This window comes from Loxodonta africana, chromosome 24 (assembly GCF_030014295.1).
Source record: "Loxodonta africana isolate mLoxAfr1 chromosome 24, mLoxAfr1.hap2, whole genome shotgun sequence".
NCBI classification, from domain to species: domain Eukaryota; kingdom Metazoa; phylum Chordata; class Mammalia; order Proboscidea; family Elephantidae; genus Loxodonta; species Loxodonta africana.
Window position 1 is genome coordinate 56859646 of NC_087365.1, and position 71196 is coordinate 56930841.

At 46.2% G+C, this 71196-nt stretch overlaps 1 protein-coding gene across 4 annotated transcripts; it reads right to left on the bottom strand.

Annotated features, from left to right (window-relative positions):
- Nucleotides 1-5227: 5227 nt before the first annotated feature.
- Nucleotides 5228-38248, bottom strand: CTCFL (CCCTC-binding factor like). 4 transcript variants are annotated; one of them, XM_023538758.2, is made up of 9 exons: nt 37694-38248; nt 37060-37270; nt 25687-25857; nt 24813-24946; nt 22157-22277; nt 21125-21274; nt 18118-18278; nt 8652-8834; nt 5228-5556 (listed from the first exon to the last, which is right to left on the bottom strand). In XM_023538758.2, the coding sequence occupies exons 1-9, from the start codon at nt 38246-38248 to the stop codon at nt 5380-5382; spliced, it is 1863 nt and encodes a 620-aa protein (XP_023394526.2). In that variant the 3' UTR covers nt 5228-5379. The 4 variants fall into 4 exon arrangements, with proteins under 4 accessions (XP_023394526.2, XP_023394525.2, XP_023394527.2 ...); XM_023538757.2 differs by having other exon boundaries at nt 37060-37285; XM_023538759.2 differs by lacking the exon at nt 21125-21274 and having other exon boundaries at nt 37060-37285.
- Between the last annotated feature and the right edge of the window lie 32948 nt (nt 38249-71196).

Genomic DNA, 71196 nt, shown 5'->3' on the forward strand with positions numbered 1-71196 from the left:
AAATTCATTTGTATGAATGAAATTCATTTACATGACTGAAAAAGGACATAAAAATGAATCTTTTATGTTTAAAAATTATAAAAACACTTGAAATATCATGGGTGTGTACAATTCAACAGAAACTTCCAGCTTTGACTTTTTGCTTAAGCATTGAATAATCCAAACCCAACCCACTGCCACTGAGTCAATGCCAACTCATAGCGACCCTACTGGACAGAGTAGAGCTGCTCTATAGGGTTTCCAAGGCTGTAAATCTTAATGGAACCACACTGCCACATCTTTCTCCCGTGGAGCGGCTGGTGGGTTGGAACTGCTGACCTTTCAGTTAGCAGCAGAGCGCTTTCACCACTGTACCACCAAGGGCTCCTAAGCACTGAACAGTTGGTCTATAAAACCAAAAAAATCAAGCCTGTTGCCATGAATCAATTCCAACTCACGGTGACCCCGTGTATTACAAGGTAGAACTGCCCCACTAAGTTTCCTAGGCTGTAATTTTTATGGAAGCAGATGGCCAGGCCTTTCTCTTCCGTGATGCCCCTGGGTGGGTTTAAACTGCCAAGCTTTTGGTTTGCAGGACAGCACAAACCGCTTTTGCCATCCAGGGACCTCAACTGGTCCATATTACTGTTGAAATAACTATTACCCCAAAATCATTTCTCATTCGTTGCAGGCCACCTCACCAATACTAGCTGCATTCATAGGTCTGAGGTGTCATCTTCTGATTCAAGACATAAGCCTATTACGAAATAACCTGCAATGTTTTTTGACAAATCTAGGCCGAAAGAGGCAAACAATTCTAGGCTCTACTTCAAACTTCGGAAAGATTCGGGCCAAGCGTTGCCATGAACTTAATTCTAAAAAGATGCAGAAATTGGAGAACGTGCTTTAAGAATTACAGACTACCGACAAGACCCCCATCTCCATCACTTATCCATCAGGTTGAGGATCATCTCACAGGTCACGTCCCCCTTGGGGTCTTTGCCTCCTCTGGAGTCGCCAGGGACCATCTCGCCCGGGTCCTGCCGGCCTCTCACCATGGACACCTCCTCAAGCATCTCCCGGTCAGCAGCCGCTTCTGGGGAAAGAGACCTGGTTAGTACGCTGGGAGCAGAGACAAGTAAGCAGAACTGGTCAACTGTGCAAATGTCTTTTGGAAACAATCACTTAATTCTAAAGACAGCAGCAAGCGTTCTAGAAAACAGCCTTTGGATTTAAAGGGGAGTACAGGCATTCTGGAAGGAGCCCTGGTGGCACAATGGTTCAGTGCTCAGCTGCTAATCAAATGGTCAGCAGTTCAAACCCACCAACTGCTCCACAGGGGAAAAACCTGGTGATCTGCTCCTGTGAAGATTACAGCCTTGGAAACCCTATGGGGTAGTTCTACTCTGTCCTAGACGGCTGCTGTAAGTTGGAATCAACGCGACGGCACACAGCAACAATACAAGTATTCTGCTCTTCTTGACCTGCTTAAGTCAGGGCTTCTCAAGCACTACTGACACTTGGGCCGATGGGTCTCCGTGACGGGGGCTGTCCTGTGGGTGGTAGGATGTTGAGCAGCATCCCTGGCCTCTATCCATGAGATGCCAGGAGCACCTTCCCCTCCCTGAGCTGTGACAACCCTCAGTGTCTCCAGATGGTGCAGAATCACCTCTGGCGGAGGAGCACGGGCCCATGTTGTGGCTGAGCTGATCACCTACGTCTGGTTTCTGTCCCACCTCCCACCCCCAGTGACATGGCCAAAATGAAAACAGCTGCTGGAAGGCCTTTCCACTGAGAACTCACTAGGGGTCAAGAACCACTAGGACACACTGTGGGCCACATCCAGATCCACAGCCCACCCACTCACACTCCAGGAGCCTAGGAACCAGTCAAGAAGGGGGAAGAGAGTGTCCTCAGGTGTCTGGTTAGCAGGGAAGCCACCTGCTTACACAGAGTCTGCCCCACCTGCTATCCACCGTGGGCCTCTTACATGGAGGCTGAAGGACTAGAGGCTTGAACTTCCCTACTCGTTCTTCCCCCATAAAGGACACGTTCACGAGTCTCTTGTTTATGGACAGGCAGTGAATGGACAGCCCCTGCCTGGCCAGGTCTGGAGCAGGTGCTGGATGAGGAGTGAGTCCCGGGGAACAGGTCCCCCAGAGGGCCCAGTACATGTGAGGCGAGAACTCGGCCAAGTCCTACACAGGAGAGGCCCAGCCCTGGGGGACCCACTGAGGGGGCTGGAGTGAGGCCTTAGAGATGGATGGATGGACAGAGCAGCAGGCGTCGGTCACTCAGAGGCTCCAGGCAAAGAGAGGAGCAAGGGACCGAGGGTCCAACGGTCGGAAGGGGAGTCAGGGAGCTGGGGCTGGCCATGCTCTGGTCGAATCTCAGAGTGTGGGGTGCCAGAGAAGGGGCTGTTGGTGGTGATAGGTGAGGATGGAGGGCCGGATTGTGTGCTAAAAGGGCCTTCAGCTCTGAAAAGAGGTGGCAGGAGTCCCGTCCCACACTGCCTTCGTGTGAGGCTGTGTCCTGGGTGGCAGGAGCGGAGAGGGGTGTAATTGGGGATGGTGTGGGAGCCCAAGTCCAAGGTCGGGGGCAGAGTGGTGTCAGTGCTGAGTGGGGGGCATCACAGAATCAAATACCAACATCATCAGGTGAGCAGCAGAGAACAGGGCGGTGATGGGAGGGGAAGAAGGGAGCATAAGATGCACTTTCAAACAGAGTGAATTTGAGACAACCAAGTAGAGGTGCTTGTCAGGTGGGCGAGTACTTGCATCCAGCCTTCGGAGGCCACACAGGGCTGCAGTCCTGCACCAGAGACTTGTCCACAGGTGGTAACTGAGGCCAGGGGTGTGGGCAAGGGTGCAGGTGTGGGTGTGGGTGTAGGTACAGGTGTGGGCATGGGTGTGGATCCAGGTGTGGGTGTGGGTGCAGGTGTGGGCATGGGTGTGGATCCACGTGTAGGTGTGCGTGCAGGTATGGGTATAGATGTGGGTGTAGGTGTGGGCACAGGTGTGGGTGTAAGCCCAGGTGTGGGCATGGCCTAATGGCCTATGGAAAGCAGGCAGAGAAGGCAGTGAACAGTGAAGGTGGACGGTGTGTGGGGAGAAAACAGAGGGCCAGCTGAAGAGGAGCAGCTCCAGGCTGGGCATGGAGAGGCAGCCACGAGGAGGAGGTCAGGGAGATGGAGCATCCAGCTGCAGCGGGTGCAGGACAACGGTGGCTGGTGGCCTCAGGTGGTGATGGGGACAGAACCGGGGGGGCGGGGGCGGACCGAGGCGGGGGGGCGGACCGAGAGAAGCCATCCCGGTCCCTGGCAAGTCAGAGCAGAAGTCTTCCGAGATGGGGAGGATCGTGAGTGGAGGGAGGAGCTTGTGTTTCCTCTGACAGGACACACCTGGGCACCTGTGGAGCTTCAGGGAAGGATCAGGCTGAGGGGGCACGTTGGGTCTTCAAGGGAGAAGAGTCACTGATGGGAAAGGGAGGACCGAACCCAGAGACAGGGCAGTGGCCCCTGCTCCATAAAAACACTAAAAGTCAGGTTTACAACCACACTGGCATGAAGACAACTAAGATACAGCAGATTCACGTTTTATATCCATTATTATTACCCAGCTTTTTTCCGACTTTACAAGGAATAAAGCATTTCTAGGGCCCAGGTACTGAGGGGCCTTCAGGAGAGAGAAGGGAAGCATGGGGGTGGTGGTAGATGGGTGGCTGATGGGTGGCTGGGTGCCCTTATGCTGTGAGGAGGGAAGTGAGGCCTTGCCCAGCCAGGTGTCCAACCTCAGCCTTTGAGTCAAAGCCTTTCCATCCTGACCAGATGCCCTGGCCCTCCACCCTCTGTGAATCTCATGTTTGGACACTGGATGATGGGGTCCCCAGGAGGGACTGCAGTGAGGCCACAGGGACACAGGTGCAGTCTGCAGACCAGTGCCCAGTATGTAAGGAGGGAGGAGGAAAGAAAAGTGCCCCAGAGCTGGGCAGTGAGCGCTCTTCTGGAGAGCTCTGAGCCACGGCCGCCGCACAGGCACAGGCTGCAGAGGGTGGCACACAGCCAGAGATCACGTTTCCCCAGACAGGTGAGATGCAGAGGAAGAGTGGCCTGGCCTGCTGAGAGTCACAAACGAAGGACCCCCGAACCTACTGAACAAAGAGGGCAGGGCCGCAGAATGTAGACAGGCATGAGTGTCAGATAAACAACAAGGAGCTTTTAGTATATATACCCCAGAGTGCGTGGGATATACTTAACCTAAGCAGTTACTTGGAGCCCTGGTAGCTCAGTGTTTAAGAACTTGGCTGCTAACCAAAAGGTTGGCAGTTTGAATCCACCAGCTGCTCCTTGGAAACCCTATGGGGCACTTCTACTCTGTCCTATAGGGTTCACTATAAGTTGAAGTCAACTCAATGACAACAGGTAAGCAGTCACTCGATGTTTACCCAAAATTCAAGTTTAACTGGGTGTCCTCTATTTTATTTCACATCTCTTGAAGGAATAAAAAGGGCCGGTAGCTGGCTGTGGGAACACGCACAAGTCAAGGACTGGGGCTGGAATAAAAATTTAGAGTGACACTGAGGAATAAGGATGCCACGCAAACACTGCCTCTTGTTTGTGTTGTGAGGCCGTCCGGTTTCTGGTTCTGTTCTGTAGTTCTAAGTTCTCCTATGAAAGACGGGAAATCAAACACCAGCACAAGAGCTCGGTGGCCCTTCTCTTAGGAAGTCCCTGGGTGGCGAAAACGGTGTGCACTCAACTATTAACCTAAAGGCTGGTGGTTCAAACTTGGTGGTGCTGCGGAAGAAAGGCCTGGCAATCTGTGTCCATAAAGATTACAGCCAAGAAAACCCTATGTGGCAGTGCTGCTCTGTCACATGAGGTTGTCATGAGTCAGAACTGCCTCGACAGCAATGGGTTTGGTGTTTTGCAGCGTGACCACTTGCCCAGTCAAGACAACCACCTGTTGCTAAGCAAATAACTCTTCTCTGCTCCCTGGGCCCAGGAGATACAGCCTGTGACACCAGCGGCATCTCCACCAGCTGACTAGACAGACTGCAGAGCAGAGGCCACGGTCGCCCACCTGTCCCGCAGCCTTGCCAACATGTCTCCCAACGACCCCAGCAGCAGGAGTGTGCGGTGGGTGCTGCAGCAGACTTGCAGGGTAGCCCTCGCTTCATCCCCACCGCCGACCTGTGAGGTGGGTGAATAACTGTCCCTGTGTCACCAATATAATCAAACCGGCCAGAAAGTGCTGCCCAAACCCTGCCCATATGACAGGAAGCAGAGCTGGCTGTGGGCCAGGACAGGCCCTGGAGCTGCCTCCCTGGGTGAAGGGGGCACCAGCAGGGTTTCCGGGTGCGTCCCTTGCCTGGTGGCTCTCAGACAGAACCCAGGGAAGCTTATAAGGAGGAAACCACTGTCACATTAAAAACGAATTCATGAAACGAGGTACCGTCTTCCTTCACTGCCTCTCTCGGGCCCGTCTGCTTTCTCCTTTTCATCCTTCTTTCCTTTCCAGAGGTGGCCGGCTTTTCCTGCCCCGAGTCACAGTTCTCTGAGTGCCTGCGCATGTTACTCTGTTCAGGGAAACGACATGAGGACACACAGTGAAAGTCGGCATCGCCGAGCAAACGCACTAGAACACAAAGAGACGGGCTCTGGGGAAACTGAGCCAATGGTCCAGTGCATTTTTAGAAAACTTTTTCATTACTATTGATTAATGGTATACCAGCCACTTTTTGTGCAGTGGTTAAGAGCTGGGCTGCTAACCAAAAGGTCGGCAGTTAGAAGCCACCAGCTACTCCCTGGAAACTCTATGGGGCAGTTCTACTCTGTCCTTTAGGGACGCTATGAGCCAGGAATCAATACGACAGCAATGATTTTGGGGGGGTGGGGGGAACTGCAGCAGCAAGGCGTTACTCTAATGCATTTAGTGACAAGGTGGGTTCCTTCTGAAATGGATAAAGCTCAGCAGACCAGGGCTGGAGCCTCATTGTTGTGTAGGCTGAGCATTCTATTAGGTGACCCTTCCTAGATGCATTAGTTTGGTAAACTTTTGCCTTTATTTCTGACATAAAGCTTGCAAGCATAATTACGGCTTCTCTGTGTGATAGTTGGGGAGCCCTTACGGGTTTGTTTTGGTTTTTCCGTGTTGTGTTTGGAAAATCAGAGGCTCCCCGTGTAACCTAATGGAAAGGTGCTTGCAATATATGATTTCTACAGCTCTCACTGGCCTCAGCGCCACTCGCCTTACTGGTGGATTGCATTACCAGATCGTATTTCTCAAAATTTAAACACACTCAGTAAGCACGCATTCCGATACTGAAAAAACATGCCATCCAAAAAAAAAAAAAAAATTTAGGGAGGAAAAATAAAGCAACAAAGGGTTTTAACATACCATTCAATACAATCCACACCACACGGCTCACCCATTCAACGTGCACGACTCCGAGTTTTTAAAGAATGCGTATTTACAGGGTTATGTAACCATCCCCACAATAAATTTTAGAACATCTTTGTCACCCCAAAAAGAAACCCTGTAACCATTACTGGGAGTCCTTGGGTGGCGCAGTTAAAGGCTCTACGCTAACCATCAGTTGGAGGGTCCAGTCCACCCAGAGGCACCTCAGAAGAAAGGCCTGGTGATCTACTTCCAAAAAACCAGCCACTGAAATCCCTATGGAGCGCAGTTCTACTCTTGACACACACAGGGTGGCCCTGAGTCAGGGTCCACTTGATGGCAGCTGGTTTGCACAGTGTTAACTGTTAGAATAAGGACCCCCAGTGGTGCAACAGTTAGTGCTAGACTGCTAAAACTGAAGGGTCAGAAGTTCGAGCCCACCCAGTGGCTCTGTGGGAGGAAAGACCTGGCGATCTGCTCCCATAAAGATTACACCTAGGAAACTTTATGGGGCAGTTCTACTGTTACGTGGGGTGGCTATGAGTCGGAGTCAACTTGACAACGCACAGCCACCAACCATTAGTCACTCCTCACGTCCCCCTCCCTTCAGCCCTGGCCACCACTAGTCTACTGTGTCTCTGTGGATTTGCCTCTTCTGGACATTTCACAGAAATGGGATCATAGGATACGTGTCTATTCAGATCCTTTGGCCATTTTTAAATTGGTTGGTTGTTTGTCTTTTATTATGGAGTTGTAGGAGTTCTTTATATATGGTAGATACAAGTCCATATGCTTTCCTGAATGATAGGAAAAAGCTTCAAAGCTTTTCATTTTTTTGTTCTGAGGAAATCTACTTGGCTGACCCATTCTTCTCTCTGCTTTGTTTTTTCACACCCAAGAATAGTTTCTTTACAATACTAACTCAGAATTAATGATACTATTTTGTGGCTTTGCCATCACTCTTATTTGAAATTTTGAACTAACAGTTTTCTTTAATATTCCTGAACTACCCCATTATGCTACTCAGGGCAACGCACCTGCCCTATTTTCTTTTAAGAGAAGGCATAAAGTTTTCCCCACAGGATGAGCAAACTTCAGATCATCTGAAAATTTTTAAAGCTGGACCAAAACATGTCATCCAAAGATCTACCTAACTATCTGTGGTAATTTTAAGATGTCCACAAATTCTTTGGTACTCTTCCCTTCAAGAGGGACTTCATTCCCTTCCCCTTCAGTGGGGACTAAGGGACTTGTGTCTAATGAACAGAAGTAATGGTGTGTCATTTTCAACATTAGGTCATGAAAGGCACTGCAGCTTCTCCTCCTTGCTCTATCTCTTGGACCACTCAGTCTGGGGAAGATGCTGCCACGTTGTGAAGACACTCAAGCAGTCCTATGAAGAGACCCACAAGGTGGGAACTGAGGCCTCGTGCCAAGGGCCATGTGAGGGAGCCGCCATCTTGGAAGTGGATCCTCTGGCCCCAGTCAAGCCTTCAGATAACTGTAACTCCAGCCAACATCCTGTTGGCAATATCATGAGAGACCATGAGTCAGACCCACCCAGCAAAGCCACTCTAAAATTCCTGCACCACAGAAACCAGGAGAAAATGAGTGTTTGTTGTTTAAAGCCACTATGTTTTGAGATAATTTGTTATTAAGCAACAGTTAACTAATACAACACCTAAAAAAATAAAACAAAGGAGTAAATCTGTTTCTTAGCACAGTACCAAAAACACTATTCCAAGAACACCTAGGGAACGTTTTGAACACTGTGTCCTCTCTGTGAAGCGGCCGAAATCTGGTTCATAAGAACAATTTTGAAATGTTACACTAAAAGCAGAGGTTCCTTGCATGGGTTTAGGAGGCCTGAGAACTTTCTGAAAATATTTTCAAGATTTTGTGTGTCTCAGGGGAGGGGCGATCACCCTTTCATAAGATTCTTCAAGAACTTTGTAACTTCCCCCAAAATTAATAAGCACTTTCCTAAGACACAATAGTTGCTACCTTACGTCCTGGCAAGTTTCTAAAGTAGCGTCTAAAATCTATATGGTTTTCACTGGCTGATTTTCAGAAGTAGGTCACCAGGCCTTTCTTCCAAGCCCATCTTAGTCTGAAAGCTCCGCCGAAACCCGCCTGGCATCACAGCAACACACATGCTTCCACTGACAGATGGTGGTGGCTGTGCATGACAGGCATCGGTCGGGAATTGAACCTGGGCCTCCTGCATGGAGGGCTAGAATTGCACCACTGCTCCCTGGTAAGTAAGCTTACCCAGCGGGAAAAGGCTTTGCCACATTTGGGGCATTCGTAAACAGTCGGGATGAAATCGGAATCATGGTATTTCTTGAAGTGAGTATTTAGAAGTTGCTTCTGCCGGAAACGTTTATTGCAGGAAAGACAGGCAAACGGTTTCTCTCCAGTGTGGGTACGCACGTGAGCCGTCATATGACGCTCCTGGCAGGGGGAAAAAACAGTTTATGTAAAGTGGGTACGCACGTGAGCCATCATATGATGCTCCTGTGGGGGGAGAACAGAGTTCATCTGTGTAAAGTGGGTATGCACGTGAGCCGTCATATGACGCTTCTGGGGGAGAACACAGTTTATCTATGTAAAGTGGGTACACGTAAAGTGGGTACGCACGTGAGCCGTCATGATGCTGGAGGGGGGGAGAACACAGTTTATCTATGTAAAGTGGGTATGCACGTGAGCCATCATATGATGCTCCTGTGGGGGGAGAACAGAGTTTATCTGTGTAAAGTGGGTACGCACGGGAGCCGTCACATGACGCTCCTGGGGGAGAACACAGTTTATGTAAAGTGAGTAAGCACGTGAGCCGTCATATGATGCTGGGGGGGGAACACAGTTTATCTATGTAAAGTGGATACACACGTGAGCCGTCATGACGCTCCTGGGGGGGAGAACACAGTTTATCTATGTAAAGTGGGTACGCATGAGCCGTCATATGATGCTCCTGTGGGGGGGGAGAACAGTTTATCTATGTAAAGTGGGTACACACGTGAGCCGTCATGACGCTCCTGTGGGGGGAGAACACAGTTTATCTATGTAAAGTGGGTATGCACGTGAGCCGTCATATGATGCTCCTGTGTGGGGGGGAGAACACAGTTTATCTATGTAAAGTGGGTACACACGTGAGCCGTCATGATGCTCCTGGGGGGGGGGCAGAACAGAGTTTATCTATGTAAAGTGGGTACGCATGTAAGCCGTCATGATGCTCCTGAGGGGGAGAACATAGTTTATCTATGTAAAGCAGGTACGCACGTGAGCCCTCATGACGCTGGGGGGGGGAGAACACCGTTTATCTATGTAAAGTAGGTACGCATGTGAGCCCTCCTGACGCTCCTGGCGGGGAGGAGAACACGTTTATCTATGTAAAGTGGGTTCGCAAGTGAGCCCTCATGATGCTCCTGGGGGCGGGGGAGAACACCGTTTATCTATGTACATAGACATTATTTATTGTTTAATACGTTTTTTTTCTCTTCCCAAACGTGAGTGTGCTGATAAGCAGTCATTCCAAACACTTTCTTGACAAAGCACGACTAAATCTCTCAGCGTATGGCCTTCTTCAAAACACACACCCATTCCCTACCATTAAGTTAAGGAGCTCTGGTGCCGCAATGGTTAAGCACTCTGCTGCTAATCAAAAGGTTGGTGGTTAGAACTCACCAGTGGCTCTGTGGAAGACAGACCTGGTGATGTGGTTCTGCAAATATTTACAGCCAAGAAAACCACACAGGGCAGTTCTACTCAGTCACATGGGGCGGGTATGAGTCGGAATCGACTTGATGGCAAACCACAACAAACATCAAGTTACAAAGTGCTTCAAATAATTTCCTGTTGGTTTTCCAGTCCTATGGGGGTGTGGTACCCCAGACTGGGCAGTGAAAGGATAAACGTTTTCTCCTCTAAAACAGATCATGTAGGGAAAAACAAAGACAAACACTTTCTTTGATGGTTGCCAGGGATGGGGCGGGGGAGGAGGGAAAATTATCAGATAGAAGACGCATGCGAATTCTGGGGAAGGGACAGGCAATACACAATATGGGGGAAGTCAGCAAACATGACCAAGGCGCAGGAGGACACTGATGGGAATGCAAGAACGAAGGGCAGCAACATAATCACTACAGGACAGAGGATCCTGCAACACTAGGGTTAACAAACACGAACTTACAAATGGATATGCAGCAAGATACACGCGGCAAGAGGTGTGGGAGGGCTTAAGGGAACACACCCACCTGCAGATAAAGGTCTGGTGGTGGATATTTCTCATACATAACTGTTGTTGCTGTTAGGGGCCGTCGAGTCGGTTCCAACTCACAGCAACCCTATGTAAAACAGAACGGAAACACTGCCTTGTCCTGCTCTATCCTCACAATCGTTGCTATGCTTGAGCCCACTGTTGCAGCCACTGTGTCAATCTATCTCCTCGAGGGTCTTCCTCTTTTTCACTGACCCTCTACTAAGCATGATGTCCTTCTCCAGGGACTGGTGCCTCCTGATAACACGTCCAAAGTATGTGAGATGAAGTCTCACCATCCTTGCTTCTAAGGAGCATTCTGGCTACATGTCTTCCAAGACTGTTGCTCTTCTGGCAGTCCATAAGATATTTTATACTCTTCACCAACACCATATTTCAAAAGCATCAATTCTTCCTCAGTCTTCCTTATTCACTGTCCAGCTTTCACATACATATGTGGGAACTGAAAATACCATGGCTTGGGTCAGGAGCACCTTAGTCCTCAAAGTGACATTTTTTCTTCTGAACGCTTTAAAGACGTCTTTTGCAGAAGATGTGCCCAATGCCCATACGTCTTTTGATTTCTTGACTGCTGCTTCCGTGGGTGTTGATTGTGGATCCAAATAAAACGAAATCCTCGACAACTTCAATATTTTCTCCGTTTATCATGGTGGTGTTTATTGGTCCAGTTGTGAGGATTTTTGTTTTCTTTATGTTGAGGTGTAATCTGTACTGAACGCCGCGGTCTTTGATCTTCATCAGTAAGTGCTTCAAGTCCTTTTCGCTTTCAGCAAGCAAGGTTGTGTCATCTGCATAACGCAGGTTGTTAATCAGTCGTCCTCCAATCCTGATGCCCCGTTCCTCTTCATATAGTCCAGCTTCTTGGACTATTTGCTCAGCATACAGATTGAATAGGTATGGTGAAAGGATACAATCCTGACACACACCTTTCCTGACTTTAAACCACGCGGTATCCCCTTGTCCTGTCCGAACAACTGCCTCTTGGTCTATGTACAGGTTCCTCATGAGCACAATTAAGTGTTCTGGAATTCCCATTCTTTGCAATGCTATCCGTAATTTGTTAAGATCCACACAGTTGAATGACTTTGCATAGTCAATAAAACACAGGTAAATATTCTTCGGTATTCTTTGCTTTCAGTCAGGATCCATCTGACATCAGCAGTGATATCCCTTGTTCTATGTCCTCTTCTAAATCCAGCTTGAACTTCCGGCAGTTTCCTGTCGATGTACTGCTGCAACTGCTTTTGAATAATCTTCAGCAATTTTTTTTTTGCCTGTGATATTAATGATATTGTTACATAATTTCTGCATTCTGTTGGATCACCTTTCTTTGGAATGGGCATAAATATGGACCTCTTCCAGTTGGTTGACCAGCTAGCTGTCTTCTAAATTTCTTAGCATAGATGAATGAGCGCTTCCAGCACTGCATCTCAGTTGGTATCCTGTCAATTCCTGCAGCCTTGCTTTTCACCAACACCTTCAGGGCAGCCTGGACTTCTGCCTTCAATACCATTAGTTCTTGATCACATACTACCTCCTGAAAAGGTTGAACGTCGACCAATTCTTCTTGGTACAGTGGCTCTGCACTCTTTCCATTTTCTTTTGATGTTTCCTGCATCATTCAATATTTTGCCCATAGAATCCTTTACTACTGCAACTTGAGGCTTGAAGTTTTTCTTCAGTTCTTTTAGCTTGAGAAACGTTGAGTGTATTCTTCCCTTTTGGTTTCCTAACTCCAGGTCTTCGCGCATGTCATTATACTACTTTACTTTGCGTCTCAAGCTGCCCTTTGAAATCTGTTCAGCTATTTTACTTCATCATTTCTTCTGTTCGCTTTAGCTACTCTATACTCAAGAGCAAGTTTCAGAGTCTCTTCTGGCGTCCATTTTGGTCTTTTCAATCACCTTTTGCTTTCCTCATGTATGATGTCCTTGATGTCATTCCACAACTCGTCTGGTCTTCGGTCATTAGTGTTCACTGCATCAAATCTATTCTTGAGATGGTCTCTAAATTCAGGTGGGATATACTCAAGATCGTATTTTGGCTGTTGTGGACTTGTTCCAATTTTCTTCAGTTTCAACCTGAACTTGCACTGATGGTCTGTTTCGCAGTTGGCCTCTGGCCTTGTTCTAACTGATGATATCGAGCTTCTCCACAGTCTCTTTCAACCATGGAGCTGATTTGATTCCTGTGTGTTCCATCTGCTGAGGTCCACGTGTAGAGTTGCCAGTTGTTGAAAAAGTATTTGCAGTGACAAAGTCATTGGTCTTGCAAAATTCTATCATGAGATATGTGGAGTTGTTTCTATCACCAAGGTCATACTTTCCAATTAATGATCCTTCTTTGCTTCCAACTTTCGAATTCCAATCACCAGTAATTATCAATGCATCTTGAATGCATGTTTGATCTATTTCAGATTGCAGAGGTTGGTAAAAATCTTGTTTCTTCATCTTTGGCTTTAGTGGTGGTATGCAAATTTGAATAACAGTCATATTAACTGGTCTTCTTTGTAGGCGTATGGATATTACCCTATCATTGACAGCATTGTACTTCAGGATAGATCTTGAAATGTTCTTTTTGAAGATGAATGCTACACCATTCCTCTTCAATTTCTCATTCCTGCCATAGTAGACCATATGATTGTCTGATTCAAAACGGCCAATGCCAGTCCATTTCAGTTCCCCAATGCCTCAGATATTCATCTTTATGCATTGCATTTCATTTTTGACAACTTCCAATTTTTCTAGATTCATACTTCATACACTCCACGTTCCTGATATTAATGGATGTTTACAGCTGTTTCTTCTCATCTTGAGTCATGCCACATCAGCAAATGAAGGTCCCATCCCTGACATTAAGGTCAACACCACTTTGAGGTGGCAGCTCTTTCCTAGTCGTGTTTTCAGTGCCTTCCAGTCTGAGGGGCTCATCTTCCTGCGCTATGCCAGACAATGTTCTGCTGCTATTCATAACATTTTCACTGGCCAAATTTTTCAGAAGTAGACCTCCAGGTCCTTATTCCTAGTCTACCTTAGTCTGGAACCAAAAACAAAACAAATAAACTAAACCTGTTGCCGTTGTGTTGATTCCAACCGATAGCAACCCTTTAGGAAAGAGAACTGCTCCATAGGGTTTCCAAGGAGCAACTGGTGGATTTGAACTGCCAACCTTTTAGTTAGCAGCCAAGCTCCACTGAAACTTGTCCACCAAGAACGACCCTGCTGGTACTTGAAATACTGGTGGCACAGTGTCCAGCATCGCAGCAAAACGTAAGCCACTACAGTACGAAAACTGACAGACGAGTGGATAGTGAGTGGAAATTGTGGGGAATTGGGGCAAACATAGAGTCAAGCAAAAGTACAAATTTTGTTTTACTTGAAATGCAATGATTATTCAAATTAAATCCACAACCATTTCTGCATTACTGTTAGTAACCTAATTGAGGGTCTTTCTTCCAATCTTTCGGTTGCCAACTTCACCAACCCCTCTTCCTCATCACCCCCACCCAGGACTGCATACCCTGGTCTCTCTCCCTGACTTTCCAGGACCAGAGCTGCTAAGAACACCCTGCAGGGTCCCAGCTTCACCTCCCACCTGTGCCCCTAGTCAAGGCACACCTGGTTGCCCACTGCTCCCCCAAATACCTGTGGCTTCCATCTGGAACCCTCCTCCTCTCCAAGTCTTCTCTCTCTCTCTCAGGAAGCTCTCTGAGTGCCTTTTAACAGATCTGACTCTAGGGCCAAACCTTAGGGCCACAGGAAATTCTAATACTCGCAATCTATTACAACAATTCTCTGTCCTGTACTCAAAGCATTCACTGCTTCCAGCCCACGCTCTGATACACAAGAAGTGCTAACTTTCCCCTTCTGTCACCAGTGGCAAAATATTCCCAACAGCACACAATGCTTCAACGGCAGCCTTCTGAGCTTTTGAGATCCCCCTGTGCCCTTAAGGAAACCCAGTGGTGTCGTGGTTACTTGCTACAGATGCTAACCAAAAGGTCTGCAGTTCACATCCACCAGGCAGTCCTTGGAAACCCTATGGGGCAGTTCTACTCTGTCCTTTAGGGGTGCTATGAGTTGGTATCAACTTGATGGCAATTGGTTTTTTTGGTATACTCTTCAAAATTCCTGAAGACCCCAAAGAGCTTTTGTCTATATGGGTGGTATCTATTAATATTTACCATATCAGACTTTGAAACTGATAAATTAAAACAAAATTATTTATCAGTTTATTTTAAAATAACAATAAGCCAACTATATGTTAGCATGGATAACGTATTTCTGCAAAAAAAAATCTGTTTTTCAAAATAAAACAATTTAGTGAGAAAAATGGTATCGTTTTATATTTTTGCAAGTGTCTGGCTTAATAGGTAAGGCTGCCAGTTAAAACACAGGCTGCAGTATTTGAGAATCACTTATACTAAAAAAACCTTCATTGCTTATCTGAAATTCAAATTTAACTGGCGTCCTGCATTTTTCTTTGCTCAGCCTGGTTATTGTTGTTGCTAGTTACCACGGAGTGACTTCCCATTCATGGTGGCCCCACGCGTGCAGAGTAGAACTGCTCTGTAGAGTTTTCAAGGCTATGACCTTTCGGAAGCAGATTGCCAGGCCTGTCTTCCAGGGTGCTGCTGAGTGGGTGAGTGGGTTCCAGCCGCCAAGCTTTTGGCTAGTAGGTGAGTGCTTAACCATCTGCGCCACCCAGGGACTTCTGCTCAGCCTGGTGTTGTGTGCTCGAGTCAATTCCAACTCATAGTGATCCGATAGGACAGAGTAGAACTGCCCGATAGGGTTTCCAAGGCTGTAATCTTTACGGGAGCAGATCACTAGTTCTTTACTCTTACAGAGCAGCTGGTGGGTTTGAACCGATGACCTTTTGGTGAGGAGCCGAGTACTACACCACCGCATCACAAGGGCTCCTTGCTCAGCTCGGCAGCCCTACGGAAAAAAGACTGCTGGGCTCTCCTCGCTGCCTCTGTCTTTGGTTTGCTAGCGTATGCTGTTACACGCGAAGGAAATTCAGTCTCACGGATACGTAGTTGGAAAAGGAAGGGGAATTTTAATTGCTTTTTCAAACAATTATCGACATTCGTCTTTGATATTACGCCAAAAACTCAACAAGTGGTAACTTTTTTTCTGAATTTTATTTATTATTGTTTTTGAGAATATACACAGCAAAACATACACAAATTCAGCAATTTCTACACGTACAATTTAGTGACATTGATTACATTCCGCGAGTTGTGTTACCATGCTCGCCCTCCTTTTCTGAGTTGTTCCTCCCTCATTAACATAAACTCACTGCCCCCTAAGGTTCCTATCTAATCCTTCAAGTTGCTGTTGTTAATTTGATCCCATATAGTTCTTAAAACAGCATAATGGGCAAGGCAGAGCTTTTTTTCACTAGTTATGCTAAACTATTGCTCGGTTTTAAGATGACTTCAGGGGATATTGTTGTCTTAAGGTTTGAAGTTTATCTCAGGGCAATAATTTCAGGAGTTCATCCACCCTCCATGGCTCCAGAAAGTCTAAAGCCTACAAGAACTTGAAATTCTGTTCTGCATTTTCCCCCTTTTGATCAGGATTCTCCTATAGAATCTTTGATCAAACGTTCAGCAAGGGTAGCCGGACACCATCCAGTTCTTCTGGTCTCATGGCAAAGGTAACTTCTTAACGACTGGCTGCAATGTGGAATCTGAAACTCTATCAGTGAACTTTTTGTCCCCTGACATGTTAGAACCCACTGTCCTGCCTTCCACTTTGAGTGTGTGGTTTTCTAATATGACACGTTGGCCATTAGGAAAATACTAGTGTACTGAGTTATGGGGATCTTCTAAAAGTTGACACATTTCATTATGCACTATCGAAAACAATTTCTGCTTTCTTAAAATCATCCAAATCTCTTCAGATAAGTCTCCAAGCACATTGGAAAGCTGTCATGCTCACAGGGGCAGATACGTGTTCTAAAATCTTAACTGTCTAATTCTAATTTTCTCTTGGAAGCTGAAACTGTATCGCTCGCAACAAACGTCTTCCTTGAAGTGAGACTCACTTTGCTCATTTTGGGGAAAATGTCCACCAAATAACCAACAGCTGAACAAACACTGACTGTCTGCCACTAGTTCTTCCTAAGTGAAAACGGCGCTCCACGAGAAAGTGACCATTCAGCTCATGCCCCAGCCAGCCCCGGTCCTTCTCCTCCCAACAAACTTGTGCTTCGGAAGACAGTACAGATGCTCTATGCAGACTCTCCATTCGCCACGTGGGATATTAAAAAGTTGAGTATTGAGGGTCAAAGGTCTACGAGGTGAATAACTTGTATGCCTCCTTGTTGTTGTTGTTGTTAGGTGCCGTCGAGTCGGTTCCAACTCATAGTGACCCTCTATACAATAAAATGAAGTGGTGCCCGGTCCTGTGCCATCCTCACAATCACTGTTATGCTTGAGCCCATCGTTGCAGCCACTATGTCAATCCATCTCCTTGAGGGTCTTCCTCTTTTTCACTGACCCTCTACTTTCCCAAGCGTGATGTCCTTCTCCAGGGAATGGTCCCTCCTGATGACATGTCCAAAGTATGTGAGATGAAGTCCTGCCATCCTCACTTCTGAGTATTCTGGCTGTATTTCTTCCAAGATGGACATATTTGTTCTTCTGGCAGTCCATGGTATAGTCAATATTCTTCGCCAACATCACAATTCAAAGGCATCAATTCTTCTTTGGTCTTCCTTATTCACTATCCAGCTTTCGCATTCTTATGAGGTGATTAAAAATATCACGGCCTGGGTCAGGCACACCTTAATCCTCAAAGTGACATCTTTGCTTTTTAACACTTTAAAGAGGTCTTTGGCATGCTTCGTTAACGACATTCTTAAGTAAGGCTGCCCTTTCCTCGTGCTGCGAGGGCACGAAGGTGGGGGGTTGCTGCTTCCATTCCAGGTAAAGCACCACCGCTGCCTTTGCGTCAGGGCAAATATCAGCACAGCGACAGGGCATGATCATGACAACAGTTTGGATTTCGTGGACGCTGGTGAGCCCCAGGGACCTCCAAGGGCCTGTGAACTGCGCTCAGAACTGCTCTTTTAAGGCACTGGCTCATGGCTGCTTCCTGGGTACTCAGAGGCACCTATTACATCACAATAAAACTCAAACCAGTTGCCGCCAAGTGGACTTCCACTCAAGGGGACCCCATGTGCTCAGAGTAGAACTGTGGCCCCCACAGCTTTCAGTGGTTGATTTTTTGGAAATAGATGGCCAGACGTTTCTTCCACGACACTGCCCGGTGACTACCTCCACCTTTTGGTTAGCAGTGTATTGTGATACCTGTTTTTGCATCACCCGGGCACCCTCTATTATGTCAAAACATGACTTTTTCCAAGTGATTAAGAGAATCCCTCCCCAACCCTTCCCTCTTCTGGATTCCACTGCTTCCCACTGCGCCCCAAATGGACTGAACCCAATACCTGCTTGCAGGCATAGCTGCAGTGTTCACACTTGAACCTCTTCTCATTCTTATGAGTTTTCTGGTGCTGGATGAGGGCATAGCGTTCGTGGAAGACATCAGGACAGTAACGGCATCGCATCTCCGCAGCTCTGTACGTATGCAAGTTGCGCAAATGGACGCCTGAAATAACCACAGGACACTGTATGTTAGGCAGGTTCCCCCGACCCTCCAACTCCGGGTTTCTCAACCTTAGCACTACTGATATTGGGGCCGGATAACTCTCTGTTGTAGGGGGCCTTTCTAGGCATTGTAGGATGTTTAGATGTTTAGCTGCTTCTCTGGCCTCTACCCACTAGATGTCAGTAGCACCCCAACAACCAAGACATCACCAAATTTCCACAGGGGTGCAGAACTGCACCAGAATGAACCCCTGGTCTAAATGGACAGCACACAGTACTGAAATGTCCTTTTAATATCCTTTCAATACAAAGTCGACTTTCACATAACGTAGGTCACACTGGACCTAACGTGTTTACTGGCAAAGCACCCTGAGAGCCTTATCACGATGTAGATGGAGATTTAGAATGACATTAAAGAGGTTTTACATAGCAAAGACACAACCTCCGTATTTTCACTTAAAGACCATCAGCCAAAAAGATAAAAAAGGGTCCAGCTGTTCTTTTGGATGTCAGCGTCCTGCTGCGTCCTACGTGGCAATGGGCCTGAGATACACGGTGAGGTCAGGCTGGACACGCTCACGCATCATTTACGCTCAACCGAGTCAGGCTTTTTGACAACTGCACAATGAGGTACACCCCACATGTACCAGCTCAGCCCCCCAAAGGGCCTGATTTCTCTTCTAGTCACAGGACGGAACATTTGCACGTTCAACAAATGGGAAATACGGACACTGTCACCTACCTGGATGTGCCGGAAGCCATATTACCTTGCCAGGTGTCAAACACTCCTGTCTCTTTCTTAGCTACTCATTCGATACCCTGCCCCCTGTAGAGTCCCACCGGGGCGATGTTTTGTGCGGCTGAGGGGAGCTACCCTGGTGGCATAGTGCTTAAGAGCTCAGCTGCTAACCAAAAGGTCGGCAGTTCGAATCCACCAGCCATTCCTTGGAAACCCTACGGGACAGTTCTGTTCTGTCCTATAGGGTCGCTGTGAGTTAGAATCGACTCGATAGCAACAGGTTTCTTTTTTGGTTTGGTACCTACAGTTAACACTGACACGGTCAGAATGAAAAAGAAAACTTAAGACTTTGTTAAGCTCCTCCACCCTTTCTGAAGTGTTTTCAAAACAGTGCATCTTATACCTGGGACCTCATTGAGCAACCTGGTAAATTTTTATTTTTGCCAGCATACTTCGAGTTACCACATCATCATCATATATTCTGGAAAAAGAAAAAAGATCATGGGAAAAGGGAGGCCCAGGAGTCCTGAAATGCGGAAGAAGGGGCTCGCTCACTCTTATTCCCTCCTCTCCCCACCGCTAAATATCAAAAAGACTTCCTTGCAGGCAGGATGAAATCCAAACTCCTAAGTCTGGCACCCAGAGTTGCTCATGACTTAGTCCCGCTCTTGCCATCGAGGGCTTACCGTGTTAAAAAAAAAAAATTAGGAGGTGGTTTTTCATGGCACCTGGCTGCCTCTCTTACTGGATCGAGCTCCTGAAGGGAGAACCGTATCCTGCTTCTCACTTTTCCTAACTCTGCTGTGGGGGTGTCTTGTGCACAGAGCCAAAAAAAAAAAAAAAATCCGAACCATTGCCGTCGAGTCGATTCTGACTCACTGACCCCAGAGGACAGAGTAGAAATGCCACATAGGGTTTCCAAGGAGCAGCTGGTGGATTTGAACTGCCAAACTTTTGCTGTCGTCTACAGGACAAATAGTCTGCACAAACCACGGCCTCATCTACCCTGAGACCAGAAGAATTAGACGGTGCCCGATTACCACTACTGACCATTCCAACCAAGGCCACAATTAGATGGATCTTGATAGAACGGGAGAATAATGTAGAACAGAACCTCAAAGTCCTAAAAACAAAAACAGATCTACTGGACTGGTTGAGACTGGACGACTCCCCAAGAGTTATTCAAACCTTGAATTGAAACCCTTTAGCTAAACATCAGATGGACTCAAAAAATAATGAATAACACCCATAAACCCTGTGATCCTTTAAACAACTGTCTATATGAGATCAAATGGTCAACAATCACTTTAAAACAAAGATGAGAAGGTAGGGGGGTAGGGAAACTGAATGAAAATGGAAAAACCAGAAGGAAAGTAATGAGATGTTCGGGCATTGTGAAGAGCGTAAAGAAAGGTACTGGACAACTTGTGTAACAACTGTTGAATGGGAACCTCAACTGCTGTGTAAACCTTCAATGAAAACACAATAAAATATTATTAAAAAAAAAAAACAGGCCCAATGTGATATAAAATAATACCCAAAAAGAGCCTTACGGGCGAAAAAGTCTGAGGCCCAGGCACATGCTAAGAAAGTGCACTGGCACAGTGCCGCCGCCAGGTGGCACCACAGGACCGCTGGAAGAAAACCTCCCAGGGAGCAGGTCCTGAAGCCCAACTCCATGCAAGTTTGCAGAACAAACTACAGTAAAAGAAAGGCCATCACCAGACCACTCACGCTTGACTACTAGCTGAAAGGTTGGTGGTTCAAACCCTCCCAGAGGTCCTCTGAAGAAAGACCCGGTGATCTATGGCTGAAAGGGCACTCCTTGAAAATCCTACGGATCAGCTCTACTCTGCACACATGGGGTTGCCGTGAGTGGGAACTGACTCAACAGCGACTGGTCTGGGGTTTTGGTATATTTGATATGGAGTCCTTGGGTGGCGCGAACGGTTCGGCTGCTAACCAAAAGGCTGGCTGTTCGAGCCCACCCAGATTCACCTCAGAAGAAAGGCCTGGTAATCTGCTTCAGACAAATCTACTCAGACACACATGGGGGCACAGTGAGTTGGAACCAACTCAGTGGCGACTACCAGCAACAGCGCACTCACGCAGGTCGCTTTTCCTGGCGATGATGGTGGCGCAGTGGGGACACTCGTACTTGGGGACGTTCTCGCTGTGCTTCTGCAGAATGTGGATCTTCATGGTGCCACTCTGGGTGAACCGTGCGTGGCAGACGTGGCACTCGTAGGGCTTCTCACCTATGACACAACACCACGAATGACCGTCTAAGAGTGGGCTCCCCTCCCAGAGGACACCTGGATCTGAAAGCCTCTCTTTTGTTCCCAGGGCTTCTTCCAACCCCCTCCCTGTACCTTTCAAGCCCCGGTTAGTGTAAGACTCTAGGTCAAGCACAGGTGCAAATGTGTCAAGTACAGATGTGCTGACAATGGCCTGATATGTGACCTCCCTGACAGCTGGAGGCTGCTCATCATTTCAAGATACAGCTCTAGTTGGTATCTATGGGGCTGTCCGCCCACTGCTGCTGAGTGTATTCCGACTCCTAGCGACCCTATGGACAGAGTAGAACTGCCCCACAGGGTTTCCAAGGCTGTCAATCTTGAGGGGAGCAGACTGCCACATTTTCTTTTTTTTTTGCATTTTGATATTTGAATATTTATTTTTTATTGTTCTTTAGGTGAATGTTTATGGAGCAAATTCGTTTCTCGTTAAACAGTTAACACACAAATTGTTCTGTGACACTGGTCGCCAACCCTGCAATGTGTCAGCACCCTCCCCTTCTCAAGCCTGGGTTCCCCATTTCCATTCTTCCCGTTTTCTTGTCCCTTCCTGCCTTCTCGTCTTTGCTTGTGCGCTGGTGTGCCTGTTAGTTTCACATACATGATGGAACAATGACACACGTGTGTCACTGTTGGTCCTACAGACCTGTCTAATCTTTTGCTGAAGGGTGAACCTCAGGAGTGACTTCGGTACTGGTGGCCATACTCTCGGGGCAGACTGCCACGTCTTTCTCCCTCGGAGCCGCTGGTGGATTTGAACCGCCGACCTCTCAGTGCGCAGCCGAGTGCTTTAACCACTGTGCCGCCAGTGCTACCTCTTGACCTTAACCTTGAAAGCCTTACCGGAGTGCGTCCTCATGTGCCGCTTGAGCTTGTAGGTGTCTCTGCTGGCATAGCTGCACAGGTGACATGGGAAAGGACGCTCCCCAGTGTGGGACCGGGCGTGGCGCTTCAGCTTGCTTACCTAGTGAGCAAAGGAAAGACGTGACTGTGACGCGGCCAGAGCGCGCCAGATGACAGAGGAGAACTGCCCCACAGTGCTTCCAAGTAGCAGCTGGTGGACTCGAACCGCTGACCTTTTGGTGAGCAGCCAAACGCTTAACGCTACGCCACTGACTGTGATAGGAACTTATAAGTTGTAGAGTCTTAAACCAATCAGCACTATAAAAACTATCTAAACGAGTGAGATTTTGAACATATTTGATCAGAACATATTTCACACACTGAAAAACACGACGAAGCCGTTTCTTTTTATTTTGTCAAGGGCAATTTTTTTTTTATTCAATGTGTATCAGCGCCTTTGGGGGATAATGAACAGTAGCTTTAAGAGACATTCCTATTCAACTTCCCTTTACGAAGAGAAAATTGAAATCCAGCTGGTCAATGCCCGGTGCGACTTTACTACTATTTCTAAGGCAACATGCGCTCAGTAAGGCAGAGTATATATCATATCGTACAGGCGCAGGGACCAGGACGTTCTCTTTTGTGTAAATAAAGTGAAAACCTTTAGTCTTTGTTGTTGTTGGGTACTGTCAGTCGATTCCAGCTCATAGCGACCCCATGTGACAGAGTAGAACTGCCCCCATAGAGTCTGCAAGGCTGTAATCTTCGTGGGAGCACACTGACAGTTCTTTTCTCCTCCAGAACTGCTGGGTGGATTCGAACCAGCAATCTTTTGGCTAGCAGCAGAGTGCTTAACCATTGCATCACCAGGGCTCCTTCAAATCCATTTTTGTCGAGTCGATTCCAACCCATAGTGTCCCCGTAGGTCAGGGTAGAACTGCCTCACAGGGTTTCCAAGGCTGTAATCTTTACAGAAGCAGACTGCCACATCTTCCTCCCGTGGAGCAGCTGGTGGGTTCAAACCACTGACCTTTTGGTTCGCAGTTGAGTGCTTAACCACTGCGCTACCAGGGCTCTTGAGTGGATGGGATACCCATGTAAAGCATTCGCAGTTACAAGTCCTGAGAGCCCCATCCTGACTGAGCCCCTTCTGATGGCACATGGGTTGAGGGCGCCTGCCTTATTAATAAGTACAAGTACCGTGCGCGTTACTAGCTGCCGTGGAGGTTACTCCTAACGACCCCATGTATGTCAGGGGAGAACGGCTCCATATGGTTTTTGAGGGTGCATGTCTCGGAAATAGATTGCCAGGCCTTTCTTGCAAGGCAGCACTCAGTCCTGGCAGGACACCAGCAGACAGGCCACTGCCAGCTCCGGATTCTAAGATGGCTTCGTGTTTTGAAATCTCTGTTTTGTGTTCTCGTAATTAATACAGCTGCAACCTTTAACTGAGATGAGAAATAAAATTTAAAAATAGCAATAGCAGAAAAAAAATTCTTGGAATGATTCCGACCCCGTTGGTGAAATTCCCCCATTTATGAAACACGGTTGCATCATTATTATATTTAGACTTTAACTGCTCCTTTAACTTAGTTCTGCTTGAGGGGATTGATGATCCCTTTCCAAATGGGCTCAAAACCAGGGTCCAGCAGGCTTCCTAAGAAGTGGTGGAGCCCTTAAAAACTAACTGCTAGAAACCGGCATTGAAAAGCAAATCGTAGGTCTCTGCCGTGATGTCTTTCACAGTACTGCTGAACTTCTTACCCGCTGCCATCAAGTCAATCCCAACTCTACAGGACAGAGGAGTTCCTAGGATTTTTCCTATGGTTTCCATAGGATTTCTTAGGCTGTAATCTTTATGCGTTAGGGCACAGTGGTTAAGAGCTAAGTCTGCTAACCAAAAGGTCGGCACTTCAAATCCACCAGCTGCTCCTTGGAAATTCTATGGGGCAGTTCTTCTCTGTCCTATAGGGTCGCTATGAGTCACAATTGACTCGGTGGCAACAGTTTTTTTTTTTTAATCTTTATGGGAGCAGATCACCAGGTCTCTTCTACTGCAGAATGGCTGGTGGGTTCAAACTGCTGACCTTTTGGTTAGCAGCTGAGCGCCTAACCACTGTGCCATCAGGGCTCCTTGCTAAACCTCTTATAGGGTATAAGCAAAACAATCTAGTGAACCGAAATGACATGTAGCTGAAATTTGAAAAGGGCAGTCCCTTTGTAACTAAAATTGCAAAATGGCTATGTTTAAATTTTCAAGCAAGTTGCTTTGTATCTGACCAAGCAGCACTGAGGTAAAAAAAAGTAAGCTACAAAAATTCGGCTAAAGCTCAGACTGGATTGGCAAATCCAGTTCGATTTTGTGGATGTGAGTTCTGCATAAAACACGAGGTGGGACTTTTTAACAAACGTGGGGGTTGTTTCTTGAGTACGAGTCATCTTTATTCGTCATTTGTACACCTTTATGTATTGGAAATCCAGTGTCCTATTTTAAATTTAGGAAGGAGATGGTTATTTCCTGTATTGATTTTATATGAATAACGTCTTTAATAAAAATCATTTTATGATGGAGTCGAGTGTTGGTCTAATGTCTAGAGCTTTGACGGCAGCTTCTCACTCCGCCAGCCTGAAGTGTCAGGGAAGGGCATGTGCTCACCTCCACGCTGGCATACTTGCACATGGAACACTTGAAGGGCTTCTCGTGAGTGTGTCTGTAACGCCTGTGCCGGATCAGCTCTCCACTGGTGACAAATGCCATGTCACAGTCGCCACACTTGTGCGGTCTGGTTCCTATAAAAACACACAGTTTATACTTGTAATACAAAATTAAGCCCCCAAATTTCCTAGGAGTTCATAACTTATAAATTACATTAAGCCTCTTGAACTCGTTGCTGTCCAGTCGATTCCGACTCACAGCGACCCTACAGAACGGAGTGTAACTGCTCTGTGGGCCTTCCAAGGCTGTAACCTTTACAGAAGCAGAATGCCACATCTTTCTCCCGCAGGGCAGCTGGTGGGTTTGAATTGCCGATCTCTTGGTTAGCAGTCCATTGCTTAACCACCGCACACCAGGGCTCCTCTATACTAAGCCCAAGATGCTTTAAAAATCAAGAAAAGGCTCTTTTAAACTATAAATATCAGTGACCGTTGAGTCGACTCCGACTCACGGCAACCCTGTGTGTCAGAGTGTATATAACTGTGATCCACGTGGTTTTCAATGGCTGGTTCGTCAGGCGTAGATTGCTAGGCCTTTCTTCTGAGGTGTCTCTGGGTGGACTTGAACTGCCAACCTTTTGGTTAGTAGCCGAGTGTGTTAACTCTAACCACCCAGGGATTCCAATCCATGTATACCATAGACATACGGAGGAAAGTTTTTGTAATATTTAGTAATTGTAAGCAAAATGTAAGAAAAAGACAAAATCAAAGTTTGAAATGAAGCGTTCTTTTAACGTAGATACAGGTGGGTCTGTGTTCTTACACGAGCCTTAACACACATCCTTTGAAGGAAACACGCTTCCCAGCGATTTCACCTGTGTGGGTGTTGACGTGATTTCGTAGCAGAGTGACGGTACGGAAAGCTTTCAGACAGAGGTGACATGTATGAGGCTTTTCATTGGTGTGAGTTTTCACATGACGATTAAAACTCGAAAGTCTAGCAGAGGTGAAGGTGCAGATATCACAACGGAAGGCTCGTTTTACTCCTACAGGAAGAAGATACAGGGTGTACGTGTTTGTAAAAATCTGTCTCCGGAAGCATATGTTCGAATTCCACTTAAACCCTTTTAACATCTTGGCACATCCCTTTAGCCTAATGTGGTAGCTCAACAATAGGATAAAACCCCAAAACCCATCTCCATCGAGTCGATTCCAACTCACAGCAACCCTACAGGACAGAGCAGAACTGACTCCATAGGGTTTCCACAGCTGTCTGTCGCCTTTATGGGAGCAGACTGCCAGGTCTTTCTCCCGTGGAGCTGCTGGTGGGCTTGAACTGCCAACCTTTTAATTAGCAGCTGACCATTTAACCACCGCGCTGCCAGGGCTCCTTCAACAATAGAATATGCTATTTGTATTGACAAGCTATCTAAACATTTCAGGACAAAATCTTCTTGGATGGTGGTATGGACTGAACTGTGTCTCCCCAAAACATATGTTGTAAATCCTAACCCCTATAAGTCGTTATAATTCCATTCGGGACTAGGGTTATCTTTGTTATGTTACGGAGGCAATAGCAGTGTAGGGAGTTGTCTTAAATCAATCTCTTGAGACATAAAAGAGCAGAGTAAGCAAGCAGCAAGCAAGCACAGACAGGGAAGACAGATGCCACCACATGAGACCGCCAAGGAACCAAGAAAAAGAGACAAGGACCTTCCCCCCCAGAGTCCACAGGGAAAGACTTCCCCTACAGCCAGCACCCTGAATTCAGACTTCTAGCTTCCTAAACTGGGAAAATAAATTCCTGTTTGTTGGAAACCCCGGCAGTGTAGAGGTTAAACGCCTGTTTGATAAAGTCACGCACTTGTGGGATTTCTGTTACAGCAGCACTAGATGACTAAGACAGATGGCAAGTAAGACATTTTCATTAGTACAAGATCAGTCATTTTCCGTCTCCAGCCGTATGGTGGACTAGGTACCCTGACCATCCTTCCTGCTAAAAAGAACTAAAAATGCTAAGGGAAAAATGTCTTTATGTTTTAGAATGCCTTACAAGTAGCGGGGGACACAAGATGAAGCTGAGTGCCTGCCCCAACTGGGGAGTTCAAGAAGACCAAAACCCAAAACCTTCCACTAGATTCTGACTTACGGCAACCCTACATGTCACGGAATAGAACTGCTTCATAGAGTTTTCTTTATAGAAACAGATCACCAGGCCCAGGTGGGTTTGAACCGCCAGCCCTAAAGATTAGCTGAGTACAGATCGTTTGTGCCCAAAAGAGATACACTTTCAGTACGGGAGTGCAGTAGAGATAGCCCACCCCAGCCTCTGCGTCCCCCACCCCAGTCGGGGACTGCAAGGAAAGTGGTGTAGAACAGCACCGTCCAAAACAACAGCCACTATCCACACATGGCTAGTTAAATTTGAAAGTGAAATAAAATAAAAAATTCAGTTTCTCTCTTGTAATCCATATTTTAACTGCTCCGTAGCTTTAGCTGTAGGGGGAAACCCTGGTGGCATACTGGTTAAGAGCTATGGCTGCTAACCAAAAAGGTCAGCAGTTTAAATCCACCAGTTGCTCCTTGGAAACTCTATGGGGCAGTTCTATTCTGTCCTATATAGGTTGCCATGGGTCGGAATCGAGTCGACAGCAATAAGTTTGGTTTTGTTTTTGGTATAGCTGTAGGGTCACTGTGAGTCAGAATCAACTTGATGGCAACAGGTTTGGTTTTCATAGCCACGTGTGGCGCGTGGCCACAGTACTGGACAGCGTAGATGCTGAGCATTTCCATCATCATGGAAAGTTTTAGAGGGCAGTGCTGGTCTAGAATCTTGGCATTGATAGAGGAAATATTCTCCCCAAAGAAGCTGGCTCCACAGGTGGTTTGCAGCCTCCACTAACATTTCCTGGGTGGTCCCAACAACATCTATGGGTGGATCGCCTTGAGATGGCCTTAGACCGTCAATGTCTGGCAGAAGCCAATACAAGGCACCCTTGAAAAACCCAGGCATCAAAGAATTGCCACAGGTGAAGCTCCAAAATACTACAAGCTCTCAGTGAATAAACAAGGTGCCAAAAGCGAGAGCGGCAGGAAAAAACAAACAGAAAAGTCAGACCTGCAAAAACTCCAGGTTTTCTCAAAACGCAAAACTCATTGCCATCGACTTGATTCTGGCTCACTGCGACCCTACAGCACAGAGCAGAACTATCCCATAGAGTTTCCAAGGAGCGCCTGGTGGATTCAAACTGCAGACTTCTTGGTTAGCAGCCTTAGCACTTAACCACTACACCATCAGGGTTTCCACTTCAGTCAGGTTTTACCAGTCTGCTGTCATGGAGGGCTGGACTTTTGGAGTTCCTCGCTCTGCCAGTTTCGCTGATATCCCAGCTGTGTTGTGTTTGATCATCCTAAAAAAACTTCAGTCCGGCCCCCCATGACAGCAGACTGGTAAAACCTGTCAGAATCAACTTCTGGAACTCTGGAAATGAATGAACCGAAAGCTTGCCACAACCTAACCCAGTGCCACTCAGTGCCATCGAGTCGATTCCAACTCATAGTGACCCTATAGGACAGAGTAGAACTGCCCCATAGAGTTTCCGAGGAGTGCCTGGCGGATTTGAACTGCCAACCCTTTGGTTATCAGCCCTAGCACTTAATCACTACGCCACCAGGGTTTCCAACCAGGGAAGTGCTTAGTCAAGAAAAACTGGCTGATCATCTCCATGAGAACAGATTTGGTGACAGGGCCATTTACCCTGGCCCCAAGCACTGCCTCCCCAACTCAACAGTAACCTCAAAATGGCAGCCCGAGTTCCCAGTACTGGTGCCAAAGACAGCAGAATGGGCCTCGTTCACAGAAATCGCAACCATTTGCTTTGAGCTGTCTTTTCATAGCTGCTTGGTCATTTTAAAGGAGCACTAGTGGCACTGTGGTTAAGCACTCATCTGCTAACAAAAAGGTGAGCAGTTCAAACCCACCAGCCGCTCCTCAGGGGAACGATGTGGCAGTCTGCTTCCATACAGATTACTGCCTTGGAAACCCTACGGGGCAATTCTACTCTGTCCTATAGGGTCACTACGAATTGGAATCAACTCGAAGGCAACAGGTTTGGTTTTTTGGGTCATTTTTAATCAACTCTTGCTCTTGTGATTTCACTCTCCTTTGTTTCTTTACTTATGTTGGACATTTATTTACTTATTTATTTTTATTGCACTTTAGATGAAGATTTACAGAACTAGATTCTTGTTAAACATTTAGTACACAGATTGTTTTATGACACTGGTTAACAACTCCATGACACGTCAACACTCTCCCTTCTCGACTTTGGGTTCCCTGTTACCAGCTTTCCTGTCCCCTCCTGCCTTCTAGTCCTTGCCCCTGGGCTGGTGTGCCCCTTTAATCTCATTTTGTTTTATGGGCCTGTCCAATCTTCGGCTGAAGGGTGAACCTCAGGAGTGACTTCATTGCTGAGCTGAAAGGGTGTCCGGGGGCCATGCCCTCGGGGTCTCTCCAGTCTGTTAGGCCAGTAAGTCTGGTCTTTTTTTTGTGAGTTAAAATTTTGTTCTACATTTTTCTCCAGCTTTGTCCAGGACCCTCTATTGTGATCCCTGTCAGAGTAGTCAGTGGTGGTAACCAGGCACCATCTAGCTGTGCTGGACTCAGTCTGGTGGAGGCCATGGTAGATGTGGTCCATTAGTGGACACTTCTTTTTATATTCTGGATTCTTAAAATTAAAAAAAAATTGAGAGATATTCACGTAACATAATATTCAGACAAAGTGAATACTAACCAAAAGAAAATCGTTATGGCTCTGTTCATATCAGACAAAATACCCTTTGAGAGAAGGAATTATTAGATAGCAAGAGGGTTACTAATAACAATGTTGTTGTTGTTGGGTGCCATCAAGTTGATTTTCGACTCACAGTAACCGCATGTGACACAGCAGAAATGCCTCACAGGGTTTCCTAGGCTGTAAGCTCTATGGGAGCAGATTGCCAGGTCTTTCTCCCGTGGAGCTGCTGGGTGGGCTCGAACCACCGACCTTTCAATTAGCAGCCATGTGCTTAGCCATTTGCGCCACCAGGATTCCTTTCACTAATAATCATAAATGGTTCAATTTCCCCAGAAGAGACAATTCTAAACTTCTTTGCATCTAAGAAGTTAATTTCAAAAAAACACAACAAAAATGGAAAGAAAAACCTACAGTGAGAGATTTTTAACATATGGTATTCGATCAACGAAGCAGAGAGACAACCAGTGAGCATCTCTCCAGGACGCTGTGCCCAACAACTCCAGAATAAGTATTCTTTGTGAGCACCAAAGCGCATTTACAGAATCGATCCCTATCTGGGCCGTAAAGCAATTCTCAACACATTTCAGAGCACCGGTACCTCACAGGCCTTGTTCTATGGCCACCATGCAATTAGGTTAGAAGTCAATAACAGAAAGATAACAACAAAATGCCCCTCGCTTGGAAGGAAAGAAACACTTCCAATAACTCAAGAGTCAAAGTGGAAGTCATAATAAAACTCAGGAAGACAAACCAAATGATAAAATACTTTCCAATATTGTGGGTCATAAAATCGAAAATTTAGAAAGAACTTTATAGTCTTAAACAGTTATATTCGAGATGAAGAAAAGGCTGAAAATTAATAAGCCAAGTAAGCACTTGGCCTAAGAAATCAGAAAAAGATCTGCAGACGAATTCAATGAAGGTAGAAGGAAGAAATTAAGATACCTTTAGGAGTCAATGAAATAACTATAAATGGATATCAAACAGGGGTCCAGGCAACCAGATGTCAGTTCTTTGAAAAAACTAGTACAACTAACAGTTGGTTAAGTGCTTGGCTACTAGTTGAAACGTTGATGGTTCAAACCCACTCTGAGGTGCCTTGCAAGAAAGGCCTGGCAATCTGCTTCCAAAAGATCACAGCCAAGAAAACCCTATGTCGCCATGAGTAAGAACTGACTCCACGGCTACTAACAACAACAACGATGCAATCGATGATACCTTGCCAAGACTGACTGAGAAAGAAACAAGAGGCACAAACCAGCCATCACAGACAGACAATATTAACTTCACTGGCTCACACAGCTCACTTCCAGCTGGGACAAAGATTGAAACGTGAAAAGCAAAACTATATAGCATTTGGAAAACAATATACAATCACGTATTTGCAGATTTTTTAAACAAGATTAAAAAAAAAAGTCAGAAAGAAAAATATTGGGAAATTCAACTACACTAACATTAAAATCTTTTTTTTTTTTAAATCAGAAAACACCATAAAGAGTAAAGCTACACACTAGGAAAAGCTATTTGTGACAAAAATAGTTAACAAAAAACGAATACCCAGAATTTGTAATAAACTCTTACAAATTGCTAAGAAAAAGAACAAGGGCCCAATAGAAAAACGGGCAGAAGACTTGAACAGGCACTTCACAGAAGAGAGTACCAGGAAGCCTGTAAACAAAAGAAGGCTCTCAACTTCACATGGAACCGACTGTTTTGGGACGCTGCTCAAAGACGAACACCCCATGACCAGGCTTATTCCACCCCTATACGTCAGGACACCCACGCAAAAACTGTTCCTCTGACAGTAACGGCAAAAACGCAGAACTGCCAACGTCCATCAGTCATGGTGTGAATAAATCGGTATAGCCAGAGAATTAAACACGGGAGACTTGGTCGCACAGTGGTTAAGAGTTATGGCTATTAACCAAAAGGTCAGCAATTTCAATCCATCACTCACTCCTTGGAAACCCTAAGGGGCAGTTCTGCTCTGTTCCATAGGGTCGCTATGAGTCGAAACTGACTCTACGGCAATGGGTTTTGGTTTTTGGATAGCTGCTCATGACATAGATGACTTTTAGGGACATATTAAATGAGAGAAAAAACCACGTTGTTTAGGGACGCAGGCATTTGTGGTCAAACAATAAAGAGGAGCAAGGGGATTGTAAGCATAAAATCTGAGGGCAAAGGGCAGGCACGTTATTCGAAGGGCATCCAGGGCGTGTCAAAGGTCACAGTAAATTCTTTCCAAAACTGGGTAGAAGGCTGTTGTTGTTGCGTACCGTTGAGTCAGTTTTGACTCATAGTGACCCGATGTGACAGAGTAGAACTGCCGGTAGGGTTTCCGAGGCTGTAATCTTTATGGGAGCAGGTCACCGGGTCTTTCTCTTTTGAAGCCACTGTGTGGGTTCGAACCACCAACTTTTCAGTTAGCAGCTGAGCACTTAACTGTTGTGCCACCAGGGATTCTTAGGTAAAAGGTACACAAAAGTATAGTTTGTTGTATTACACTTATACCTTATATATATTTTATTCATGTTTTGTAACTGTTGCTGTTGTGTGCCGTCAAGTCGATTCCGACTCACAGCGACCCTACTTAACATTTAATGAAAACAAAAGTTAAAAAGACACCTTCACACAACCGGATCATGCCAAGAGATGTATGAAAATCACCTCTGTTAGAGTCCACACATGGCCAAAAAGCAAGCAAGCGAGATCGTTCTGAAGTCAGGCTGTGAATACTCAGGTCAGGATTAAGACTTCCTGAGCCATGCACAAGGACCCTCAGATCCCACCTGTGTTACCAGTGGCATCTCTAGGGTTGGCATCACCCAGTGCGGTACCTCACGGTGTCACCCCCCAGGGACCTCCTCCCGTACCACACCCTACAAAACCCTTAGTAACGTTTTTTGTACTAACGTTACTAGTAAGTCATAACCCCCATTTAGCACTCCTTTTCCTTTAATTACTACTTCATTTCTCAAAAAAACTATTGGTACAGGCTCACAGATACTAATTATCACATGTCACAGACTGAATTATGTCCCCCAAAAATGTGTGTATCAGTTTGGCTGGGCCATGATTCCCAGTATTGTGTGGCTGTCCTCCATTTTGTGATTGTAATTTTATATTAAAGAGGATTAGGGTGGGATTGTAACACCCTTACTGAGGTCACATCCCTGATCCAATGTAAAAGGACATTCCCTGGGGTGTGGCCTGCACCACCTTTTATCTTACAAGACATAAAAGGAAAGGGAAGCAAGCAGAGAGTTGGGGACCTCACACCATCAAGAAAGCGGGGAGCATCCTTTAGACCTGAGGTTCCTGCACTGAGATGCTCCCAGACCAAGGGAAGAATGATGACAAGGACCTTCCTCCAGAGCCAACAGACAGAGGAAACCTTCCCCTGGAGCTGACGCCCTGAATTTGGACTTCTGGCCTACTCGGCCATAAGAGAAGAAACTTCTCTTTGTTAAATCCATCCACTTGTGGTGTTTCTGTTATAGCCGCACTAGATGACCAAACCAAACCTGTTGCCATCAAATCGATTCCAACTCATAGTGACCCTACAAGACAGAGCAGAACTGCCCCATAGGGTTTCCAAGGAGCAGATGGTGGATTCGAACTGCCGCCCTTGTGGTGAGCACCAGAAAAGCTGACAAATTCAGCGACAATAAAAACACCAGCAGCAATGAAAACAACAGCCAGTGTTTGTAGCAGGTGCAGACAAACCACGTGATTCAAAATGTCTCTGTAATTGGGTGATACTGACAGCTCTGACTAGAGCGGACTAGAAGGTCTGAAAAATAAATTAGGTATATTGTAGGCATATTGACGCATGTAAATTGGTCTTATGAAAAATGTTTTTGTCGTTTCAAGTAACTACAGGGCTATTTCTATTAAAAAACAATAAATTTCTGCTGAAACACTGTACAGACATTTTATAGACTGTCAATTGGTGTCACCCCTTGACGGTGTCACCTGTCCCGGTCTGCACCCCCCCCCACACCCCCAGGAACATCATTGTGTGTCACAAAGCACCTGCGAACCCCTCCCACATCAGTGTTCTCAGGTGGCATCTCAAGGCTGAAATGTGGAGGCAAACGCCTTCATCTGGACTCAGAGCGCTCAGAAAAAGCACCTCTGAAAGGCTGCTGCCGTCCCAGTGCTTTGGGTTCTAGACCCTGACCACCCTGGGATACTTTACAGTTCACCTTAACTGTGCTGGTTTTTGTTAGGTGTCATCGAGTTGATTTCGACTCTTAGCAATCCCATTTGGCAAAGCAGAACTGCCCCATAGGGTTCTCTAGGCTGTAATCTTTACAGGAGAACCCTGGGGGTACAGTGGTTAACAGATCAGGTGCTAACCAAAAGGTTGGCAGTTCAAATCCACCAGCTCCGTGGAAGCCCTATGGGCACTTCTACTCTGTCCTGTAGGGTTGCTATGAATCAGAATCGGCTCAAAGACAATGTTCTGTTTTGTTTTTTTAATCTTTACGGAAAGGAGCCCTGGTGGCACTTGGCTCCTAGTGGTTAAGGGCTTGGCTGCTAACTGAAAGGTGGTTGCTTAGAACGCACCAGCTGCTCTGGGAGAGGAAGATGTGGCAGTCTGCTCCTGTAGATTACAGCCTTAGAATCCCTGTGGGACAGTACTACTCTGCCCTGTAGGGTGACTTGACTGTAAGTCGGAATCTACTTGATAGCAATGGGTTTGGTTTGGTTCAATCTTTACAGGAGCAGACTGCCAGGTTTTTCTCCTGCAGAGCCGCCGGGTGAGTTCGAATCGCAGAGCCACCAGGGCTCCTTTAAATGTGCTTCACCAAAGAGATTTTTTCCGTTGCAAATTTATAATAAAATACTAACAGTGGCCATATCTGGGAGGAGAGATTATGACGATTTTATTTTTTTCCTTTCATCCTTCTCCATGTTTTACAAAGCTTTGCCAGAGATCACGTTTTCTTTACATAATTTGAAAAAAAAATAAAAAGCACTTCCCTTTCCTTCTATACTACTGAACCTTGTGTTCCCCCTCAACTCTTCATGCATTCCTCTAAAATCTTTTGCATTTATAAACCATTCTGGTGACCACTAAAACTGTATCCACACAAAAGCTGAACTAGAGACCTGAGATAACGATTCAGGTAGCCAAATACCCACAACTCCCGACAACCACTTTTCTAGTTCAACTGTGCCCCCATAACGCAAGGCTTGGGTAGATTTCCGCAGTCCAACGCTGAACAGGAAAAGAACTTTGAGCATGCATACAGCATGCCTACTAGTTAAATCATTCAGTAAAGACATTCTGGTGTGTTCAAGGCGGTAGACAGTACACGGAGCTCAAGACCGAGGCTATGAGCTCAGCATCCCATGGGCATTCTGGTCTGTTACTCCGTCCCTAGCCAGGGACTGGTCTTGTGCATTTGTAGTTAGCCACAGGGGAACAAAACAAGAAAATGCAGATATATTAGGTCGAAGCCCTAACCACCAGCAGAAAGCTATAAAACGTAAAGCCTAGTGGCAGTGCGTACACAAGCTGATCTCCAGTCCAGGCCCAGCTACTTGGCTCCACCTAGCTGCTGTTGGGCAGGAGGGAACAGGCGCCCAGTGTTGACAGCTAGGCCTAGAAACGGGGGCTTAGGGGGTGAAATTTCTTGATTTAAACAAGCGAGAAGCCAATACAAATGAATCCTTTCTGAAGGTTGGATTCATCCTGTGGGCTGCTGGGATGCAATCTCCACTCTAATACGGCTTTAACGGCTTCAAGGAAGTCCCTGAGTGGCACAATGGTTTGCAGTTTGCGATCGACTACTAACTGACAGGTTGGCAGTTCCAGCCCCTCAGAGGTGCCGCAGAGACTTGCTTCCATAAGAGATCAGAGTCAAGAAAATCCTAGGGAGCAGTTCTACCCTGAAACACACGGAGTTGCCATGAGTCCCAGTCGATGCAACAGCGATGGGTTTGGTTTTTGGGTTAATGGCTTCAAAGTCCTCTCTAACCTGACCTGACTTACCTCTCCAAGCACTGCTCCCCCCGCCCACCCACGATGCCCTCAGACACAGCAGAACTACCCATACTTTTCCAGAGCTACACGCAAAGGCCATTTCCTGATGCCTGGAACGGTGACACCCCCCCACCCCTTACTGGCTTCCTCCCCAGCCTTCCCAAAATGGCTCCTTCCTTAGAAACGGGCCTCTGCTGCCCCCTGCAGGAAGGATTACTCCTATCCCCGCCAGCACCTGCTCTTGCCTGCCTCAGTCAGGGGTCACCAGAAACCTGTACCAATTGCCCTCGAGTTGATCCTGACTCATGGCGACCCCATGTGTGTCAGAGTAGAACTGTGCTCCACAGGGTTTTCAATGGCTGATTTTTTGGAAGTAGATCACCAGGATTTTCTTCCGAGGTGCCTCTGGGTGAACTGAACCTCCAACCTTTCAGTTAGCAAGCCAGCGCATTAACTATCTGTGCCACCCAGGGACTCCACATACTGTCTTCTAATTGCTTCTCCACCCCGCCCCTGTGAGACTGCAAACTAGGGGGCAGAGACCAGGGCTCAGACTTCTATTTCGCGCCCAGTGTTTTGCAGGAGCACTCTTACCATGCTTTTAAAAACATTTGTATGCAACATGCAAAACCCTTTCGGATTTGATTCACAATACACAACACTAGTTTACAATTTATTCCATTTCCTGACTTTCTGAAAGCAACTAAAAGTCAACCCTGGTGGAGCAAATGCTTGGCTGCTAAACGAAAGTTCAGCAGTTCAAATCCGCCTAGTAGCTCTGCAGAAGAAAGACCTGGCAATCTGCTTCTCTAAACATTACAGCCTAGAAAACCTTATGGAGCAGTTCTACTCTGTCACATGGGGCCACTATGAGTTGGAGTCAACTCGACAGTACCTAACAACATAACAACAACAAAAATCAGCCACTTAAAACTTCAATTACCCTGTCTGTACTGGGCTGAATACTGTCCACCCCAAAATTTACATCTACTTAGAATCCATGAATGTGACGTTATTTGGAAACAGGGTCTTTGCAAATACAATCAAGTTAAAATCAGGATTAGGGTGGGGTCTCACTCCAATTCCAGGTGGGGAGATTCGGAGACGTCCATACACAGGGGAGATGGTCACACGAGACGATGGAGGCAGGGACTGGGGTGCTGAAGGTACAAGCAAAGAAACGCTAAGGAATTCCAGCAACCACCAGAAGCTGGAAGAGGCAGGGAGGGATCCTCCCCTAGGGCCTTCAGAGAGAGCATGGCCCTGCCCACACCTTGATTTCTGACTTCTGGCAGCCAGAACTGTGGAAGAATACAGCTCTGTTGTTTTAAGCTACCCGGTTTCTGGTACTTTGTTACAGCAGCTGCAGGAAACTCATACACTCTCCTTTCCATAAAAAAAAACCCGCAGACCACTTTAACGTAAAATCTCTTGTACAAGATGAACTGGCCTACCCTTTGTCTTTCTCCGTTTTTTTGCAGATTTGGGTTTTTCAACACTAGCTTCACTGGGCGAAGGTTTATCTTCTCGCTCTTCCACATGCAAGCTGGAAATTGTCAGGACAATCTCGTCACTTCCTTCCTCACCTGGCCTGGCCTCCACGAGGAAGAACTGCTCTTCTGCTTGCTCGGGGAGTCCTCCTCCCACCGGCAGCTGGGCCGCCTCCTGACCTCCCTCCAGCTACCAAACAAAAATGAGAATTCGAACAAATGCAACGCTCTTCATTACAATCTGATTAAACTCTGCCTCGGTCCAACTGTGGAGTACATAATGAAAACCCAAACTTAAAGAAGTGTGGCAAAGCATTCATTGCAACCCAAATGCTGAGTATTTAGCATCACAGGTTTGGTGGTAAAACACCACATTTTTTTTTTTTAACCCAATGCACTTTATAATATTCTAATTAGTATAGCTTTTTAAACCCTTCAAAAGGAACATAAGGTCTTCCGCGAAGTATTTTTACTGGTTGTGAATTTAAACTACAAGATAGCCTGTCCATACATTGGACTGCATATAAGGCAACTTAAAAAAATGGTTTTCATTTTTTTTCCCCCATGAGAAGGGTCTGTTTGTTCAAACCAGCTCTACCCTTACCGGTCCAGTACTTCCCGCCGGACTCAAGGCAAATGTGAGGTCCTCACTGGCCTCCCCGCTTTCCTCCAGCACCTGGAACTGCACCACCTCCGTCTCCTGCAGCGAGTACAGCTCGTCCTGGATACTGATGGTGACACACTGGTGCACGGTCGGCTCGGGCCCCTCACCCAGCGGGGGCTGCAGCCACAGCAGCGTCGGCAGCCCGCTGCCCACCGGCTGCACGGTCACCTGCACCTCGTCTTGGGGCTGTGCCGGCAGCCAGCTCATCTGATTCATCGCCAGGTCTTCCGAGGTGAGGTGCACCGTCTGCAGCGTCAGGACGTGCTTCTCGCTGTCCTCCATGGAGGCTGACACCAGCTCCAGCTCTCCCTCGAGGATTCGGGGCAGCAGGGCCCGGGGGACAGCCTGGGCCTCCATGTTCCCGGGGCTCAGCCACTCCCTCACTCTGCACACCCCGTCCTCTTCCTCCCGGGCCTTTTCTGAAACCAACTCCAGCTCTTTAATTTTGGTGAATTGATCAGAAGGGACAGGGACTTCGGTTGCTGCCATTATGACTGGGTCTGCTGGAGAAAGCTTAGTCTTAGTAGGGATCAGGCGGTGGGGGCTGCCCGCCTGTGGGATCCAGCAAGGTTTGGGCCTCAAAACGGGTTGGGCCTACTAGGGGTAAGGACTAAACACACTTGGTCTAGGCCCGGGAAGGGCTGAGCCTAAGTAGGATTTAAGCTGAAGCAGGCTTTTGCCCAAAGGATTCTAGAATGGAGAGCTTTGGGGCTGAGCAGCTTCTGGAAAATGCACATTTCTAGGCCTATAAGGTTTGGGGCTTGATCAGGTCTTTGAAAAATGCACGTTCCTGGGCCTAGAAAGTCGGGGCCTGATCAGGTTGGAAAATGCACATTTTAGGCCTAGAAGGTTTGGGCCTGAGCAGGCCTCTGGAAAACGCACATTTCTAAGCTCTGCAAAGTTGGGGCCTGAGCAGGTCTTTGGAAAACGCACATTTCTAGGCTCTGTAAGGTTTGGGCCTGAGCAGGCCTTTGGAAAATGCACGTTTTTGGGCTAGAAGGTTGAGGCCTTTACAGGCCTTTGGAAAACGCCACCTTTCTAGGCCTAGAAGGTTGGGAACCCGGCAAGCTTTCCACCATCGCACAATTTCAGACTCTGCAACGTTTGAACCAAGCAGGCTTTAGGGGTGGTGGCCTGAGGTCCACACAGACCTGGCGAAGGTGGTCTGAGGCCCCGCAAGCACATTCTGCAGGGTCGGGAACACCCCGCCCTCCCGGCTCCGCCGCAACGCCGCCCACGAGCCCTTCCCACGCCCACGCCAGGAACAGCCCGTGCGTGCAGAGCTGGCCCAGAGTCGCGAGGCGCCCTCACCACGAGAGGCGTGGCCTGAGCGTGGCCCGCCCCGTCCCGCGTGGGCTCCGCCTCGTGCCTTCGGCGCCGAGTGCAGCTGATGCCCCCCGAGACGCTGGTGCGAGGGGCCAGGTGGCAGTGCGCAGGCGCGGGAAGCGGGGCACGGGGATGTAAGGGGCGGAGCCAGGGCAAGGGAGGATCTTAGGGGGAGGGGGTGCCTAGTAGGGACCTGGAGGGGGCGCCCGACCGACGGGGTGGGGAAGCTGACAAAATAGGGATCTGGGCAGCGACCTGAAGGGGGTGCCCGAGAGACCGGGGGAGAGATGGTCAAGGGCAGACTGGGTGGAGGAAGGTCCTGGTGGGGAACTTGGAGGGGGCGCCCTACGGAGTGGGTGGGGGAACTAAGACGATAGAGACTTGAGGGGGGAACTGAAGGGGGCGCTGAGAGACGGGGTCAAGGAGATAGAGAGGGTAGGGACAGGGAGGGGGGAGGAGGAGCCTGAGGGGGAGCCCGAGAGTTCCGGGGGGAGGGGGGAGATGGACACGGAGAGAATGTAGCGGGGAGGGGAGACCTGGAGAGTCTGGGGGGAGCCTGGATGGGACGCTGACATACAGGGGAGCGGGCCGGAAGGGAAGGAGGGACCTGGCGGCGTCTCCCGGAACCTGGGGGTGTGTAAATCTGTGATGGGGGGAGAGGTGGAGGGGAGAAGGCACGAGGGAAACTGGCAGACAGATGGGGAAAAAGAGGGACCCGAGCAGTATGTGTGGGAAACAGGAGGCAGGATATAAGAAAGGTTAAGTGGGCAAGGGGGCTCTAAAGGGCAAATAGTTACTGAGAAGGAAACCGCAGGTGTGAAGAGATACTTGCCCGGGTCCTGAGAAACCCTGGAGGGAGCCAAGGACTTCGTGATCAAACATGGACGGGAGAAGAACCAGAGGGAACACACCAGGGGGCGGTGGGGGGCGACAGCGGAGATGAGGAGAAGGAACAGCTAGGCCCAAGGAGGAGATGGGGGCGGTGTGAAGCGCAGAAATGGGCAGGGGAGAGCGATGCGGAGAAGGAGAGGGTGGCCTGAGGGGCGGCCGTGGGGGAGGCGGGACCACCCGCTGGGCCTTGGGTCTCTCCTGGCTCTTTTGTTGGTGGCGGTAGCGGCCATAGAGGCGGCTCCAGTTCGTGGCGACCTTGTGTACCACAGAACGAAACCTTGCCAGGGCCTGGGCCGTCTTCATAATCCTTGGTATGTTTGAGCCCGTTGCTGCAGCCATTGGGTGAGTCCGTCTCATGGAGACTTTATAAAATTCATTTTAAAAGGGCTCATTGAAGGCTGGTGGGAGGGTGAGGGAAAGTAAGGAATGAAGAAGAAATCGAGATGAAGAGAGGCGTTTAACGGGAACAGTTGAAAACTCAAAGGAGGAAAGCAGCCCTCTGGGAAGGCTAATGGAGCCAGGAAGAATGACCTGGACCAAGAAAGGACTTTAATTTCGCCAGCAACCTAAGTGGATTCTTCTGTCACAGCCAGGGAATTTTCTACATCCCTAAAAGTGCTTTCTGTATGTTTGCCCCTTCTCCACAGTTTTTTGTGTTTTATTTCACATTCTTGCACACAGTAAGCACTCAAATATTTTTCTTCTCCAATTTATTTATTTACTTTTTTGAACATTTTATTGTGTTCTGCGTGAAAGTTTTCACAGCAAAGTAATTTCCCACTCAATAATTCATACACGCATTGTCCTGACATTGGTTGCCATCCCCGCAGGGTGTTAGTAGTCTCCCCATTTCCACCCTGGCTTCCTCATTTCCATCCCTCCAGTTTACCTGCCCCTCCTTGCTTTCTCATCTTTGTCCCTTTGGTCTCAAGTATAGTTGATTGTTGTAAGGAGCACATTTGTCACGCGTGTTATGGTTTATTTTATAGACCAATCTATTACTTGACTGAAAGGTGATCTCTTGGAGGGACTTCAGTTCCAGATTAAAAGTGTGTCTTTCTTTTCTTTTCACTTTCAATAGTAAAAACCATACAACTAAATTCAGTTTTAAAAGAAACCTCAAGTACCCTCAGTAATGTGTTTGTTGGTTCAGCTCTTCTATCGCTAGCTTTAACATTGTGTCTGGGATTTCTATAGCACATATGCTATCCAGAGAAGATGAATATTTGAAGGTCGCTGGGGAAATTGTGTGTTATACTAACTTCTCTTAAATCATTTAAATGAGTTTTTCTGCTTAAGCAGTCACCACCTATTTAGTGCCTTCTCAGATAATTTTGCATTATTGCTGTAACAGTCATGCGGCTAGAAAGTTTTGTCAGTAATTATACTATAAATTTGTGTTTAGAAATTTCAAATACCAATTAAAAAAACATTTTTTTAAGAGTGGAGGGAGAGAGTCGGCTGTCTCATTAGGGGGAGAGTAATTGGGAGTATGTAGCAAGGTGTATATAAGTTTTTATGTGAGAGACTGACTTGATTTGTAAACTTTCACTTAAAGCACATTAAAAATTATTTAAAAAAAACATTTTTTTAAATGGATGTAAGGCCACAGAGAGAAGAAACATGGATGGGAAAATGAATTAGACTTAGAAAAAAAGTAGAGGCTTAGAGGACTCCCTAGGTAGTGCAAATGGTTAACACATTCAGATACAAACTCAAAGGTTGGAGGTTCAAGTCCACCCAGAGATGCTTCTGAAGAAAGGCCTGGAGATCCGCTTCTGAAAAATCAGCCACTGGAAGTCCTATGGAGCATAGTTTTGCTCTGCTGCACATGGGGTCGCCATGGCCAGGCCATTACCCTGGGCCATGGCTGTGGATGGGTTCATAAGATCTGAGCAGCAATATTTGGAGCCCAACTGTAGGTCAAATTAATATCCTGGCAGTGGGCTCAACTGGCCATCTGCAAAGGACTCTAGAATGGCAGAGCCTCACCACAGCTGTGTGGCTGTCTTCTGGGATGCCCTGGCCACAAAGAGGATGCTGCCTCTTAAGCGGTGTTCATTCCTTGTTCTTGGCTGCGGAGCCTGAACTGACCCTCTCCTTGGCCTGTGAACCTCCCAGGGATAATCTGGTGACAGAGAGGGGCCACCTCGGGACATTTCCTGCTGATCGGCCTGAGGTACACGGGAGACTACTCAGAACAGTAGGAGATGTGATCCTATTTGTACCCCGAGTGTATGGAGCAGTTTCTACCAGTTAAACTTTCAACCCCTGTGTCTCCTACAAATGCCGGGAGTTATGGCAGGCCGGCCCGTGTCCTTCCAGTGCCTGTCAGAGAGCTGTGGGTCTGGTATCTCCTCCAGTATCAGGACCAGGATGTCAAGGGACTCATGTGATTGACAGCTGACCTTGGCCTTTCCCAGCTGCTCGCAGGCATGTCCCTTGAAGGCACAGTCCTCACCGTAGCACTTGTATGTTAACATTGCAGCTGGTTGTGTTCCTTGGCACTTCTGCATTTTCAGGTTTGTGATCAGCCAGTGTGGCTCACAGGAAAGAAAGGGCTGGTTGAATTGTATGATGCAACGCCACACGAACTAGGAAAAGCGTAGGCCAGGCTAGCACTTGGTTGTTCAAGGCAAATGTTCCAGAACACTCTTTTCCAGACTGCTCTTTTCGTTGAGAGCATCACTACAGCATTCGCTGACCAGGTATCCAGGGTGTGTGTGTATATGGTATATAATATATGACTATTTGGAAGTGTAATAACTTTAGATATCATACCTGCTGTTGTCGATTTGATTCTAACACATGACAACCCCATGTGTGACAAAGTAGAACTTCCCCATAGGGTTTTCTTGGCTGTAATCTTTATGGAAGCAGATCGCCAGGCCTTTCTTCCACAGCACCACTGGGTAGGTCCAAACTGCCAACCTTTAGCTTAACAGTCAAACTCAAACTGTTCGCACCACCCGGGGACCTTAGTAACTTTAAGACCAGAAACCAAACCCATTGCTGTCAAGTCTTTTCTGACTCACAGCATCAAATAAGCCACATGAAATATGTTTGAGACAAAAAATAAAATAAAATAAACCAGAGGCCTACAGGGCAGCAGCGAACAAGGTAGGCTGGTGAGTGTTAAGTCACCATCTTTTAGAAATATTCTGAGTCTGCTCACTGCTTCCAAAGTAAGCGTCGTGATGTCTACCACTTAATTACTCCCTGTCCCCTCTCCCCCAGGCGGAGTGTAAAATCTTTCTGAGGCTTATGGTAAGCGTCCCAGTGTATGGGTTACCCAGGTGAAAAAGTTGTTTGATAAGAAAATGAAGGGGGAAGACTGGACTTGCCTGATAGTCTTCGTGAGGAAGGGGCTTGAGCTCAGAGTGCTAAGCCCTTGATATGAGCTATGTCTCAAATCTTCCAGAAAGCCCTAGAGGGGAGCAGTATCGTAATCCCTGTCATGGGTTGAATTGTTTCCCCCCAAAATAAGAGTTGCAAACCTTAACCCCTTAGTGGTTATAATCCCATTTGAGAATGGGGTTTCTTTGTTATGTCAATGAACAGTGTTAGTGTAGGGCATGCCTTACATCAGTCTCTCTTGAGACATGACCTGTTGCCCCGTGGAATCCATTCCGGCCCATGGCGGTCCTATAGGACAGAGAAGAACTGCCCTATAGGGTTTCCAAGGTTATAAATCTTTACGGAAGCAGATTGCCGCATCTTCCTCCTGCGGAGTGGCTGGTGGGTCCAAACCGCCGACCTTTCAGTTAGGAGCTGAGCATTTAACCACTGCACCACCGGGGGAAAAGAGATTAAACAAGCAAGCAAGAGAGCTGAGATAGGGGAAGATAGATGCAAGGCCACGTGAAGATCACCAGGGAACCCAGGAACAGAAGCTGAAAAGAGACAAGGACCTTCCCCCAGAGCTGACAGAGAGAGAAAGCCTTCCCCTAGAGCCAGCACCTTGGATTCGGACTTCTAGCCTCCAAAACTTGAGAAAATACATTTCTGTTTGTTAAAGCCGCCCACTTATAGCAGCAGTAGGTAACCAAGACAATCTCTTTTTTTAGAGGAAGAAATAGAAAGGTTAAGAAGCTTGTCCAAGTGGTAGGAGCTATGCTTCAGAAAGCTCTGTCTTAAATACTGTATATAATGTGCTGTTTATTATGTTTACTGTGAATTGTATTATCACCTGCCACATGGAAAGGAATATATATACATAAACGTTAGAGGATCCCCTCAGGGCAGGGATCTTTGTCAGTTTTGCTGACTGGTGTACTTGGAGTGCCTAGGACAGCTCCTGGGATATAGAAGGCCCTGGTCATTCTTTGTGCAGTAGCTGAACGTATCCACTTGTCACCCTTCACCACTCTTCTTGATCACCTCTAGCATCCCTGAAGGGTGAATATGAGTTTTATATCTTATAACCTTACATAAATATCATGGTGGTTCTTCTCTAGTTGCTCCCCAGTGATATTTACCTGAACAATTTATTGATGCTTCTGACCTCATAAACTGTTCAGGAACTTTTTTTATTTCATTAAACAGTTGTTTGTTCATGCAATAGGTATTTAGAACCAGGAACCAGTGTCCATGGGTCGATTCAGACTCGTGGAGAGCCCACGTGTGTCAGAGTAGAACTGTGCCCCACAGAGTTTTCCGTGGCTGATTTTTTGGAAGTGGATTGCTAGGCCCTTCTTCCGAGGCTCCTCTGGGTGGACTCAGACCCCCAGCTTTTTGGTTAGCAGCCGACTGCTTTAACCACTGGCACCACAGAGGGGTCCATGTTGTTGTTAGGTGCCACTGAGTCGATTTTCGACTCATAGTTATCCTGTGTGACAGAGTAGAGCTGCTCCAGAGGGTGTTCTAGGCTGTAGTCTTTACGGGAGCAGATTGCCAGGTCTTTCTCCTGAGGAGCTGCTGGGTGGATTCAAACCACCAACCTTTCTGTTAGCAGCCAAACGCTTAACCACCGTACCACCAGAGCTTCTTAGGGGCTGTGTAGGTATATTATAGTTACTCTGGTATCTACGTTGTTGGGACATGGGCTTTTCTAAAATGTAGTCTAGAGCCTCGGATTTCCAACACTGGCCATTTCCCTAGGTGGACTGCGGGAATATTGCTGCTTTAATGTTAAAGAGAATGTAATGCAATACGGTGGGAGGTAGTTCTGGTTAAGATACGGCAGTACTACCCCAACTGCATAGGTGCTACAATCAGCTTAATTCTAAGGAAAAAGACCTTGAAAGTGAGTTACTGGGCACACGCCAAGGTTTCCTGTTGTGTGCTCGCTTCTGTACTTACCTATAACTTTGAAGCCTGGCTGGCGACTGGTACTTAAACTGTTTCTTAACCCGCTCCTGCAGTTTGGCACCTCGGAGTGTTATAAAGATCGTTTGTATCCCAAAGTACATAAACAGCCGAGCTCTTTTGCCTGAAGCGTTATCGCGATCACTCTAATTTCAGCCAATGGGTCACGCGGGCGTGTCCATTTTGGAACGCGTTGGGTTAACCTTTGGGCAAATGTTGTTTTTATGCCGATCATTATACTTTGAACTTTGGTTTGAACACAGAGAGGCTATCCTCTCATTTAACGAGCAGTTGAGCAGTGCTCGGGTCAAAGGAGGCAGAGGAGAGGATTCTTAAAATTGTTTGGGACGTTTGTGAGGAAGGAGGAGGCAGAATGCAGGGATAGGAATTTGACTGTTATGCAAAAGTATACCAGGTGTTCTAGAACTGTCCAGAACTTTCTTGGTATAACCTCTACCTTGAGCTTATACGCAAAGAAACATACGATGAATGAATGAATGAATCTTTACTATGTTTAGTCTTATTAAATGGAATCTAAAAATAAGCATCTTAGGGGGGAAATTTGGAAGGACATACTCCAACCTAATAATGGTAGTTAATTTTGGGGGTGTTGGTGTCGAAGGGACAAATGTGAAGGACTACTTTTTTTCTTTTCCGCAATTTGTTTAGATAATGCAGTTTTTTTGTTAGAAAAAAATCTTGGAGAGTCAGATAATATTCTGAGGGTTTATGGGCTGTGCCCTGTGTGTGCCTACATCCTGAGCTTCTAAATTCCTAAAATTTCTAAGCCTTGCCCTTCAGCATCAGGAGGTGGACTACCATGGTAGTAAAGGTGGTATTCACCTTTCCAGCTGCGTGGCCTTCAACTGGCAACTTACCCTCTCTGAGCCTTTATTTTCTCATCCGTAAACTAGTAATAATCTTAGCCCCCTCCTAATATCATCATTATGAAAAATGAGTAATTCATGTCAAATGCTTAAAAATAACACAATGCTTGGGGTATAAAAATCCATAGCCATTGAGTTGATTCCAACTCACAGCGACCATAGAGGACAGAGTAGAACTGCCCCATAGGGTTCCCAAGGCTGTAAATCTTTATGGTGGCTGCAACAGTGGGCTCAAAGGTAGCAACAGTTGTGAGGATGGTGCAGGACCGGGCAGTGTTTCGTTGTGTTGTATACTGGGTCGCTGTGAGTTGGAATCGACTCAGCTGCACCCAACAACAACAGCAAATCTTTATGGAAGCAGACTGCCACATCTTTTACCCACAGAGCGACTGGTGGGTCTGAGCCACTGATCTTTTGCTTAGTAGCCGAGTGCTTAAGCACTGTACCACCAGGGCTCCTTACTTGGGGTATAAAAAAAAACCAAACCAAACCCACTGCCGTTGAGTCGATCCCGTCTCATAGAGACCCTATAGAACAGAGTAGAACTACCCCATAGAGCTTCCAAGGAGCGCCTGGCGGATTCGAACCGCTGACCTCTTAGTTATCAGCTGCAGCACTTAACCACTACGCCACCAGGATTTCCTACTTGGGGTATAAAAAAAAAAAAAAAAAATAGCAGGTGCCAAATGAATGTGGGCTATTTTATTATTGTTTTCACTCATTTAGGTAACAATTGTTATTTATAATAAAATTATTCAAGTGTCATTGGAATGCTGAAATTCGTGCTTCACTTTTTAGATTTCTTTTGTTTGTTCTAAAATTAAATCTTCCTTTTAAGAAATGACATCCCTAAATCTTCTAGCACAGAACAGAGCAAATGGAGCTATTTTACATTTTTATATTTCTCAAGTCAGGTTAGCCTTGGAAAAAGGGCTACATTTGGTGGCATGGTTTAATCGTATACCTCATTCCAAACCCAAACCAAATCTGTTGCCGTCGAGTCGATTCCGACTCATAGTGACCCTATAAGACAGGATAGAACTGCTTTATAGGTTTCCAAGGCTGTAATCTTTACAGAAGCAGACTACCGTATCTTTCTCCTGTGGAGCAGCTGGTGGGTTCGAACCGCTAACCTTATGGTTAGTAGCTGAGCTGATCAGCTTTTAACCACTGTGCCACCAGGGCTTCTCATACCTAATTAGAGTCTGCTATCGTACTACAAAAGGGGACTAGGTTTGACAGTGATTGGTACTGAGGTAGTTTGGGGCCACCCTGCTTTTTGTGGAGGTGACTCTGCTGTTGTTGTCAAGATTACTGGTGACTCCACGTTGCTAGGTCCATGCTCAGTTCTCAGGGTTCACCTTACTCTGCCGATCAGGGGCATTTGATGCTGATGGTCACTAGTTCCTCTAGCACGTGCTTTCTTTGTTTGAGTGATGGGGTAATAATGGTCTCTGAAAGATGTCCACGTCCTAATGCCTGGAACCCGAGAGTATGTTACCTTACAGAGCAAAGGGGGCTTTGCTGATGTGATTAAAGTAAGGATCTTGAGATGGGGAGATTATCCTGGAATATCTGGGTGAGCCCAGTGTAATCACAAGGAGGAGAGTCAGACAAAGTCATGTGAAGATGGATACAGATTGGAAGATGTTACGGATTGAATTGTGTCCACCAAAAAAGTGCTGTAAATCCTAACCTCTGTGCCTGTGGTTATGACTCTACTTGGGAATGGGTTGTCTTTGGTATGTTAATGAGGCAGGATTAGTGTAGGGTGTGTTTTGAGTCAATCTTTTTTTTTTTTTTTTTATAATAACTTTTATTAAGCTTCAAGTGAACGTTTACAAATCCAATCAGTCTGTCACATATAAGTTTACATACATCTCACTCCCTACTCCCACTTGCTCTCCCCGTCTTGAGTCAGCCCTTTCAGTCTCTCCTTTCTTGACAATTTTGCCGGCTTCCCTCTCTCTCTATCCTCCCATCCCCCCTCCAGACAAGAGTTGCCAACACAATCTCAAGTGTCCACCTGATATAATTAGCTCACTCTTCATCAGCATCTCTCTCCCACCCGCTGACCAGTCCCTTTCATTTCTGATGAGTTGTCTTCGGGGATGGTTCCTGTCCTGTGTCAACTGAAGGTCTGGGGAGCATGGCCGCCGGGATTCCTCCAGTCTCAGTCAGACCATTAAGTTTGGTCTTCTTATGAGAATTTGGGGTCTGCATCCCACTGATCTCCTACTCCCTCAGGGGTCCTCTGCTGAGCTCCCTGTCAGGGCAGTCATCAATTGTGGCCGGGCACCAACTAGTTCTTCTGGTCTCAGGATGATGTAGGTCTCTGGTTCATGCGGCCCTTTCTGTCTCTTGGGCTCTTAGTTGTCATGTGGGCTTGGTGTTCTTCATTTTTCTTTGCTCCAGGTGGGTTGAGACCAATTGCTGCATCTTAGATGGCTGCTTGTTAGCATTCAAGACCCCAGACGCCACATTTCAAAGTGGGATGCAGAATGATTTCATAATAGAATTATTTTGCCAATTGACTTAGAAGTCCCTGCAAACCATGCTCCCCAGACCCCCGCGCTTGCTCCGCTGACCTTTGAAGCATTCATTTTATCCCGGAAACTTCTTTGCTTTTGGTCCAGTCCAATTGAGCTGACCTTCCATGTATTGAGTGTTGTCTTTCCCTTCACCTAAAGCAGTTCTTATCTACTGATTAATCAATAAAAAAACCCTCTCCCACCCTCCCTCCCTCCCCCCCTCGTAACCACAAAAGTATGTGTTCTTCTCAGGTTTACTGTTTCTCAAGATCTTATAATAGTGGTCTTATACAATATTTGTCCTTTTGCCTCTGACTAATTTCGCTCAGCATAATGCCTTCCAGGTTCCTCCATGTTATGAAATGTTTCAGAGATTCGTCACTGTTCTTTATCGATGCGTAGTATTCCATTGTGTGAATATACCACAATTTATTTAACCATTCATCCGTTGATGGACACCTTGGTTGCTTCCAACTTTTTGCTATTGTAAACAGAGCTGCAATAAACATGGGTGTGCATGTATCTGTTTGTATGAAGGCTCTTGTATCTCTAGGGTATATTCCTAGGAGTGGGATTTCTGGGTTGTATGGTAGTTCTATTTCTAACTGTTTAAGATAACGCCAGATAGATTTCCAAAGTGGTTGTACCATTTTACATTCCCACCAGCAGTGTATGAGAGTTCCAATCTTTCCGCAGCCTCTCCAACATTTATTATTTTGTGTTTTTTGGATTAATGCCAGCCTTGCTGGTGTGAGATGGAATCTCATCGTAGTTTTAATTTGCATTTCTCTAATGGCTAATGATCGAGAGCATTTTCTCATGTATCTGTTGGTTGCCTGAATATCTTCTTTAGAGAAATGTGTGTTCATATCCTTTGCCCACTTCTTGATTGGGTTGTTTGTCTTTTTGTGGTTGAGTTTTGACAGAATCATGTAGATTTTAGAGATCAGGCGCTGGTCGGAGATGTCATAGCTGAAAATTCTTTCCCAATCTGTAGGTGGTCTTTTTACTCTTTTGGTGAAGTCTTTAGATGAGCATAGGTGTTTGATTTTTAGGAGCTCCCAGTTATCGGGTTTCTCTTCATCGTTTTTGGTAATGTTTTGTATTCTGTTTATACCTTGTATTAGGGCTCCTAGGGTTGTCCCAATTTTTTCTTCCATGATCTTTATCGTTTTAGTCTTTATGTTTAGGTCTTTGATCCACTTGGAGTTAGTTTTTGTGCATGGTGTGAGGTATGGGTCCTGTTTCATTTTTTTGCAAATGGATATCCAGTTATGCCAGCACCATTTGTTAAAAAGGCTGTCTTTTCCCCAGTTAATTGACACTGGTCCTTTGTCAAATATCAGCTGCTCATACGTGGATGGATCTATGTCTGGGTTCTCAATTCTGTTCCATTGGTCTATGTGTCTGTTGTTGTACCAATACCAGGCTGTTTTGACTACTGTGGCTGTATAATAGGTTCTGAAGTCAGGTAAGGTGAGGCCTCCCACTTTCTTCTTCTTTTTCAGTAGTGCTTTGCTTATCCGGGGCTTCTTTCCCTTCCATATGAAATTGGTGATTTGTTTCTCTATCCCCTTAAAATATGACATTGGAATTTGGATCGGAAGTGCGTTAAATGTATAGATGGCTTTTGGTAGAATAGACATTTTTACTATGTTAAGTCTTCCTATCCATGAGCAAGGTATGTTTTTCCACTTAAGTATGTCCTTTTGAATTTCTTGTAGTAGAGCTTTGTAGTTTTCTTTGTATAGGTCTTTTACATCCTTGGTAAGATTTATTCCTAAGTATCTTATCTTCTTGGGGGCTACTGTGAATGGTATTGATTTGGTTATTTCCTCTTCGGTGTTCTTTTTGTTGATGTAGAGGAATCCAAGTGATTTTTGTATGTTTATTTTATAACCTGAGACTCTGCCAAACTCTTCTATTAGTTTCAGTAGTTTTCTGGAGGATTCCTTAGGGTTTTCTGCGTATATAATCATGTCATCTGCAAATAGTGATAACTTTACTTCTTCCTTGCCAATCCGGATACCTTTTATTTCTTTGTCTAGCCTGATTGCCCTGGCTAAGACTTCCAACACGATGTTGAATAAGAGTGGTGATAAAGGGCATCCTTGTCTGGTTCCCGTTCTCAAGGGAAATGCTTTCAGGTTCTCTCCATTTAGAGAGATATTGGCTGTTGGCTTTGCATAGATGCCCTTTATTATGTTGAGGAATTTTCCTTCAATTCCTATTTTGGTAAGAGTTTTTATCATGAATGGGTGTTGGACTTTGTCAAATGCCTTTTCTGCATCAATTGATAAGATCATGTGGTTTTTGTCTTTTGTTTTATTTATGTGATGGATTACATTAATGGTTTTTCTGATATTAAACCAGCCTTGCATACCTGGTATAAATCCCACTTGATCAGGGTGAATTATTTTTTTGATGTGTCGTTGGATTCTATTGGCTAGAATTTTGTTGAGGATTTTTGCATCAATGTTCATGAGGGATATAGGTCTATAATTTTCTTTTTTTGTAATGTCTTTACCTGGTTTTGGTATCAGGGAGATGGTGGCTTCATAGAATGAGTTGGGTAGTATTCCGTCATTTTCTATGCTTTGGAATACCTTTAGTAGTAGTGGTGTTAACTCTTCTCTGAAAATTTGGTAGAACTCTGCAGTGAAGCCGTCCGGGCCAGGACTTTTTTTTGTTGGGAGTTTTTTGATTACCGTTTCAATCTCTTTTTTTGTTATGGGTCTATTTAGTTGTTCTACTTCTGAATGTGTTAGTTTAGGTAGGTAGTGTTTTTCCAGGAATTCATCCATTTCTTCTAAGTTTTCAAATTTGTTAGAGTACAATTTTTCATAATAATCTGAAATGATTCTTTTAATTTCATTTGGTTCTGTTGTGATGTGGTCCTTCTCATTTCTTATTCGGGTTATTTGTTTCCTTTCCTGTATTTCTTTAGTCAGTCTAGCCAATGGTTTATCAATTTTCTTAATTTTTTCAAAGAACCAGCTTTTGGCTTTGTTAATTCTTTCGATTGTTTTTCTGTTCTCTAATTCATTTAGTTCAGCTCTCATTTTTATTATTTGTTTTCTTCTGGAGCCTGATGGATTCTTTTGTTGCTCACTTTCTATTTGTTCAAGTTGTAGGGACAGTTCTCTGATTTTGGCTCTTTCTTCTTTTTGTATGTGTGCATTTATTGATATAAATTGGCCTCTGAGCACTGCTTTTGCTGTGTCCCAGAGGTTTTGATAGGAAGTATTTTCATTCTCGTTGCTTTCTATGAATTTCCTTATTCCCTCCTTGATGTCTTCTATAACCCAGTCTTTTTTCAGGAGGGTATTGTTCATTTTCCAAGTATTTGATTTCTTTTCCCTCGTTTTTCTGTTATTGATCTCTAGTTTTATTGCCTTGTGGTCTGAGAAGATGCTCTGTAATATTTCGATGTTTTGGACTCTGCAAAGGTTTGTTTTATGACCTAATATGTGGTCTATTCTAGAGAATGTTCCATGTGCGCTGGAAAAAAAAGTATATTTTGCAGCAGTTGGGTGGAGAGTTCTGTATAAGTCAATGAGGTCAAGTTGGTTGATTGTTGTAATTAGATCTTCCGTGTCTCTGTTTAGCTTCTTACTGGATGTCCTGTCCTTCTCCGAAAGTGGTGTGTTGAAGTCTCCTACTATAATTGTGGAGGTATCTATCTCGCTTTTCAGTTCTGTTAAAATTTGATTTATGTATCTTGCAGCCCTGTCATTGGGTGCGTAAATATTTAATATGGTTATGTCTTCCTGATCAATTGTCCCTTTTATCATTATATAGTGTCCTTCTTTATCCTTTGTGGTGGATTTAAGTCTAAAGTCTATTTTGTCAGAAATTAATATTGCTACTCCTCTTGTTTTTTGCTTATTGTTTGCTTGATATACTTTTTTCCATCCTTTGAGTTTTAGTTTGTTTGTGTCTCTAAGTCTAAGGTGTGTCTCTTGTAGGCAGCATATAGATGGATCGTGTTTCTTTATCCAGTCTGTGACTCTCTGTCTCTTTATTGGTGCATTTAGTCCATTTACATTCAGGGTAATTATAGATAAATAAGTTTTTAGTGCTGTCATTTTGATGCCTTTTTATGTGTGTTGTTGACAATTTCATTTTTCCACACACTTTTTTGTGCTGAGGCGTTTTTCTTAGTAAATTGTGAGATCCTCATTTTCATAGTGTTTGACTTTATGTTAGTTGAGTCGTTACGTTTTTCTTGGTTTTTGTCTTGAGTTATAGAGTTGTTATGCCTTTTTGTGGTTACCTCATTATATACCCCTATTTTTCTAAGTAAAAACCTAACTTGTATTGTTCTATATCGCCTTGTATCTCTCTCCATATGGCAGTTCAATGCCTCCTGTATTTAGTCCCTCTTTTTGATTATTGTGATCTTTTACCTATTGACTTCCATAATTCCCTGTTATGTGTATTTTTTTTTTTTAATTAATCTTAATTTGTTTGTTTTTGTGATTTCCCTATTTGAGTTGATATCAGGACGTTCTGTTTTGTGACCTTGTGTTGTGCTGATATCTGATATTATTGGTTCTGTGACCAAACAATATCCTTTAGTATTTCTTGTAGCTTTGGTTTGGTTTTTGCAAATTCTCTAAACTTGTGTTTGTCTGTAAATATCTTAATTTGGCCTTCATATTTCAGAGAGAGTTTTGCTGGATATATGATCCTTGGTTGGCAGTTTTTCTCCTTCAGTGTTCTGTATATGTCGTCCCATTCCCTTCTTGCCTGCATGGTTTCTGCTGAGTAGTCAGAACATATTCTTATTGATTCTCCCTTGAAGGAAACCTTTCTTTTCTCCCTGGCTGCTTTTAAAATTTTCTGTTTATCTTTGGTTTTGGTGAGTTTGATGATAATATGTCTTGGTGTTTTTCTTTTTGGATCAATCTTAAATGGGGTTCGATGAGCATCTTGGATAGATATCCTTTCGTCTTTCATGATGTCAGGGAAGTTTTCTGTCAGAAGTTCTTCAACTATTTTCTCTGTGTTTTCTGTCCCCCCTCCCTGTTCTGGGACTCCAATCACCCGCAGGTTATCCTTCTTGATAGAGTCCCACATAATTCTTAGGGTTTCTTCATTTTTTTTAATTCTTTTATCTGATTTTTTTTCAGCTATGTTGGTGTTGATTCCCTGGTCCTCCAGATGTCCCAGTCTGCATTCTAATTGCTCGAGTCTGCTCCTCTGACTTCCTAGTGTGTTGTCTAATTCTGTTATTTTATTGTTAATCTTTTGGATTTCTACATGTTGTCTCTCTATGGATTCTTGCAACTTATTAATTTTTCCAGTATGTTCTTGAATAATCTTTTTGAGTTCTTCAACAGTTTTATCAGTGTGTTCCTTGGCTTTTTCTGCAGATATCCTAATTTCATTTGTGATATCATTAAGCATTCTGTAAATTAGTTTTTTATATTCTGTATCTGATAATTCCAAAATTGTATCTTCATTTGGGAAAGATTTTGATTCTTTTGTTTGGGGGGTTGGAGAAGCTGTCACGGTCTGCTTCTTTAAGTGGTTTGATATGGATTGTTGTCTCCGAGCCATCACTGGGAAACTAGTTTTTCCAGAAAATCCGCTGCGAGCAGTCCAAATCCCTGCGGGACGGTTCCCCGGCTCGGATGCTGCTCTTTCTGCTCCAAGATCAGTCACTGCCTCCCGGGGACTTCTCCTACCGGCTGCGTCCCACGCCGCCCGTGGAACCGGCTGGTCCCCCTCCCGGGGTTAGTTCAGGGGGGTGGAGCAGGTCTCTGTCCTTGTGCCGTACCTGACTGGTATGCTGGCTCCAGGCTCTGGAAACTATCACTGCTTCCCCGTATTAGTTCGTTCTCCGCCTCTAAATCCGTGTTTGTTGTTCAGAGTTCGTAGATTGTTATGTATGTGATCGATTCACTTGTTTTTCCGTGTCTTTGTTGTAAGAGGGATCCGAGGTAACGTCTGCCTAGTCCGCCATCTTGGCTCCGCCCCTGAGTCAATCTTTTTTGAGATATAAAAGAGATTAAAGAAGTGGGCAAAGGAAGCAGAGATGGGGGAAGAGAGACATCATGCCACATGAAGATCACCAAGGAGCCAAGAAATACAGTCTGAAGAGACAAGGACCTTCCTCCAGAGCCAACAGAGAGAGAAAGCCTTCCCCTAGAGCTGGCGCCCTGAATTCGGACTTCTGGCTTCCTAAGCTGTGAGAAAATAAATTTCTGTTAAAGCCACCCACTTGTGGTATTTCTGTTATAGCAGCACTAGATGACTAAGAAGATGCTATGTTGCTGGCTTTGAAGATGGAGGAAGGGGCCATAAACCAAGGCATGCAAACAGCCTCTAGAATCTACAAAAGGCAAGGGAGCTGATTCTCTTCTAGAGCCTCCAGAAGGAGCGCCGCTCTGCTGACCCGTTTTAGACTTCCGACTCCAGAGCTATAAGAGAATAAATTTGTGTTGTCGTAATCCTCACTGTTTGTGGGAGTTTGTTACAACAGCCACAAGGAACTCATACAGCTTACGTCCAGGATGCACCACACTGCAGGTTCTCCTCCTTCCTGGCTGGCTACTCCTCCCTCCTGGCTGGCTACAGCTTAGTCTCTGATGCTGTTTGCTTCTCTCTCTGACCTCAGCAAGAGTTGGAGGAGGCGGCCCGGGGCAGAGCCCTTGATTGTCTCATCCTGTCTCCATGCTTCCAGTGCACCACGTGTAAATACGTGATGGCTCCCGAGTGTCATCTCCAGAGAAGACGGCTCCCTTTGACTCCAGACTCTTTTGCCCATCACAGTCTGCTCCGCATCTCTGCCAAGTTATCTATGGAGCCAGCGTAACTTGGCCAATGCAGAACTTGTTTAAGAATATTAATTATTTTTTAATGGCAGTGCAGACGTGGACAACAAAACGTTCGCCAATTCAACTGTTTTTGCGTGCACAACTCAGTGACATTGGTTCCACTCTTCACGGTCGTTGGCATAACTCCTGACCTTCCCATAATCCCGCTTCACCTACAGTCTTCCTGTCGCAGCCAGTGTGGATCCTTCTGGATGCTCTAGCCAAATGCCTCAGAGCTACCCTCTTTCTCTCACAGCTGCATCCACTCCATCTGCCTTGAAAGTATCTTCAGAATCTGGCCATCCCTCCCTACTGCCCCGCTCCTGCCCTGATCCAGGCCACCATTGGATCACACCTCGTCTCAGAACACCACCATGCCCCACAAAGAGCCCTCAGGAGGCTTCCAGGTGCTGGGAGAAGGCTGCGCCACGCTTCCTTTCTCTTCTTAGACTTCCCCATAGACCCCTCTCCTCTCTCGCCTGCCCCTGCACTCAGCCCCCCTGGCTGTTCCTCAGATGCCCTAAGCAGGGTGTCCCTTCAGGGACTTTGCACTTGGTGTTCCCTCCATGTGGAACATTCCTTCCTTGCATGGGAACACAGCTTGTCCCCTCCTCTCCTGTGAATCTGTGTCAGCTGGCCCTCTCTGAGGCCTTTCCTGATCCCCAGATTTAAAATTGCAACCCCCACTTCCCTTGTTATCTTTATTTTTCTCAGCATCGAGAAGTTGCATCATCTCTTCCAAAAATCGAGCACTTATGGCCTTGTAACATTAACTGCACTCAAATGCCTGCCCACCCCCCGGCCAGGTTCTTCTGTTTTCCTTGCGCCCTTTGTTCTCTTCCCAGGGCCTCGATCAATGCCTGGCACATACGAAGAAGGATTCACCAAATGCCCGTTGAATGAATGAACCCAAATAAATTGTTGTGCAATGATTTTATGCAGTAATTTTACCTGGCAATTAGAGCTGAGTGTTCAAAATAAATGTGTTTCTAGAAGCTTTGTCATCTATATTTGTTTAACGTAATAGGCACCTAACATTTCTTTAACTCCTGTATTTGTAGAACTTACAAGTGCCATGTAAAAAAGATGAAAACCCTTAATGAGGTAGACTGCCACAGCAGCTGCAACAGGGGCTCAGACATAGCAATGATTGTGAGGATGGCGCAGGGCCAGGCAGAGTTTCATTCTGTTGTGCACGGTGTCACTGTGAGTGAGAACTGACTCGATGACACCCAACAACAACAACAAAAGTGCTGTATACATAATAAAGCAATATAAAGTAGAATCCCCAGACTGAAGCTGAAGTATATTCAGAATTTACATTGACTGCCGAAAGTACCTCTGGCTTTTTATTGTCACATGTTCCAAGATACATTTTTTACAGAATTGAAATTTAGAGTCATTTGTCTGGAAGGGGGCGGAGACAGTTTGCGTTTGGACACGGTCCAGTTGATAAGAGGACTGATAAGAAGTGATCACCTTATCTTCTGTGCCCGTGGGAAGCTTGCTGACAGGGACACTTCTCCTTCGAGGCAGGGCCGGCCTCCTCTTCAATTGTGGATCCTTGGGGGCTGTCCCAGGAGTCGTAGATGCAAATGGCTAACGGGTTCAACTGCCACCCAGCGGTGCCTCAGAAGAGAGGCTGGGGATCCACTTCCAACACATAAGTCATTGACAGCCCTGTGGGGCACAGCTCTACTCTGACACATGCAGGGTCACCATGAATCGGGGTGACTTAATGGCAGTGGGACTGGTTTTGGTGCATCGCAGTGCGCTATCAGATATTTGTGAAATAGAAGAAAGAGCTGACTGAATGGTGACAAGAAGCCCCAAGGAACTCCTGGGTGGGTGGGTGGAGGCTGGAGGGGAAGGAGAGGGCAGATTTCTCAGAGAGTGCCGTGGAGACCAGCGGAGCACCCCGGGAACCGGGAACCGGGGCTACCCTAGGGACAGAACATTCTGTGGAGCAGCCTGCCTCCAAATTTCTTTTAAGGGCAGAATTGTCCTGATGTGATATAAGAGATCACCTTGATAAGTTTTTTGTGTAGATTCTTGTAACCCCCACCACAATCGTGACACAGCAGTTCCAGCACCAAAAGCCCCCCTGGCGACCTCTGCCTAGCCACACCTACCACCTCCCCCATCCATATGGCCGTAAGTACTTAACACCCCGGGAACTGGCAGAGATCTTGGGGAGGACATTGGCTTTCTCGTGAGACCTGCATGGGCAGTTCCTGCCTCTCTTACCTAGGTATTAAAGGCCATCTGATGACTCGGGAACTATGCTGATACACTGACAATGGCACCAGCTTTAATGCTGAATAGCTCATACTCCAAAGTCCTCTCACTGCACAAAGTCTTTGGGGCCCAACCTTAGCCCGCATGGGGAGCCAGCCACTGGATAAGGGGAAGGGACAGTGTGGAAGAGCAAAGTTGTGAGGCTGGGTCCTATAGAGGGGAGACTAGGGGACCAGGGGGTGGCGAGGCCTTAGGACCCCCTTTAGCAGATTCGTTTTCCTTACAACTCCTGAGCCCTGCCCCATGCCTGGTGGCTGTGATGGCTTACATAGGGCATCCCGAGATGATACAAAAAACCAAAACCAAACCCATTGCTGTCAAGTGGATTCCAACTCATAGCAACCCTAAAGGACAGAGTAGAACTGCCCCATAGGAGTTCTAAGGAGTGCCTGGTGGATTCGAACTGCTGACCTTTTGGTTAGTAGCCATAGCTCTTAACCACTATGCTACCAGGGTTTCCCAAAGTGATATATGACGTTTTAAATGTAGGACAACGTCGCAAAGTCAGATGCCTGTAGGGACCAGGCAAGTCAATGACTTTGGCAGCTGGAGAGTGGCTAGTGTCCTCTGCCAAGGGGGTTGCTGCTCCCAGCTGCAGTAGACCAGAACCTCGAAGAGACACATGCTCAGGGTAGCCAGCAGTTGCTTTTGTAGAAAAGACAACTTCTGGGATCGTAAGTTAAATATCCAGATTTTTAAACCCATAAACCTGTTGCTGTCGAGTCAGTTCTGACTATTAGTGTCCCTATAGGACAGAGTAGAATTGCCCCCCTAGTATTTCCAAGGAGTGCTGGTAGATTCGAACTACAGACCTTTTGGTTAGCAGCCATAGCTCTTAACCACTGTGCCACCAGTGGTAATTAAGTAATTAAGTAAAAAAATTCAAGTTCTCTTGTTAACTAAACAAAATGTATGTATGAGCCAGATGTGGCCCGAGCCAGTTGGGGACCTCTGCTCTGGGCTAATTCTCTGTTGGCCCTTGTTTTTCTGGAGTCATAGAACAAGAAGACACAAAAAGAGGAAGTTGAATGGTTGATTCAGTGGATCATTCCAATAGCATTGGTGAGGACTGCGTTAAGTTATCAAGTCCCTTTTTTCTCCGAGGAGAGCTCTGGACATGATAACATTTGCATTGTGCTTTGAGGCTTCCAAATTCCTATACACTTCATCAGTTTACCTCCTAGGGAGACGGGGGGTCGGTAGCTTGTCTCAGGTCACAGGGCTAGAAGGAGGCTGTAGAACCAGGACTGGGGCTGCCTTCTGCCCACGTCTCAGAGTCGGGACAGATGACCAGTCAGCAAGGTCCACACAGACCTGCTTGTGTTCACCTACTAACCTGTAAGGCACCATGTGGAACTGTGCGCTACAGATTAGTGAGTAAACACAAGCCTGTGCGTGCTTGCTTACTGGTTGTCCACCCCACAGCATGGGCACAAAGCCTTCAACGCCTACACTCCTTTCTTGGGCTCCCTCTCCCCAGCCAGCGTGTGTAGAGAGCAGTGGAGTTTCTTGGCCCTCCCGGACTGGCCCCGACCTGTGGGGTTCAGCCGGCTGCTCTACCCCTGTGAGGTGGCCTCGAGGCCATAACTCCCAGTCCCCTCGGTCATTTTCAGCCCCACATTCTCCTCGTGGGACCAGCACCTTATCCATCTGGGAGCTATGCATTGTCGTGGCCTGTTTTAGTTTGGGTTTCCCTGGAAGCAGAGCCTGAGTCGAGGGCTTGGGGGCAGGTGGTTTATTTGGGAGAAGAATGCGGGAAGCAGAGAGTGGGGAGGATGAAACAGGGAAGAAGGGAAAGCCAGTGTAAGGGTGGATTATTGAGGGTCCCCAGAAGCTTCCAGAATGCCTCCAGATTGTCCACCTGAAGGACCATGGAAGTGGTGTTCCCCCGACAGTTCCCTTCATTCATAGGTGAGGGTTGCTCCTGGGGAGGCGCCCCTCCACTTCACGATGGTGCTCGTACACGGGCACTGGAGGCTCCCAACTTTGCGGGTGGTTCTTAGCAGGAAGAGAAGACCCTCTGAGCTCCCTGCCACACCTGGGAGTCTGAGTACACACCAGCTGCCTGCCACAGGTGCACACAAGATCAGGGTGGGGCACCAAAGGGCTCCTGCCAGGGCCACCAAATGCAAGACAACTACCTCTGGTGGCCGACCAAAGGGATAGTGCTCTTTCCCAACATAGGGGAGTTGCTGGCCAGGCTGGACCTATTGTCAAAGTTGAGAGGATAGTGCGTCTTCTTGAGGGACTTTGATGGGGAATTTACGTGCAATTTAAACTGTGATCAGAGCCTAACCCCCACATAGTGTTGTAGGGAAGAAACATCATAAAGTTTAGTAAAGCAAAAAGAAAGTTTTATTTGGCATATATTCAAAAAGGCAAAAGTAGGAAACAACCATGCTGCCAGAGCCACGTCTGCGTGAGTCCAAGGAACCTTACAGAGTCATCAGTATGTATTAACGTTACAAATGGGCAAAACCATTGAAAGCTTCACCTTTTCACAAATTGGCTATAAACTGTGATCCTTCATTTTGAATTGTCCCTCTCAACACTCATTGGTACAGGTTTCAGTAAGGATAGTCAGGAGGGTCTTCATTGGTCTAACAAATATTCTATTCACTAAATGCTAATAGAAAAAGATACGAGTGGAAAGTTTTTTGTGTTCCGTTTGATTGGTTTATGTGAAAGCTTCCCTAAAAAATATTTTCTTACCTAAAAGGTAATTTCCAAGATGGTCCTATCTATTGTCTTTATCTCAGAGCCCAGTTGATGTGTCCTTGTGAGTCCTTGTGAGCCCTTGCGAGCCCAGCTCCAATTGGGTCACATTTTCTATGCTTAAGGACAGGGAATAATGATTCCAATATTATTTCCTAAATCGATAGGACAAGACTCCCTCTTCTCTCTCTTATGGGGAGTTTTACTTATCACTCCCAAACACACCTTGTCGCCATCTGTGCCCAACATACACAGAACACACATCGCATCCTTGAAGACTCCATCAAATCTCCCTTCTGTGTCTGCATGGGCCACACAGGATGCCTCTTGAAACCTCCTCCCCGTCCTCCCTGTTCTCAGAGCCCTTTTCAGGTTGGGGAGAGGCAGGGACCAGTTCCTGTAGGGCCTTGTCGGCCACGGGAAAGAGTGTGGGCTTATTTCTGGTTTGATAGGAAGCCATTGCAGGAGCCTGGGTGGTGCAGGTGGTTTGTGATTGGTTGTTAACCTAAAGGTTGGTGGTACGAACCCACTCATCGGCTCTGCGGGAGAAGAGCCTGGTGAGCTGCTTCCGTAAAGATTACATCCAAGAAAACCCTATGGAGTGCAGTTCTACTTTGTAACACTTGGGGTCGCCATGAGTCAGAGTTGACAGCAACAGGTTTGGTTTTAGGAAGCCACTGGAGGGGCTTAAGCTGGGGAGTGGTATAAACCAATCTGTGTTTTAGAAACTTATTTTCTTATGCCCCGTCTTGTGGTTCTCTGTAACCCCTAGGCTACCTAGGGTGACATTTTTGACTTAGTGACTGCAGTCGTAGTATTTGCTCTTTGGAATGTTTGTCGACTTTCCATTTCCAGCGAAGAGAGTGGGCTGATAATGCAGAGTCCTGTCCACCGCTCGCTGCGCCAGACCATGACGAGGTAGGGGAGGCAAACTGTCCTCTGTGTCTCCGAGTTTCAAGGAAGCGATCCTTGTTTTCTTGTAGCCAGCAAAATCCCAGGCACGACTGGGCTTATCGTCTGTCTCCCCTGAATGGCACATCCATCAGATAGGTTTTTCTTATCAGGTTATTGCTAATGGAGGTGATCACCCGGGACCTGTTTAGTCTTTATTGCTTTTTAATAGCCTGGACTGAAGAGTAATGAAATAGCCTTTGGTTTGTTAACCTCGAAAACTGGATCTAGAAGGCCAGGATTTTGACTCCTTCTTTTTGGATTGGCTCTGGCTTTTAATGTGTTTGATCCAGCTCCTGCCAGCAGCTTCTCTGACCTCACACCTCCTGCCTCTCCCTCCCCACTCCCCTACGCCCCTAACCCAACCTCCCTGGTCCCGGTCAACTTCATACTCTTGATGTCAGCGGGTCGTCCTTCAGATGTAAAGGTGGCCTTCATCTTGTCAACAGTGTGCTTTCTCCTTGTAGCTAAATAACAAATTGGCTAAAAAAATAATGAATATCATCCGTAAGTATTGTCTGTGCGCCTTTAAAAAGGTCACCTATATGAGGCCAAGTGGTTAACAATTATTTAAAACAGATGAGAATGTAAGGGGGCAGGGAAGCGGAACAACTGGAAAGGAAACAGTGACAAGGTTCACGCGTTGTGAAGAATGTAACCAGTGTCACTGAGCAACTTGTGTAAAATTGAGTGGAACCTAAACTGCTGTGTAAACCTTCACCAAAAACACAATAAAATATGATTAAAAAAAAAGTACTTTCTCCATCCTAACTGCTGTCTAAAAGAGTCCCCTCCCCAAGGCATGACTTCTGTCACAGCACCATGTTTTGTTCTGTTTTCATCTATTTCTTTTTTATGTGTTTACTGGTTATTGTTTTCCCTTTGGGATGTAGGATGCAGGAGAGCAGGGTCCTAAATGTCTTGTTCCCTCCTGTGCCATAGAGAGATGGACAGTGCCTGGAATTCATCTGCTGAACGAACTCAAGGAGTCCAAGTGTCAAATCCATGTGTATGTCTTTAAGTTCCTATCCTGGAGTGAGGGCATTGCCGTTGCTCTTGACCTTAACAACAGCAAGCATAGTGGGTATAATTCACCGATCTCTGTCTTCTCCGTCATCAGCCCTCTCTGCCAAGCATTTAGCTCTCGAAGATGGACTAGAATATTCCATGACATTGAGTCTCCCAGGACATCCATGGCATGGATGTGGAGGTGGAGGGCTCCTGGCTCTGAAGTTAACATGTTGTTGTTGGGTGTCGTCAAGCTAATTCCAACCCATAGTGACCCCATGTGACAGTAGAACTGCCGCATAGGGCTTTCTTGGCTGTAATCTGTAAGGAAGTGAATCGCCATCTTTCTCCCTCGGAGTTGCTAGGTTGGGTTCAAACCGCCAACCTTTCAGTTAGCAGCAGAGTGCTTAACCGTTGCACCACCAGGGCTCTGATGCCCTTCAGGCATCATATACCTGCTTTCTCCCTAAGGATGTTCCCTGGCCCCTTTCTGCTGATCTCCCAGGAAGTCATAGACTAAGCCATCTTTCAGCAGTTAGGCTGGACTTCGGTTGTTTTGGGAAGATGAATTTGGAGGTAACTTTCTAATTACTAACAGTTGTCACCTAAACGGGGACAAAAGACTGCTGAGTCCTTGCCTTGGCACCCACAGGCCCTCTCTGCAGTAGAAGTTAGTCGTTGTGCCTTCATGACGAATGCAGAGAGTCAGCGCCTGAGAAACCAATTAGCTTTCCACTTCTTTTGGTAATGCCGGGACAGTACTGGGCACAGTTTGGCTGCCTGAGATTGGAGTTCAGACAAGGACAGGCCGCGGAAGTCAAGCTAGCAGAACTGACCGGAGGAACCAGCTTCAAGGACGTGTGTGTTCTTATGGGCCTCAGAATGCTCATCTTAATTGGATGGAACACTTCTGGGCCTAAATCAGTGCTAACGCTAAAGATGCAACAGCTCTCGACGCCTGTTCTAGATCGCAACGCCTAAAGAGATCACTGGGCATATTTCACAGGAGCTTTCATCTGCAAAGAGAAGATTTTCTGTACAGTTGCTATGTGCAGAAATGTCAAACTTACACAGACCAGTATTTATAAGTTGGCATTTGTATCTTTCCTGCAACTTTTTTGTGTGACATTTTGCTCCTTTTACTGTTGCATTTTGTCAGGGGTTGATGTCACAGAAGGCCTGGGGGTCACCCTGGAACTGCATCTTGGGCCCAAGGTCTGATTTTCCTCTTGGAGGTCCAGAAACTAGATTCTGTCATATCACACGGTGCAAGTCACCAGACTCGGAAGGCACCTGCATATAAACCAGGACACTGATTTCTTAACGTTCAGCAAAAGCTCTACCTTTCTAGAAGCCAGACCCCAAAGCTGCCACCCAGGGCATCCCATTCCCTGCAGCGACTGTGGATACAGACACCCAAGATAGGGTGGGAAGACGGATCTGGTACCAAATCCCAGCTCCCCTAAGGACCTTGGGCAAGTCCCTGGCCTGTCTGAACCTCAATTTCCTCACTTGTGAGATGGCAAAGGTGCCCCCTGTTCTCAGGGGTATTAAGAAGATTAGACAAGAATGCATATGTGACCTGCTGGGTATAAGAATAAGTATTCAGTCATTTCAATAATTTGATAATTTTAAAAAATAGCTGAGAGTATGGACTTTGGAGTCGGTGTGAGAATTCATGACCCAGCTTTGTGACCTCTAATAAGCTGCTTAATATTTTGGAGATTCTGTTTTGTCATCTCACTTGGAGCCCTGGTGGCGCAGTGGTTAAGAGCTCCACCACTAACCAAAAGATCAGCAGTTCTAATCCACCAGCCACTCCTTGGAAACCCTGTGGGGCAGTTCTGCTCTGTCCCCTAGGGTCGCTGTGAGTCAGAGTCGACTCAGTGTCAACGGGTTTGTTTTTTTTTAACTTGGGATCAGAATGCCGTCTCCCTCATAGACTTGCCGCTGCTGCTGCTGCTGTGATGGGAATTGAATAAGGTACTGTATGGAAGCACCTAGCTTGGTGAGCGCATGCCGGGACGTGGGAAGGGCCCAGACGCGTGGGCACTGCCGCCGTGTGGAAGCACCTAGCTTGGTGAGCGCGTGCCGGGACGTGGGAAGGGCCCAGACGCGTGGGCACTGCCGCCGTGTGGAAGCACCTAGCTTGGTGAGCGCGTGCCGGGACGTGGGAAGGGCCCAGACGCGTGGGCACTGCCGCCGTGTGGAAGCACCTAGCTTGGTGAGCGCACGCCGGGACGTGGGAAGGGCCCAGACGCGTGGGCACTGCCGCCGTGTGGAAGCACCTAGCTTGGTGAGCGCGTGCCGGGACGTGGGAAGGGCCCAGACGCGTGGGCACTGCCGCCGTGTGGAAGCACCTAGCTTGGTGAGCGCACGCCGGGACGTGGGAAGGGCCCAGACGCGTGGGCACTGCCGCTGCTACCAGGAATATTCGTGGTTGTGGTAGCAGAAATAGTAATAGCTGCTGTGGCACCACAGCAACAAAAACAAAACTCCCAGGAGGTGAAGGCAGTTGAAAGCAGTTGCTGTTGAGCCGACCCCAACTCATGGCGACCCGGTGTGTGTCGGAGTGCAGACGGCCCTTGGGTTACCAACACCCGACTTAAACGGACAACTTGTACTTACAAACAGACTGCCGTAAAGCCTATCATATTAACATTTTGAGTTAAACACAGACAGTGGTTCATAATAATGAACTCATGTACTACTTTGTGACAGTCTTGAAAACGTTTCCTGGTTTGGAAGCGTTCCTTAAATGTTTTTATATGCATAAAAGGTAAAATACACACTTTAAAGACAGATGTGGAGCTTTGGTGGCACAGTGGTTAAGATCTCAGGTTGCTAACCAAGAAGTCAGCAGTTCGAATCCACCAGCTGCTTTTTAGAACTCCTGTGGGGCAGTTCTACTCTGTCCTAAAGGGCCGATAAGAGTCGACTCAGTGGCAATGGGTTTGGTTTTGGGTTTGGATAATAGCTGTGGGGAAATACGTGCCTATTTAAATCCTGCCCTACTTACTTAATGTGTTTGAAAACAGCTGGTGCAGTTAAGTAATTTCCACGGTCCGGGAGATCCTGTTGACACTGAATTTGCTTAGCAAAGCCTTTCTTTAAAGATCTTAAAAGGTAAACTTTAACCGGGTCTCTGTCAGAATGACTATAATTAGAGGCACCCAGATTGACATGGTTTTCTTAGCTCACTTCTGTTGTGTTGTATCTCTCAGTTCGGCCCTTCTCCATTTTTGAGACGTGTGACGTTCACACATATTTGTAGAATCCTCAGGTACTGAAGTGGAGTGCCCAATTTTAACTGTGTTCTGGCTTACCTGTTGCTTTTTAATCAGAAAAAAAAAATTGTAGAAGGGAATTATTATTCGTTTTCGAAGACACTAGCCCCCTCTCTGTCTACCTGGGGCATTGGAGAGTTGCCAGACGCTCTATGGAGAGAGCGGGAGACGGGTGCACTAGGAGATTAGGATTTTTTAAAGCATTGATTCCTCTTCCAGGTACTAAAGACCTCCCATGTGTTGGGCATTTTACGTTAGTTTGGTCGCTAATTGGAGGACTGTGAAAATTACGGTGGTTTGGGAGGCACAACTGTGAGCAGGACTAACCAAGTATATGCTCCACCATCTTTGCTTTACCTGCACAGGCATTTTCTAAGACATTCCCTTAAGTTTGTTTGTTTTCACTTTGTATAATTTATTTTTTTTTTCTTGTTCTTGTCGAGAATATATACAGCACAAGGTACACCAATTCAACGGTTTCTACATGTATAATTCAGTGACGTTGATTATATTCTTTGAGTTGTGCAACAATTCTCATCCTCCTTTTCCGAATTGTTCCTCCCCCATTAACAAAAACTCACTGCCCCCTGAGGTTCCTATCTGATCTTTCAAGTTGCTGTTCTCGGTTTAATCCCAGATAGACAGATCTTAAAAGATCACAGTGCTCAAGGCAGACAATCTTTACTAGTGAGTTAAACTGTTTAGTTTTAAGAAGACTTTCAGGGGATATTTTTTGGCTTAAGGTTTAAAGATTATCTCAGGACAAACTAGTTTCAGAGGTTCATTCAGCCTCCATGGCTCTAGAAAGTCTGGAGTCCATGAAAGTATGAAATTCTGTTCTACCTTTTCCCCCCTTTTGATCAGGATTCTTCTATAGAATCTTTGATCAAAATGTTCAGTAATGGTAATCGGGCACCATCCAGTTCTTTGGTCTCGTGGCAAAGGAGGCAGTCGTTCGTGGAGGCAATTAGCCACACATTCCATATCTTCCTCCTATTACTGACTCTCCTTCTTCCTCTGTTGCTCCAGGTGAGTAGAGACCAATTGTTACGCTGCATTTCCTAAAGTTTATTAAGATCTCACACTTAGACATGACTGTTGGAAAGAGTTTTGGTTTAGGAGTCAAGAAACCTGGATTCTAATCCTTGGACAAGTCTCCTAACCTCCCAGGGCTTCCGTTTCCTCATCTAAATATTAGGGAATTAGGTGAAAAGATTTCTGGGGTCCTTTCCAGCTCTTACTACCCTGTGATTCCAACTTTCTCTTCCTTTTATTTCTCTTAACAAGGGTCTCCCTTAAAAATTCCACCCCGGCATCGTCTTGCCAGTACTTACGTGAAGAGAACTTATTTTCAAAGGAGAGTGAGAATGGTTGCACAACTCAAAGAATGTCATCAACGTCACTGAATCTACACGCGGGAATTGTTTAGTTGGTGTAAGTTCTACTGTATCTATTCTCAACAACAACAAATAAAATAATTACAAAAAGAAAGAAAATATGTAGGGGTAGTATCTTCTAGAATCTGGTTATGCTTACCAATGTTAAAACAAGGACATTACAAAAATTGTTAAAAAGAGAGCTGATTTTCCATGACTCCTTTTGTAATACAAACAACGAGCTTCATTTGTATGTAACTTTGAGCGTTTCACATATTGGGTTTCCTTTGAGCGGGGCAGCCTTAAAACAAGAAGTTCTTAATTCTTCTTAAACCACCCAGTATGATTCTAAAAATACCTGGAAACCCCTCTCGCGGACTCTCTGAACGGTGAACATTCACTCATGTTTATGTACCCTTTCTGGTGGCTGTGTTTCCATTCAGGCCAGATGGAAGGGAGGAGTGTCTTGACTTTTGTCTTCGGTCCAGTATCTGCCTGTGAGTTAGATTTTTCACCTTTGGTCCCTTCCTGGTTCCTGTTTATCTCTCTCATCCCCAGGTTCAAAGGAACTTGAAGACACTCTGTACAGCACTGCATTTCATTAAATGATTCCTCCCAGTGAAAAGCAAGGCTGTATACTTGAAGTGAAAGTTGAGATGGTTCTGCAGTCCTCCCCTGATAAAGGGAGTTGACAGCATCCTTTTTTTTTTTAACATTGTTTTTTCTTTTTTAATTTTATTGTTATCGTTGTTGAGAATATACACAGCAAAGCATACACCAGTTCAACAGTTTCTGTGTGTACAACTCAGTGACATTGATCACAGTCTTTGAGTTGTGTATCCATTCTCACCCTCCTTTTCTGAGTTTTTCCTCCCACGTTAACATAAACTCCCTGCCCCCTAAGTTTCCTATCTAACCTTTCGAGTGATGGCTCCTGGTTTTAACTGGAGCTGACATCTGCAAGTTAGGGGACAAGGAGGCCAGTAAGGAGGGAAGAAAGCCTGGCAAAGGAGTTGTGTGACAGTCGGTAAAGGTTAGCTATGACTCACAAGATCAAGGTAGGAAACCAAGTAATAAAATAAGTGCATAATAGTGGGTTGCCTGGCAGACAGTGGGGTAAAACTGAAGTGACAATGGAATGCGGCAGGTGGGCTGAGTGACAGAAAAGAGTGGGTGAGAGGGAGAAATAAAGAGAGAAATCATAAAAGCCAACACAGAGGGGGCGAGCAGAGAAGTTTGTCACTTTGTCTTAGGAGAAATTAAGAAGCCAGACAAATTACAAGTACTCTCGCCTTTGAAAACAGTCTGAACCTGGCACCCCTGGGTGGCCGCAGGTGGCGGGGGAGGGTCCTGTGAGTTGTATACTCAGACTGCACAGGGTGACAGGCAGAACTTGCCCACATTGACAGGTGTGGAAGTGCAGGGCCCAGGTGACATTTGGGGTGTTGTTGGATCTCCTTGGTCCTCCTGTCCTGAAAGAGAATAGCAATTTGAAATAGCTGACATTTAATGTGGGTCAGTGTTTACCCAGGGGCAGTGATGGCTCTGTGGGAGCATTCTCCCCTTCCGTGTGGGAGACCCAGGCTCGATTCCCGGCCAGTGCACCTCATGTGCAGCCACCACCTGTCTGCCAGTGGAGGCTTGTGTGTTGCTGTAATGCTGAACAGGTTTCAGCAGAGCTTCCCAGACTCAGACAGACTAGGAAGAAAGGCCTGGTGAGCTACTTCGGAAAGTCAGCCAATGAAAACTCTATAGATCACAATGGTCTGATCTGCAACCGATCATGGCAATGGCACGGGACCGGGCAGTGTGTTGTTCCATTGTGTGTGGCATCATTGTGAGTTGGGGATTGATTCCACAGCAGCTAACAATAACAACACCACAGCAGCCTGATGAAGTAGGCGCTGTTCTTTTGCCCGTATTTCAGATGAGGAAGCTGAGGTGAGTAGCTTGCTCAAGATGACACACACAGCGGGGATTCCCTGCTCCCACCCTCACTGCATCCCTGCCTAGGTGGCCTGCTGAAGCCACTGTGTCCCTGGTTAAGGTTGCATCTCTCAGTGAGGGCTGCCGGGCAGTTTCCAGCTACAGGGAGGGCATCTGGACCCCCTGGACTCAGATGACATGATTTCACTTGTCCTATCCCCGAAAGGAAGTGGACGGGGCCACTCTGAACACTGTGCCCTCTTTGGCCCTGGGCTGCCTTTTTGCCCGGCATTGACAACGACTTCATCAGGCTCTCAGTCAAAATGCTGCGTTTCCCAATCAAGCCATGTGCCTCCATGTCTCAGGGACAAATTTCACAAAGGAATCCACCACACTCAAACGCTGTCAGCCTGGCCAGGCCTGGGAGACCTGCACAGGCTCAAAAAAACCACCAAACCCAGTGCCATTGAGTCAATTCCAACTCATAGTCATAGCAACCCTATAGGACAGAGTAGAATTGCCCCATAGAGTTTCCAAGGAGCAACTGGCGGATTTGAACTCCCAGCCGTTTGGTTAGCAGCCGTAGCACTTAACCACTGTGCCACCAGGGTTTCCTGTACAGGCTCAGAGGAGCTTAAAGTTCCCAGAGCAGCTTAGCCCTGGAGCCATGCAGAGAGATGGGGCTCCTCCCACCAGCACACCCTTGAGGCTGCACCGGCTTGTGTAATCTGCTAGGCCTCAGTTGGCCTCTGTAAGTTGAGGAGGGAGTCATCCTCCTTCTGGAAGTTTCTCTTCAGTTCTTGAATTTCATGACTAAGTAAAGAAAGTACTGTTTCAGTTACTTAGTGCTTCTGTAACACAAATACCACAAATGAGGGGCATGAAAATCTGTTTTCTCACAGCTCCGGAGGCTAAAAGCCCAGATCATGGTCTTGGCCTTCTCAATTCCTTCCTTGGCAGCAGCCCCAGGCGTTCCTTGGTTCCTGTGCCATCCTCACACGCACCAGTCTTTCCCGTGTGTGTGTCTAATCTGCTGTTTTTTATAACTCAGAAGTGGTTAGATTTACAGCCCACCTTACTTGGGTGTAATCTAATTAACAAAGAAAACCATCTTTGCAAACACTATTATGTCCACAGGTACCAAAAAAATCCACAAACACCTGTTTGCACTTGAGTGGATTCCAACTCACGGCCACCCGCTGCGTTACAGAGTGGAACTGCTCCGTAGGGTTTTCTTGGCTTTGATCTTTATGGAAGCAGATTGCCAGGACTTTCTTCCAAGGCGCCAGTGGGTTGGTTCAAATTGCCAACCTTTAGGTTTGCAGCAAAGCATGAACTGTTCACATCACTCGGGTACAAGGGCCAAGAATTCAACACATATGGGGTGGGGGGGCGGTGGGGAATTCAGTTCATAACAGACAGATTCCTGTAAAATTGATGTCAGTGTCTGAGCCAGCTGACTCAGGTGTGGGCTCTGAGCTTCCTCTTACAGAGAATCCCGTTTGGGGTCAGCACTCTTTTTTCTGTTCACCCTGAGGCAAGACCTCAGTAAACTGCTGTGGACCGAGCCATTTCTGCCCTGGTCCTCATGAAAGAAAGAATAACCAGGTCCACGAACCAAAACCACGGAAGTTCCTCGTTGGTCGTCCAGGCCCAGTTAATGTTTCAGGAGGATAATAGTAGACGTAATTTATTTTCAAAGTACAATTTTATTATATCTGAATGCAAAAAAAGTAAGGTAAATCTCCTGTTGTTCCATAAGAACCATATCATTTTTATAATACCGCATCATTGTGGTAACCATTCTACCACAGGTGATGAGTATGTGATTGCATGTCTCATATGTTAGCATATTGTAATTTGCCACGGAAACTTTGCTCTTTATCCCTGAATTTTCATACTTCCAGTATTGAAACACTTTTCAATGTTTTCTAAAGTTAAGTGGCTCATTCAGGCTTAGGTTGTGGGCATTTTGCACCAAATCTGTATTTCTGCCGTCGTCTGTCTTCCCAGATGGTAAATCACCCTGAAAGGTTTAATAAATAAATTAACGCATCGTGTCCGGAGAAGAGTCCCATTAGAACTGGGTGTGTTTGGGTTACCGGCGTTT

Coding starts and splice junctions, on each gene's coding strand:
- CTCFL (XM_023538757.2), bottom strand. CDS start 38,248: ATGGCAGCAACCGAAGTCCCTGTCCCTTCTGATCAATTCACCAAAATT. Junction 25,858..37,059: donor AAAACGGAGAAAGACAAAGG/GTAGGCCAGTTC, acceptor TTCTTCCTGTAG/GAGTAAAACGAGCCTTCCGT. Junction 22,278..24,812: donor GCAAGTATGCCAGCGTGGAG/GTGAGCACATGC, acceptor TTTGCTCACTAG/GTAAGCAAGCTGAAGCGCCA.